General features: G+C 46.3%; 1 protein-coding gene across 5 annotated transcripts; it reads left to right on the top strand.

The window, feature by feature from the left end:
* The first annotated feature begins 14,996 nt into the window (after positions 1 to 14,996).
* On the top strand, positions 14,997 to 59,717 carry PDGFRA (platelet derived growth factor receptor alpha). 5 transcript variants are annotated; one of them, XM_045881136.3, is made up of 24 exons: positions 14,997 to 15,174; positions 16,228 to 16,350; positions 24,892 to 24,952; positions 26,786 to 27,103; positions 30,325 to 30,585; positions 31,782 to 31,912; positions 33,171 to 33,342; positions 33,435 to 33,624; positions 35,026 to 35,141; positions 36,313 to 36,439; positions 37,536 to 37,729; positions 38,154 to 38,248; positions 38,465 to 38,597; positions 40,836 to 40,940; positions 41,551 to 41,661; positions 42,145 to 42,298; positions 43,186 to 43,352; positions 45,870 to 45,985; positions 46,340 to 46,462; positions 47,813 to 47,924; positions 49,430 to 49,529; positions 49,644 to 49,749; positions 51,059 to 51,300; positions 56,610 to 59,717. In XM_045881136.3, exons 3-24 carry the CDS (start codon positions 24,901 to 24,903, stop codon positions 56,755 to 56,757), a joined length of 3,273 nt encoding a protein of 1,090 aa, XP_045737092.1. In that variant the 5' UTR covers positions 14,997 to 15,174; positions 16,228 to 16,350; positions 24,892 to 24,900; the 3' UTR covers positions 56,758 to 59,717. The 5 variants fall into 5 exon arrangements, with proteins under 5 accessions (XP_045737092.1, XP_045737091.1, XP_045737094.1 ...); XM_045881135.3 differs by lacking the exon at positions 16,228 to 16,350; XM_045881138.3 differs by lacking the exons at positions 14,997 to 15,174; positions 16,228 to 16,350 and adding an exon at positions 16,594 to 16,930.
* Positions 59,718 to 71,063: the final 11,346 nt, after the last annotated feature.

Consider the following 71,063-nt stretch of genomic DNA (forward strand, 5'->3'; position numbering starts at 1 on the left):
AAACAAACTACAATGACAGGCAACAATATGGGTGAATTTCATTAACAAAATGCTGACTGGAAGGAGTCAGACCCAGAAGAGTACACCCTGTATAATTCTCTTTATCTATGATTCATATAGAATCTATGATTCAATGATAAAGGTTTTTTTTTTTAAGATTTTATTTATTTATTTGACAGAGACAGAGAAAGAGAGAGCAGGAACACAAGCAGGGGGAGTGGGAGAGGGAGAAGCAGGCTTCCTGCTGAGCAGGGAGCCCAATGTAGGACTTGATCCCAGGACCCTGGGATCATGACCTGAGCCGAAGGCAGCTGCTTAACAACTGAGCCACCCAGGCGCCCTCAATGATAAAGTTTTAAAGCAGGCAAAAACCGATCTATGGTGTTGGAAGTTAGGACGGTGGGCACCCTTGGAAGAGGCTTGTGTAGAAATGGCATGAGAGGACTTCTGGGATACCGGTCAGGAGTGTGTTCATTGTATATAAAATCACTGAATTATACATTATGGTTTGTGTTCTTTTTGTATATATTTTATATTTAAACAATATATATTTGACTTACATAAAAAATTAAGAGTTTACATTTTAGAAAGACCATCCTGATGGCTATGTGGGGAATGGATTGACAGTTGGCAAGAATAGATGTAGAGAAGCAACTGGAAGGTGATTCCTACTGAGAGGAACCTCTTGGCACAATGGGGGGGGGTGCAGTAGAGAGGGAGAGGAAGGGACAGATTTTAAATATTCCTGGAAGATAAAATCAATAAAACTTGTTAATGGCCTGAATACAGGGAGAAAGAACAAAGTATACACCTAGATGGGGGTTTGGGCAACTGAGAGCATGGTAGTGTCATTACCTGAGATGGAAAAGACTAGGGGAGAATCAAGTTTGGGTGAAAACCTATGGTTTGTAAATCAAGGCTTCCCAGCAGCTCCATTGGCACAAGGCTGATCTCAAGGGAAGTGGAGAAGGTTGAAATGACTCAGAACACCTACAGTCTTGCCATACCTGAGATAGATTCTGTGGACAGAAAAAGGGGGAACATTCTTATTCAGAAAGAGATCATTTCTTCCTAGGACTTTACTGTTTGTCTCCAATTCCTCCCCATTCCCTTAGCTCTGGATCTAACAAGGCAACCTCTGCCACCAGGAAGGCGACAAGGATATCCCCACACTTCTCTCTTAGCCAGAAAGTTCCCATTTCTTCCCCTTAGGTCATAGGTACTTGCAATTAAAGAAAAGACTTTTTTGGGGCACCTGGGTGTCTCAGTTGGTTAAGTGTCTGCCTTCAGCTCAGGATGATCTCAGGGTCCTGGGATGGAGCTCCAGCTGAGCTTGGAGTCTGCTTCTCCCTCTCCCTCTGCCTCCCCCGCTCCCCCCCTCCTTCCCCCCCCCATGCACGAACGTGCACTCTCTCTCTCACATAAATAAATAAATAAAATCTTTAAAAAAATAAAGACTTTTTCTAGGAATAAAAGTAAAGGAACCCAAATACCAACCACAGAACACAAAGAGGGGAGGAAAATAAGAGTGTGTTCTGAGTTGTCTAGGGTCTGACCCAAACAATGGGGCACTGAGAGCCCATAATGTTGAAGCTGCTGGGTGCAGGCAGAGATGTCACACCAGGGTGAGGCTGGGGAGGCAGCCAGGACCCTTTATGGTGGGCTTTGCAGCCTGTGCCAAGGGTTCTGGAACTTGATCTTTTTGGAGTTGGGATAGTTAGTTGGGGGGCTGTGATCAGTCTGGAAGAGAGATGCTGAGGACTTGAAATAGGGCACTGGAGGCAAGAAGGGAGGAAAGGAAGAGATGGTGCCAAGAAGATCTGGAAGATCAATCTGAAGGTCTTGGGGACTGAACAGATTCAGATGGGGAAGGAGATGGGCTAGTCAAGGGTAACGCCCACGCTGGAGGGACCCTCGGGACTGCGAAATCAACAAATGAGAGAATGCAGGACAAGAGCAGGTTTAGAGAAGTAGCTTGAAATGGATCAGTTGAATCCTGACCTGGTGACAGCCTAAATACTGCTTCTTACAAAAACCCCCTTGCTCCCACCATGTCAAGCCCTATCCCCAGGAACTGAGTGACTGGTGGGCTGCATTTGTTCATATGCTAATGTTTGTTTCTTAATAAATAGATTGTCAGGGCGCCTGGGTGGCTCAGTTGGTTAAGCGACTGCCTTCGACTCAGGTCATGATCCTGGAGTCCCTGGATCGAGTCCTGCATCGGGCTCCCTGCTCAGCGGGGAGTCTGCTTCTCCCTCTGACCCTCACCCCTCTCATGCTCTCTCTCTCATTCTCTCTCTCAAATAAATAAATAAAATCTTTAAGAAAAAAAAAAAATAGATTGTAAACTTCTGGGAAGTAGCTCTCTATTTCTTGTAATTTCTATGGTGTCTCTTCCTGGCTACCTAGCACCCAGCCTTGCACATAGAAGGAATTCAATACGCCTTTTGAATTTTGCGGCATTTATATAGTGTGAACCATAATACTAGAAAAAAAGGTACAGGGGGCGCCTGGGTGGCTCAGTCGGTTAAGCGACTGCCTTTGGCTCAGGTCACGATCCCAGAGTCCTGGGATCGAGTCCCACATCAGGCTCCCAGCTCAGCGGGGAGCCTGCTCCTCCCTCTGACCCTCTCCCCTCTCATGCTGTTTCTCTCTCTCTCTCTCTCAAATAAATAAATAAATAAAATCTTTGAAAGAAAAAACAAAAAGGAACAGGAACATGAAAACCTACCCTGCTCAGATTACAGGAGGAAAAACATATTTTACTTCTGAATTCCTTGATTAGGAACTCTATCCCCATTATATCCACATAAACTATTTCTTTTTTTTTTTTTTAAGATCTTATTTATTTATTTGACAAAGAGACACAGCGAGAGAAGGGACACAAGCAGGGGGGAGTGGAAGAGGGAGAAGCAGGCTTCCCACTAAGCAGGGAGCCCGATGCGGGGCTCAATCCCAGGACCCTGGGATCATGACCTGAGCCGAAAGCAGATGCTTAACGACTGAACCAGCCAGGTGCCCCCCACATAAACTATTTCTAACTGCAAAGAGAATGATGGTGGTGGGGAGACCATTGCTGGAAGCCGGAAGGATGCCCGGTCCCCCCGCCCCAACCTGAGAATGATGGCTTGTATTAATCAGAACCTCTCCTATTCAGTGTGTGTCACTGTCCTTTCGCTCATGGCTGTGAGGGATTTTGGATGAGCTCACATATCCAGAAATACGTTTGGAAGGTGTAAAGTGGCATGGGAGTATTAACTCATGGAAAATGACCTGTACTTCCAGTGGTCTGTCTGGATTTGAAAGTATCAGAATAATTGAAACGTTTTTCATCTGTCCTTTGGGTAACATGTAGACACGGCTGGCCTTTATCCCCTGGATGGTGGGAAGTGCTGGTGGTATGAGGATGAGCTATTTGCCACACAGCTTTAGAATGAAACTTTAAAATGGTCAGGGAGAGGGCTGTGCATTCCAACCAAGCATCTTGGAAGTCTCTGTGCTCAAAGACCAAGTAAGTATTAAGCAACATCCATCAGACAAGCTCTTCCTCAGTCATCCAGGTGGGGTGGAGGCAGGGAACTCTTGACCGGCAAATTCCACTTTCTCAGGTTTTATTGGTGGCTTGAGGGAAAGCAGACAGCACACAGATAGGCAGATAAGATAACCACTATTGAAGTGTGAGTCTATAGGTTCAAATTGTCTTTTATTTGGAAATACACTGAATCTAATTTAAATGCCAGGACAAAACTTAAAGATCCAACTACATAACTATAGACAAATCATTGTTAAAAATATTTTGTTTATTTATTTACTTGAGAGAGAGAGAGAAAGAGAGAGCGCACTCATGAGCAGGGGGAGGGCCAGAGGGAAAGGGAGAAGCAGACTCCACGCTCAGCAGGAGCTCGATCCCAGGACCCTGAGATCATGACCTGAGCCAAGGTCAGACACTTAACCATCTGAACCACCCAGGCACCCCAGACAAGTCATTTTTTAAGTGTGTAGAATAAATGTATAATATGAATTTTTACCTGCAATAAGAGGGTCGTTCAGTAGGCTCGGTATTAGTTACACCATATGAATCACTGATGCTTACCCGGTTTGGGACCTACAGAAACAGCAGTTATATATGCCAGAACTGTCAAATGCACGCCAGAGTCTGTCACCACAAAATTCAGATGACTCACATGGATCTTTGACAGAATTTATGTAAGTTATTCTTTACCTTTTGCATGTGTGAGTCTCGTGTGTCTCTAATTATCACGAGTACTGAAACACAGCTTAAATTTACTTTGTGTGTTTTTACAAATCATGCCTTTGCACCCTTATTTAGCAAAAGATGGGTTTGTAGTAGATAATTAAATGCAAAGACTGGAAGTCATCATAATCTTGCCTGAATTCAACTAAAACGGAAATTGGTATTGGATCTCAATTATTAAAATTCTTCTGGAAGATGTGAGCATATGTCAGTCAAGTGTTACCTGTGTCTGTAATAACATGACCTAACCATAAAAGCATGAGTGTTTCAGTTGGGTAAATCACTCTGGTTCAATTGGCCTTACTGTTCCCAAGTAGAATAATAGGGCTTACCAACAGTAATAATATCAGGTTTTTCACAGGGCTGCCATGGAAAAATCATTTGATAAGAAATATTTTGGGGCGCCTGGGTGGCTCAGTTGTTAAGCGTCTGCCTTCGGCTCAGGTCATGATCCCGGGGTCCTGGGATCAAGCCCTGCATCGGGCTCCCTGCTCCGCGGGAAGCTTGCTTCTCCCTCTCCCACACCCCCTGCTTGTGTTCCCTCTCTCGCTGTGTCTCTCTCTGTCAAATAAATAAATAAAATCTTAAAAAAAGAAAGAAATATTTTCCACGATGCCTGCCCATTTGAGAGCGCTAATTCCATAGGAGAACCTCAGAAAATTCAATATTATAGCTCCACAGTGCAGGTCAGTCTGTCAAAATACTGATTTTGTGGTAATACATGCAAAATGTACTATGATTTTCCTTACCGACAGGTAAAATTTTGTTTTAATGTTTGAGAATTCCAGTCATCAACGCCGACTCGATGTTACAAAACACTGCTATTTGTTATGGGAGCCAAAGCTAGACATTTTAATTTGAGTTGGTCTTAAGTTCAGGTCCTGAGTTAGCTCTTTTAAGTCCCTGGGGAGCCTTCAAATCTGCGCCAGAGTAGCCCACAGAGGAAGGGCTCCCCACCCCTGACCCTGGTGGACAGCATGGCCTCCCTTCTCTCCACTCTGGCCTCTGTGCCTTTGCTTAAACCGTTCCCTCTGCAGGTAACACATCTCTCACCTTCCTTCCAGGGTTATTCTACTCAGTCTTCAGGTCTTAGCTCAGACAGTGCCCCCAGAAAGTCTTTCTCAACCTCTGAGGTTCAGTAAAGTGCCCTGATTCTGTGCTTTCGCGGCTTTCTATTTATACCTTTATGTTCTCACCTCTCACCGACCTTTTCATGGTGACTCTCCCCAGCACAGAGCCTGACATCTGGTAGGGGATGGTAACTGGCTGTATCTCCTTAGCATCTTCGTTCGCAATTACATCATGAGCCCTCCTCCCCTCCCGCCCTGCACTGACACCCAAACCTTAGTGTTCTGAGGATGTCTTCAGACAGGGTCAGATCTTCGAGACGAGCCTCAAGCTTGTCGAGGGCTGGGCTGGAACTGAACCAGTTTCTAGGGATGACTGGGGATCTTTGGGAAGGTTCCCCTCCAGAACGTTTGGGAACACTCGGCTTCTTTTTACACGCTAACGTAGACTTGATGAGTGGACTTAGATTCTGAGCTGGCCTCTTGCGCCCTCTGGTGGTTCAAAGTCACCGCGGGGCAGAGGGAGAACTCAAGGACCGCTCAGGGTTTTTTCTCTTCTTTAATCGGCGTTAGCAGTTTAGACATCTATCTACCAGGCAGTGAAGTCATTGCATAAATACACTTAGGGAGCACTACAATAATTAACCAAATGCACGCACCATAAGGAACTTGGAGCGTCTTGTGGAATCCTTGAAGGGCCGTGGGTTCTTTATTTTGTAGTGCAAACTCTTTTTTTTTTTTTTTTTTTTTTTAAGTAGTGCAAACTCTTAATAGGCTATTTGTGCCCGGTGGATCATTGAAAACGTGCTTTAATCCAAGGCAATCATTCTGTCATTGTCAGCCTGTGAAACATTAGCTCATGAGCTGGGTGACAGCACCCCTTCCCCTTATCTCCGCAAGACTGCTCCACCCCAAGGATGACAGAAGAACCAGATCTGGCATTGGCCTGAGTCTCAGTTATATTCAAATTTCATGATAGGCAATCTCAAGGGAGCTCAAGTGTCTCCTTTGAACAAGGACAATTCCTTAGATGAGTGTGTTCAATCATTCCGTGATTCGCTATCAGCAAATTACAGTTCCTTTGGGGGGCACTAGAAACTATCATTTCTAGAAACAGGAGTGTATGCTTTGCTACCTTTGCAACAGCCCCAAACACAGACTTCTCGTGGTACCTAACTTTTTGAGTGACTTAAAAATCATAGCAAAATATAGCTACGTTCCTCAGAATTGCACGCAGCTTTAAATATCACCTCCTGGGGGAAGATTCCTTGAGGATTTAGAGCAGCTCTGGCTTCCTGTAGTAGCCTCCCGCATCACTAGATGACAGACGGGCTCTTGTCACGTCTGCCATTTAATCAGGGTCTGGGTTTGTTTTCCGTTTGTCTCCTCCCCCCCCCCCCCGGCCCCGCCCCGAAGCTGAGCTCCATAGTGCAGAGGTCTTGTTTGTTTCGCTACCACAGCATCCCCGAGTCTAGCACAACGCCTGGCACAGTGGGTGTCGAATAAACATTTGTCAACTGACCAATAGAATCCAGCGGGGTAAACGCTAAGGAGATAGGCCACAGATGAAAGCTGAGTTTGCTTCCTATTTTAGGGCTTCACTCAAATTATGAGCAGAAGGAGTATATGCTTAAAGACTCAGTGATAGCTGGGTCAAGATTAGCACCCAGAGGCCACGACATGTCTGCAGCTATAGATGTTGGGCAGGGAGAGGAGAAACTCAAGTTCTCTCATTAAATTCCTGAAGCAATCAGAAACCAGCATCTCCTTGCCTCATGGGCCTGCATCTCTCTGTTGAGGGCCTGGTGAAGCTGGCCTAAAATCTGTGAAGGTTTACCTGCAGGATTGTTCTATTACCTCAAGATATGGGCATGAAGTTTACCTTTCTGAAAGTGTATCTTTAAAGTCCTAAGAATCAAACAAGGTTGTGCGTAGGCTGAGGATCTGGAAGCAGCAACGAGAGAGGGCCAGAAGTGTGCAGACTGTAAGAATATGATGAAGGGAAGAACGAGAATGTAATGAAGAACGAAAATAGGAGACCAGGTGAAAGGATGGGGGAGAGCAAACTAATTCATACTTTAAGTTGAATAAGCAGCATGCCTGAATTGAGTGTTGTAAAACACACACACACACACACACACACGCTTAGATCCCACAGGGTTACTGTTAATGTGAGTACATTGGCAGGGGGACATCCAAGCCTTGGTAGGCTTACTGGGGATGTCATGCATCTGTGTATGTGTTTCAGCCCTTCTATCCCCAGACAGTTTTCATTTTGGGGCAAAGGTGATTGTGTTTGTAGTTAGAATGAACAAACGCTTTCTGATTTTAGCTGGGCTGCCAGTAACAGAAAAATCCAACATAAGAGTCTTAATGAGATAGAATTTTGTTTTTCCTACATTTTCAAGAAGATAATAGGTAGTCTCTCAGGGTCTGATTGAAGTTTCACAGGTCAGGGATCTTCCATTTATTGCACCATAGTGTATGGTTTCCACTTTCAAGGTTGCCTCATAGTCTAAGATGTCTGCTGAAGCGCCAGTCATAGGTCTGCTTTCCATTCAGCAAAAAGACCAGATTGAGAAGGATGTGCCCCTTACTATTAGGGACACTTGTTGGCAATTGCAACCAAAACTTCTGCTTATATCCCATTGGCCAGGACTTTTCTTCATGACCACATCTAGCTGCAACAGAGATAGAAAGGTTTTGTCCCAGGAAGCAAAAAAAAATCAGAGGCTCAATTACAGAGAAGGAAGGGAGAATGATTACTAGTGGACAAGATGCAATCTTTGTCCCTGAAATAATACATTTTTTTTTTTTTTTTTTTTTTTTTTGGTTCCCCGAGAGTAAGCCCTGCCTCAATCTTTCCAGTGCATGATGAAGGCTGGGGGTGAGGGATAGAGAGCTAGTACTTGAGTATCCTTAGACAAGGATCTGGCTTCAACCCTAGTTGGGTCTTTGGGTGATTTGAATCCAAATGTGGATGCAAACGTATTTTTAAGGGTATGAATGACAGAAACCATAATCTAGTATTGCCAGCCATCTAATAATTAAAGTTCTTACGTCTTCATAGAACGTTGATCACTACTCAAATACAAAACTACCAGATATGTCTAGCTACCATTTATAACACTGAACTTAGGTAAGTGTAGGAGGCTCTTTAAATTCAACCAACTCCCATATACTCCCCTGTATAGATTCAGAGATGACAGTTGAATATTCAGGCGATAAAGATGATTCATGGCGGTCCTTTCTCAGCCTCTTCTCTGCCCACCGGAAAATGCTGGAGTCACCCGCAATTCTGTTCTGGATTTTTTCTTCATTTGACTCTTGCCTTCCAGAGCTTTTTCAAATGCATCATGTTTAGGAGTGGGCTTATCATTTCATTTTCCTTCCCAAATTTGTGTTCCTTTTGTTCCCCAACTGAGGAACAGCACGGGCTAAGACTCTACTCTCCCTCAGGGCTCACATTCAGCTGAGAAGGATGTGCATTCTACTTTCCCCTTCTGATTCACTTTCTCCAAACCCCCTGCTGTGAACCCTGGGGCCAGGGAAGCATCCTCTCCAGCCAGATTACAGCGGTGGCCTCCCTGCCTCCTGGCATCCTTCAGTCTGATCTGGCCTAAGATTCAACTCTGCTCCAGTCTTGTCCTTCCTTAAACCAATTCTGGTACTTCCCTAGAATCAAGTCCAGACTCTACAGGGCCTGGCCTCCTTCTTGCTCCTCCCCATCTGGTCCTTTCCAAGTTCCAGCCATTCCAAATTTTTTTCACTTCCTCTGATGACCTTGTGCTCTCTCTCACCCCCAAGTCCCCGCATAAGAGATTCCTCTCCAGCTAGACTATTATTTCTCTTAGGTTCAAAGAGAAGATGTCCCTTCCCTCTAAGAAGTCCCGTCTGGCCCCCAAGTTGGGCTAGGCTCCTCATCACTGTGCCCCTCTAAAATTTGAGTACAGCACTATAGTGCAACTGTATGTTTCATTGATTGTTTGTTCAAGCAGTCTACAAACTCTCTGCAGGCAGGGCTGTATCCTTACCACTTGGCACAGAGTCTTGGGCATCTTTGGCTCAGGAAGAATATATTATATTGAATTGGAGCTTCTCCCAGCCCAGGCTGGAGTTCCCAGTTGTACACATTCTGGAGAGTTTGGGAAGGTTGTGTGGCCCATGATTCAAGACTATGCCCGGTCTGCCTTCTCTAGCCATCTTCATAAGAGTCTCATAAAGCAATGAGTGTTGTCCCAATGGGTGCCCTCTCAATACTCAGCAGTGAGGCTGCAATGGGGGAAACTTTGGTGGCCAGACAAGAATATTCTAGCAACCTCCCTGAAGGCAAGGACCATATCCATTCTGCTTACTACCATATCACTAATGCCTAACCTAGAGCCAGACACAGGCAGATGCTCAATGAATGTTTCTTGACTCAGTGAATTGACTCTCCAAAGCCGAGAAGAAACTCTGATTGGCACATACCATGAGTTTTTGATGAATTAAAAAATGGAAAAAGAAACTCTTCTAAAACCAAGGTTGTGGGGGGAGGCTGGTGGGGGAGGGAAGCCATGCATGAGGTGCATGCATGGGGACACCTTGCCCCACCAGGTGCATCCTGTCACAGCCCCACAAAACAGCCAAGGGGTTCCCTCACTGATCCTTGCCTCAAGTTCCCCACGCTGAGGCCCCCACCTGCCTTCTTCCTGGCTCTCCAGCAGCCCCTCTGGCTGGTGAAGCCAGGCCTGGTCTTCTCATTTTCAGTCCCTCTCTTTATCCCTCCTGGCTCTGCCTCCTCCTGCCCTCTCCCCTCGGGCTCATTTTCTTAGGAGGGCCTGAGACATTGGGGAGTAATAGCTGAAAATCAAGACAACCCTTCACCCCATCCTTGACTGAGAATATGAAATAGAAAACTGGACTGGCTTTCCCCCAGCTTGTGAGACCAATGCAAGGGCACTGGAGCTGAGTGTGATAGCCATGATGTGCGTGGAAAGTCCTGAAGATGCGAGAGAAGGATCACATTTATTTAGCTCTTTCTTGGGTTTCATAGACCTCATCTCACTTGATCTTCACAATGACCCAGGGACATAAGGCAGACACTGCACCCATTCATGTATGTGGGGAAACGGAGCCTCAGAAACACGACCTGTCTTGACCACATCAGGCGGTACCTGGAGCCAGGACGGGGTTAGGCAGATTGAGGCACTGCTCTATGCAAATTGCTCACCCCCTCTCACTTTGTTTGCTCATCTACTAAATGGGGGTAATCATGCACAACCCACAGGGTTGCCTTGGGGATTAAATAATACACTCACTAAATAATGGGGGCCATATTCAAACTTAGGTAGTATACTTAATGTAATCATGGGACGCAGGTCCCAGTGGCTCTCCACAACGCCTCTGCTGGATTTTTTTTTTTTTTTAAACATCACAGAGCCTTGCTGTACTCCTGGGACTTCCAGAGGACAAGGCCCTTTCTTCAGTCAGGCTGACCTAAGCGCAGCCAGCCCTCCCAAGCACAGCTGTGTGTTGGAAAGCTGGACGCTCAGGCCCCTAATAAAGAGCAGACCTCCCAATCTCTTCATTCCTCTCCCTCCCCTCACATAGGTTTTCAAATTAAAAGTAACTAAAAGCTAAATCCCAAAGAGAGGGAAAGGGGGGGATAAGAGGCCTCAAAAAAATACCCGGAGATGGAGGAAGTGGGGCTCTCTCCCTAGGAAAAGGGTATCCTAAAATCCAGATTCAGAAGGGGTTCTCTCCTGCCACATCTTTCTCAACTCTGAGGAGTGTAGGCCCACCTGGGCTGGGCTGGGCTGGGCCACAAACAGAGCTCCCAGTCTCTGGTCCTCTGTGTGGTCTGTAAGCAGGCTGCCGGGTTAGGGACCATAGGAGCCTTTGCAGCTGGTCGCCAGCCACAGGGAACTGCTGTCTACTTCTCCCTAGACCCAAATCCCTAGAGAGAAAGACCCAAGGAACCCAGAAGAAAGGCTGCACCCGTAGCTAGCCAGCAACCGCCAAGAAGAGGAGGGGCGCGGGATCCCTGGACAGAGAACTGACATCCCAAGTTACACACGCTAGTCTGGACCCTTCTGGAGCACTCTTCCTCCTCCTTTTTCAAGACTTGGGCCTCTCTGCCTCCTGAGCGTGCAAAGAGGCTCGGAGCAAGCTTCCAAGCCTCTGCTGGGGCAGACCCGAGGCAAGGGCGGAGTCCTCTCTGCTCTCCCCGCGGAGACCCCACATCTGTGCGCCACATCCACACGCCTCCTCCGAGCCTTCCCTAAGAAGTTCCTTTGCCGGGCCCAGGGAGGTGGTTTTTCCAGGCTCAGGCAAGTATTGAAGTGGTGGAGGGAGAAAGGGGTAGTTAGCGCCGTTTTCTTTTGCAAACCCCCAAACGGGTTGCATTTTCAACTTGCGAACCTAGAACTGTGCCCCCATCCCATCAATCTCATTTGGGGAGAAAAAAAAAATCACGTTTGTTTAACTGTGATTTGCACAACGAACAGCCTTGATAACGGCTACAAGCCTAAGTCTTCTAAAGCAAAAGGACCTTCTGGATTCTCTAAGGAAAGCAGGACTGGGGTGGAGCTGTAGAGCAGGGGAGTAGAGAGAGGAAACAAAAACCCAGCTCAGCGGGGAACGCCCACGAAAGCCAAAGGTGTGCGGCCCAGAGCTGCTGCGGAGGTTACGGAGGAGGGGGTCGCGGGCGCGAACCCGGGAGCAGGGCGGGGGAGATTCTGTTTTGTTTTCAGGGACCATTTTGGTTTGGTTGTGCGTAGTCTGCGAGGCCCTTTTTTGATGGCTGGCTCTACTTAATCTCTTTTATACACTCGCACCCAATTTTATGTCGCCTGCGGGCGTGGACGAGCGACGCCACGCCAGAACGGCGTGCCCCCGACGGCTTTCCCCAACTTCTCGGCCCAGCTCAACTCGAGAGTCAGGCCTCCTTCCCAGAGGGCCGCAGGCCCCCGCCCCCCGACTCGCGGTTTGGGGAGAAAAGCCTCATTTTTAACCTCATGATGATTCCTTAAGGGAAAAACACAAGAGGTTAAAATAAAAACCCGGTTTGGGCTGGGACCTTCGCACAGCTGCCCACGTCGGCGAAAGTCACCCCTCGGCGCGCACCGGGTGGCCTGGTCCCCCGCGGTGCCAGGGGTCGGAGCCCGGGGAGAGGAGAAAGGACCTCGCAGTCCGCCTTGGCCAGCGGCGCTTCTTGCCCGCGGCGGCTCCAGGACCACCCAGGACCCCGGGAGCCCAAGGAGCAATCTGGAAAGATCTTAGAACAACAGGGGGAAGAGCGCAGCGCGGCTCGCCTCCCCCCTTCCATTCCTTCCCTCCGCCGCCTCCCGGGCTGACTACGCGGCAGACCAGTCCTCTCCCGAAGGCTCGGAAAGGCGGCGGAGGGGGACTGCAAGATTCAAACCCGCCTATGAGCCGTGGGAGGCGCGGGTGGGTGGTGGCTGCGGGGGCCGGACCGGTTTTAAGGCACGAACCGCCTCTTTTCGAGGGCCTCCAGGCCCGAAGTTGCTCCCGAGCACTGGGTTTATTTTGCTTTTGCAGGGGAGGCAGATGTTGACCTCTCTCCATCTTTGCTCGGCCCTGACTCGGCGAAATCATCCCCCCACCCCAACCATTTGCTTCCCTGCGCCACCCCCCACCGGTGCGCTATCCCGGGAGTCAGCATCCCAGTCCTTTAAACCTTCTGGAATGTCACACATGGAAACCTTTAGCAAATGTTTGTTAATGATCATAACAAAAGCATCATTCAAATTAGGCAGGTAATTACTACCAGAAGGACAACTGGGTGCTCACTTGCTCATCCATTCCCCATGCTTCAAACTCACGAGGAGTTACGACCCGAAGACACCCCCGCCCAGCCCGCTTTTCGGGCCACCTTTAAGCATATCTGAAATGAACTGTGAAGTTACCATTTGTGGGCGGAGAGCCCAGGGTTCTGCAGACCCCGGCGCGACGGGGCTGGCAGTTTCCCAGAGCAAAGCAGGCCTTCCTGGGTAGGCTCCCTACCTTGCCTCCTACTCTTTAGGGTATTTGACATAAAAACTTAGATCTCAAGTTTTCTTTATTAATAGCATGAAAGCCAGCACCCGCCTTCTCCTATTATTCCGCAGGCTGATTTTTTTTGGGGGGGGGAGGGTCGCGCGTCCCGGTTCATTATCTACAAACATTACGGTATCCTGTTAGCATTCCGAACAAGGGGCTGTTCATATATTTGCCTTCAATGATTTCCTGAAGGAACATGTGGAAGTAATAGTGAGCAGGGCAGTCACCCGAACTGAAGATGCACGAGAGGCGGGCGCGCAGAAGAGCTGGGGGAATGGGGCGCCTAGCCCAGCCCCAGGCGTCTCCCCGAGACTGACACCCCAGGAGCCCATCCCAGTGCAGCCCAGGACCCCACACCTTTCTGTGACCCTCTCCTGCCCTCTGTTTTCTTGTCCACCCTCCGGATGAAGGAGAAAGTTGATGACTGTCCGACGTTCCAGGCTCAACCTGGACGCCGTAGCCCTTCTGAGAGTGTGGAGGTGGAGTGGGGGTGGAGATAAAAAAAATGACCCCTTCCATCCAACAGGAGAACTCAAAATTAGAGAAGGCGGGGAAGGTGAACGCGCTCCCCTCCCCCTCCGTCACTTGGAAGCCCCACTCGGCCTCTTCTGGTTCCTGGAGCGTCAGCGCCCCCTTTCCTTCGCGAGCAGAATCGTTCCCTCCCGGTAGAGTCTCTTGCCGGGCGCTTGGGGCAGAGGATTTGGGGCTCCGCTCAGCCCCAGGGCATCGATAAGGTTCGTCCCTCGCGGCGGGAAGGAGCGCGCGGAGGTGAACCTCCCCTGAACGCGGGGGTGGCAGGTTTGTTGTAGACGATTCTTCAAACGCCCAAGCCTGAGCCTTTTTGTGTGCGTGATAGAAGCCAGGGCAACCTCGCCCAGATTACCCCGAAAACAAAGACACGACAAGATAAGTGGCTCCAGGGGAGTAAAGGTCGTTCTGTCGGAGAACGTTCCAAACCTACGCAGACCCTCGAGTCTTTGTACCGTCTTTCAAACCCATTTTCAAAGCAAAACAAAACAAAACCAAAAACAAAGACCATCATCTTCATATTGGACTCAACAGTTTGCTTAATCCCATTAAAGGATTAGCAACTACCCGGCACTTTCCCTAAAAGACCCCAAGCTGTAAAGACGCAACTGCTTGGAGACCTCTCCGGACAGCCCCCTGTCTAGTTGGGCTAGGAATTTCTACGGAAGAGACATTCTCGATTCCAGATGTATAATCTTTCTGGGCATTAACTGCAATTTCACGAGTTCTTTTTCTTTCTTTCAAAGAGAATGCAAAGCAGTATAGCAGCGTAGGAAAATATTCCCCCTAAATCAGGAGGCAAACTCATTCTGAAAATTATGGGCAATTTGTATTTTCACGAACCTCTTTCCCGGCAGAACATCAGCACCTCCCCCTTCCACCACCCCCACCCCATCTGGTATGCTTCTCCCCGCCCCCCAGTTGTTGTCGAAGTCTGGGGGTTGAGGCTGGACCCCCGATTGAGTAAGAGCAAAAAGCGAAGGCGCAATCTGGATGTGTGGAGATTCAGAGAGCACGGAGTTCGAGAGAACTTTTATTTTGAAGAGGCCAAGGGGGGGGGGCGCTTCATTTCCTGACAGCTATTTACTTAGAGCAAATGATTAGTTTTAGAAGGATGGACTATAACGTTGAATCAATTACAAAACGCGGTTTTTGAGCCCATTACAGTTGGAGCTAGAAGGAGAAAAACAGAGGAGGGGACTACAGGAGAGGACTGGAAACCGTGGACACTTTTTACTCCCTATGTAGGATTTTCATTACGAATTGACATAGGAGGAGAAGGTAAGAAAGGAGAAAAAAAAATGATTTTTGTTTCTAAGAGAAGTCCCTGATCAGGCCCCTTGGGCTAGAAAAGAAGTAATTTCACTCAAACTTTGGGCGATGAGGAAGAAAATGGAGTTGAATTCCAGCTGTGTGTCCAGAGAGTCATTTATTTTGAATAAACTTCACTTGGAAGAAAGATAACCATAGAGTTAGAAAGGCTAGGGATTAAAAAAAAAACACATTTTCCAGACCTATTTTTAAAAGCAGTGTTTTTCTAACAACTCTGTAGCCTCCCAAAGAAATTGTTTAGGCTTACATTTTTGAGGTTTCTTTTGGGTTTGGGGGTGGTATTCATGTATACCGGGACGAGCACCAAGTAATGCTGGGAGTGGGGGCAGAGGTGTTTGCCCTCTTCTTGGCAGTAGGTCCTGGAAGGCGACAGGTTTTTAATGAGTATTTTCATTCCTCGCCCGCGGTTTGGCGGGACAGCGCTGCAGCGGGTGGTGTGGAGCGCGGCTGGGGGAGGTGGAGGGAGAAGAGCGCCGAGTGGGGCGCGGAAGGGGTTGCGAGGAGGGGAGGCGTGAAGGGCTCGGCTGGAGAGGGGCGGACCTTGGGTGCCAGCCGGGGGCACATGGCGCCGGCCGAGGGCGCGTAATTACTGGACCGCGCAGAGCGCCGGGTGCGAGCGGGGGCCAGACACAGCACAACCGTGGCTGCTGCAAGACGAGCAGAGGGGGCGCGGACGTGGGCGAGGGTTTGGGGGACTCCCCAGCGGTTTGCGGGATCAGTGAAGTGAGAGGGAGAGCGGGCGCCAGTCCCGCAGTGCGCTGGGGTTGCGCGCCCTAGTGCGGGGGCGAAGGCGGCGCGGGCGGGCAGGCGGTCTGGAGTAATGACAAACACATTTGGCCCCGAGTGAAGAAGTCGCCGTCGCCTCCCATTCCAGCAAGTGGGATTTGAGGAATTTCGTCCTGCGCTCCAAGGGGCCCTCCTTGTGCGCTGTGGTCCCCACCCCCACTCGTCTCCGCGCGCCCCCTTTCCTCGGTGGAATCGTTTCTTTTTTTTTTTGCAAAGCCCGGGGCTCTACTGCTGCCCAGTCCCGGCCACAGGAAGGAAAGAAGGAAGATCTCCAGAAAAGTGCAGAACTTCTCTTGGGGAAGTTAGGGACGACTCAGAACGGAGAAACTTGGTTCCCAGGTAAGAGAAAGATGGTAGGCGAACGGACCTCACCACCTCCCTCCGGGCACCTGAGCTCAAGACCCCCCCCCCCCCCTTGCGTGTCCCTTTCCTCGCGGGGATGCGTGGCACTCGCCGCCTGCGCTCGCCCTGCGCTGCTTCATCCTCTCTAGTGCCTCTTTCACTCTTTGCGCCGGCCTCCCTGCCTGCTTCGGAGCAGTCTCCTCGCGCCCCTCCTTCCTCCTTCGTCTATCCCCATCCCGGCACTGCCCGGGGAACGGGCGGCGTCCACTTGGCTCGGAAACAAATGGGATCAGCGGTTCTGTTGGGAAAGGGTCGCAGCCAGCTCAGAGCCAGAGGGACCCGAGTACGACAGCCCTAAGGGCCAGGAACCCGACCGCCTGGCCAGGTGTGCGGGAGCTGCCAGTGTCCTGGCCAAGCGTCTCCGACGGGAAGAAGTGTTGGGCTGTCTGTCTGTTGGCTGTGCGTCCTTCCAGCAGCCGGAGCGCCCGTCCCTCTCTCTGCTTCCCTAGCCCTGCTAAGACCTCAGGATTGCAGAACGAGTGCCTGGAAGAACTTGCCACTCACTCCATCTGCCAGGGTGAGAGGCAAACCTGGGCTGGAGAGGGAGCGTGGATGGCCTTTATCAGGTCCGGACTGCCCCGAGCCCGGCCCAGCTGCCTGGAAAAGCCCCGGGCTGCGCCGTGTGGGAAATGGCTTTTTGGCTCCGCAGCCGAATTGCTCAACGTTTTGGACCGACTTGGCTTGCCGCAGTCGCTCGCGACCAGAACTAAGCAGCTTTTTAGAGCAGGGAGACATCTGGGGCATACGGGCAGGACAATCAGCCGCACAGCTGCCGGGACTAACACCCCGGAGCCCAGCGAGCGTCCGGGCTGCTGGAGGGCAGGCAGGCAGAGGCACTCCCGGCTTGCGCACCTCATCCGTAGCCCTGGTGGCTCTGGTTTTAACACCCCCCACCCTTTACCCGCTTCTGACCCACTCGGACCCTGGCGCTTCTGCTTTGCTTCTCTTCCCTGTTTTCCTTTCCTCTTGGTTTCCTCCTTCCCTCTTGCTTGCCCTCTTTCCACTCTCCCATGATAAAGGGGCTCTTCCTCTGCTCCCGGACAGGCCTACAGGCGAGGGCCCGTCCATCTTCGCTTTGACACCCTGGTCAGTCCCTCCTTCGAGGCTCTTACACAGTCTTGTTTTTGGTTTGACCCTAGTGTAGCTTGGGTGAGTCCCCACAGCGGGAGGGTGGGGGAGGGGGGAGGCAGAAAGAGGAGGTGAGGGGCTAGGCAGCGGGAAGGAACGGGTAGCTGACCCTCGGACCTTGCACCAGTCCTTAGGTGGACCTAGAGGGACTCGAAGCAGAACCCCGGCTCCCGGCCCCAGGTCTGCTTTCTTCTTGGGGCGCGGACTGGGGAGGGGTGCAGGGGGAGGGGCAACGGGCCGGGCTTTCCAGCTGCAAACGCGTCTGGCGCCGAGGCGGGCCCGTTTTGTGCCTCCTGGGGACCGGCCGTGGGCGGCGCGCAGCGCCTGGACGCGTCCTGCGGACGTGGTGGCCAGCGCCTTCCTGCAGAGTCCAGCGGGTGGGACTCCCTCCGGCCTCCGGGGAGCTGCGACAGGGTTACATGTTGCTGATGGACGAGTGGCAGTTCTGGGGGAAAAGCTAAAGCCTGCTCGGTGATTGAAAGGTGCGGTTCTCAGCGTCCCTTGAGTCTGGCTTCGAGGGGCCCACGCGCAGCATCAGCCGTCGGGGTGCGAGGCGGGGAGGTCCCGCGCGGGATGCAGGCTCCGGGCAAATTGCTTTTCTCTACTGAGCTCTAGTCCGAGCTCTGCCGGTGCATGTCTTTTGCTGAAGTGGCTCTGCGGCATTTCCTTTTGTTTTAAACTAAACAGGGAGCCAGGAATTGGTTGGAAAAATAGATTGGAGTAGCTAAAGAGGACCTCGGATTTGGGGCGCTCCCCTCCCAGCCAACTGCAGTTCTCCCCTTCCCCGAGAAAGGGAAGCGAGGGGCGCTTGTGGGCGCGAGTGTGCGCTGGGCTCCCGGGGTAGAAGCGAGCATCGGGCAGGGGGGCGCAGGGGGAGGCCCGGTTCTTTAAAGACGAGGGGTCGCAGTCTCAGCTCCCCGAGGCCTTCTCTGCCAGCAGCTGCCCGCGGCCGTGTCGCTTTCGGGCCCATAGGAGGCGCTGGCGCGCGACTGTAACCCTAAACCACCCCCCGGCCCCTCTCCCTCCACCCCTCCCGGCCACCTCTCAGGTCTCCGCCGAAAACAATGCAAACGCCCAGCTTCGTGCCTGGGGCGCCGCGGCCGCTGCAGCTCTGAGGCCGGGAGTGCGGCCGATAGGGACGCTGAACTCCCACCGAGCGGGCGGTCGTCGTCACCAACCCTGGAGTAACAGAGCGGCCGCGGGCGTGGGGGTGGCGGGAAGGGAAACGGCCGGCGCGGGGTCGTGTGGGGGCAGCGGGGCAGGAGACGGGACCGTGCGGAACCTCCCTGGCGAAGGTGGTCGAGCTGCCGGGCAGGGCTGCGCTGTCGGGGACCGGGAGCCCGAGCTGCCGGCGGCGGGCGGGCCAGCGAGCCGGCGAGCCGGGTAAGATTCGCGGGGCTGCTGCGCCCTCTAGTGGCCTCCCGGAGCGCGCGCCGCCGGGCTCTCCTGCCTCTGGCGCTCGGAGCGCTGCGCTGAGCCCGAAAGCCCCGGGCCGACCGACCCTGTCACCTTTGCTGCGGCCCAAGACCTCGGATAGACGCCTGCAGGCGCGGTGTGTGTGGCTCGGGAGGCGCTGGGGGGGGAGGGAGGGGCGGGGTGAAGGGTTTGGGGATGGGCTGGGGGCGTCGTCGTGATTGAGCGTGGGACAAGCGGAGGAAGGCGGAGGGTAAGAGGTCCCGGGCGCTTTTGGGGGGTAGCCGCCGACGTTTGAGGCCTCTCGCTCGGTCCCCTGCCGCGCGGGCGGCCCCTGGCTGTTTGTTTGTTTTACGACCCTACGCTGTTGAGCAACGGGAACAGTCGTTTCCAATCAGCCCGCGGTTCCCGGCTGCCCGGCCGTCGCGGCCCCCGCCGAGCGGGTTTACGAGGGGTGACAACGGCCTGCGAACAGATCAGGCTGCGCGGCCAGGGCTGCGGCGTCGCGGTCGCCAGCCGGCGCGGCCCGGGTGGTTTTCCTCCTGCGGGTGGGCGCCATCCCCGGGGTGGGGAGAGCGTCGGGGAAACAAAGCCCTGGATGCCCGACCTCCTCTCGAGTGGCTTCTCCTGCCCAACCCTCTGAACCTGTGCGGCCTGGGTGGCAGCGCCGTCTTGCGGGCTCCCGAGGCCCCGCTGCCCTAGCGGACTCGCTCGCAGCGACCGTGCTGGTGCCTGGCCCTCACCGAATTCTCCTGGGGCCCCGAGGACAGTGAAGCGTTTTCGGCAACAGTTTCCCTATTCCTGCTTCCATTCTGTGGGCTCTGAACTGAGGTCACCACGACACCTAAAAGTACGATCCAAGAAAGGAAGAGATTGGAAGTTAAGATTTGGGACACTTCGGCACAGAGCTTCCAGCAGCGTCTGTGTCTCCACGGACCCCGGGACGCACGTCCTTGGACCAACACTGTCATCTGCTGGCCACACTTGAGAACTGCAACGAGCCTCTGTGGGAATGGGCTTCGTGGCGTTTCTAAGCAAGTCGTGGCATGAGGAAGATGCATTTTCTGCCTGGTAGTACCAAGTGGAAGAAGAAGACTGGTTTCTTTTTACTACAAGGCTGCAAGAATCATTGGGCTGGTCACGTTTGTTTTGTGGACCTTTGTGTAGTTTTTCACTTTAGTTCGTTCTTTGCATTTGTGTAATGAGCAAAGCGTGGACCTACATCGGAGGATCAGAGCAGGTCTGTGAAGAAGCTAGGCAGATCCTTGCATATCCCTTTATGAGCGAAGTGCTGGAGTTGGGAGCTTGGTGATCTTGAGTTCAGGTGCACTGTAAGCGACTACACCCGAGGTTGTCTCATTAGGAGTCACACCAGTTTGGTGACAATCAAAAGGAAGTGTCATTTCAGTCTTCTGTGGCTAAATATCTGGTGCAGGAAGAGCAGAAAGGTTTACAAGCTCAGACTGTCCCATAAAATGCTCCTGTGTAAGAATACTCCAGCCACCACCCATCACTGGAATGTCTGATGGAGCGCAGAGAGATCAAAACAGCAAAACAGCGTCTGGTGGGGTGCAGATGCTGGTAAACACGCCCTCCATGAAGCTGCCACCAGTGTAGGCCAGCATTTGGATCGCCAGGGCTGGAGTTACGAGACGGAGTACAACATTTGTCACAGGGAAAAAGCAGGACATGTAATTTTCACAGTTAGAATTAACTTAGAGCCGAAATTAACCGAACCTCGGGAATCTGAGTCTGGAAGTTGTCAGTGGCTTTGGGGACTGTGAGAGAGTCTCCTGTGGCCTTTAATCATGCCAGGGTGGGGTGAAATTCAAGATTCAGTGGCTCGGTGGCAGGATGCATTGAGTCCTTGGCGATCGGGAAGTTAGCTCTCTGGCTTTCTGAGAAGGCTAGTGTGCTCTCCCTTCTGGAAATAGTGCCCAAGCTCTGTTTACTCTCTAGCTTAGCACATTGTCTTTGGTTATTGAGTTGCCCTTCAAGGCTTTTCTTTTTTTTTTTTTAATTTTTTATTTATTTGCGAGAGAGAGAACGAGAGACAGAGAGCATGAGAGGGAGGAGGGTCAGAGGGAGAAGCAGACTCCCTGCCGAGCAGGGAGCCCGATGCGGGACTCGATCCCGGGACTCCAGGATCATGCCCTGAGCCGAAGGCAGTCGCTTAACCGACTGAGCCACCCAGGCGCCCCCCTTCAAGGCTTTTCACTTCTGTTTGCGGGAACAGGGGTGGCAGCCCATTAAGGACGGTGGCTAAAAACAGATTTCTTTTTCTGTTTTACGTCACCGTATATATTGGTTCAAGTTAAAACAGCCTTGATCTTTCATCAGGCCTTCGTTGAACCTAAGTTTAGATCCACCTCTCCAATATGCGGGTGATGAAGGGCAAGTCCAAAGGCCTCTGGGCCTGACCTTCTCAGTAAGTAGAAGTTGAAGGAGTTACTCTGACATCCCTGTCATCTCAGACATCTTAGTGGGGGGCGCCTGATGCCACAGGCAGTTGAGCATCCGTCCGACTCTGATTTCAGTTCAGGTCATGATCTCGGGGTCATGAGATCGAGCCCTACATTAGCTCCATGCTGAGCACAGAGTCTGCTTGGGATTCTCTCTCTCTTTCCCTCTGCCCCTCCCCCTCCTCATGCACACCCTCTCTCTCTCAAATAAATAATAAATAAAATCTTTATAAAACATCTTAAGAGTCTGCAGGAAAAGAGTCGATATGAAGACCAATGGCTGTGGTTTCTAAAGCACTTTTGACTAAACTATAACTTAGTCTTTATAATAACCTGGTAAAGCAAGCCAGCAAGTCAGGTGTTATTAATCCCCATTTATAGAAGAAGAGCCGGAGGTTCAGAGAGATGGACTAAGCATCCGATTGGGATGAACCTAGTCTAAAGTGATTTCCATCATACTTCGGAGAGAAGGAATGAGAAAGACAAGAAAATGCCATGGGGGGGACCACAGGTCACTTGCCTGAGAGTGAACGTGGCAGACATCTCTTCTCCCTCTTTGTTTCTCTCGCTCTTGGCAGCGCTTTTTGCATTGTGGTTATAGAGGATGGAGCCTGAAACCCAACTTGTAGCTGGCATGAGAAGACATGATTATGATTTTTTAAAAACAGATTTGGATGAAGTCCATTGCTCTCCTTGCAAAAAGTGATTTTTGGATTTTGGCTCATTTCTCTGAATTTGTAACCTCAGTTACTTGTGTTTGCACATCTAACTTTTGGATATGCTCCAGGATAGGGACCACTGATTAAGGATGAGCGTTTACTCCCCGAGTGGAAAAGCCCAGGAAATAACGAGCTGGACTCCTCGAGATCCTCACTACATGGCCAATAGGCAGGGAGGCTATTCTCTCCTGTTGTTTTCCATTACCTCCCTGTAGGGCAAACATGCTGCAATTATTCACGACGCAATTGTCTGAGTTACAGATGAGTCATGACATGAAACTTCACAAATACGCCTGGGTTTCTAGCCAGGGAACTTCTCTTATCAGAGAAGGGAGTTTGAAATCTTCGGCAAACACATGTAGAGTCTCGGTGTTCGCATCATTATCGCTGGCTCTGAGGCCCTGCTTTCAGTGCCCACATCGTCTGTCAGTGAATCCTCCTCCCTAGCAGCTGGGCCACCGTATCTGGATGCACAGAAGGCAAGCTGGTGGGGCTGGCCCGGGGCAAAACGCTCCTCAGAGCCCTTCTCTTAAGCTTGGGAATGCTTTAAAGATGCATCATTGGCAAGCCCTGCTAAAGAAATGCAGGATATAAATGTGATAAAACCCAAGACATCAAGCTGGCTCTGGAGGGCTCCTTTGAAGTTGGCTAAGTGGATTATCAGTGGGAGGCTGATATTTATATGTACAAACACACAGGCCGTTACTGCTAATTGTGGTAAATCAGGCTGTCCAGCCTGGCTCTGGGGCCCGCTGTGCCCGTCACCACAGCAGTGAGGAAACCCTGCAAAACACCCTCCCCACACCTCCCGGGCACATGCCAGGAGCCTCAGAAGCCATCAGCAAGCCAGCATTGTGCAAATTGCGTTTGGGTTCACAGCGCCGCGATTGTACTTCTCTCACTAGGGTGAGCAGAGAAGGGAAGCAGGGCCCCAGTTTGCATTAGGAAATAGTGCTGGGAGGGGGAGGGAGGGGACACGCAAGGCTGAAGTACTGACCTTCCCTTGAGGGAGACCATATGGTGAATTGGAGAGAGCATGGCTTTTGCATCACACAGACTTCGTGTTAGAATTCTGGCTTTAGCACCTGCTGTGTGACTTGGGGTGACTTGCTAAACTTCTCTGAGGCTCAGCTGGCACTTCCTAAAATCAAATATGTCTCAGGGTTATTGTTAATAGACACAGCATACAGATTTAGCATTTTTTCCCCGTCCAACCCTCCCCCTCCCCCCCACCATTGCCAGCATTCTGCCTTTCACTCTGTCTTCCTGCTCCATTTTCCCGGTAGAATTCAATGAAGCAGAAATCTGATTTGTACATACGGGCCACCTGAAAGCAAAAATGCATGATCAGAGGCTAACCACAGGCATACATAGAACTTTTTTTTTTTTTTTTTGCTGTGTTTTCTTGGTTTGTTTGTTTTAGGCCAGTTTGCTCAAGAATCATGAACACACATCTTAGTTTCCAAAGCTAGTGATGGAAAAAATTAAATCCCATGAAGTCTTTCCATTTCATGTGTTGGGGTTTTGAGCAAGGTAGGGACCCAGGACATCCCAGAAAAAGGCTTAGGTCATTTTTTTAATGGGATATTCTAAAGCTTGCACCCCCCCAGGGGCCCCTCTGTGGGACCTCTCCAGTCGAAACTTGGGTGCTTCGCAGCGTCCACACCTGTAAGCCTGTGCGCAGGTCTTTCATTGACTTCAGTCAGATCATGAAATCAGTGACTTCACGTGGGAAGTGATGGGGAGGAGATAAAATAAGGCGAGTGGGGATGCGCAAGAAAAGAAACGGATAAGGAAAAAGGGGCCTTTTCATGGGATTGACCAGAATAGACTGTTCCATGGCTTCACCTTGGGGCTCCTTGGGTCCCTCTTAATTTTCCCTCCCTTTCCCTGCTTGTGTCCTGCGCCATTTGGTTTCAGTCTCTCTCCACTTCTCTTTAATTCCTCAGATTTTGCAGCAGGCAATTGGAGTCAAAGACTTGGTTTCTCCAGGTCTCTACTGAATATTATTGGGTGGTTTACCGCATCCCCCAAAACACGGACATTTAGGCATATTTTTCTCCCCGTTTCCTCTCCCTGCCTCACCTTCTTCACTGCTCCTTCCACGCCTGTGCCCTGGGCTCCCCTACCTTGGTCAGCCCGACTGTGAGTGCAGTGGGTCCTGAGCCTATTAGGGGCCCGTGCATGGCAAAGGGATGTCCTCCAATTGACATTGGTTTTGACTTTCAAAAACTCGAGATCAGAATGGCTTGTCAATAAAAAGATACTTGTTGTAGCCCAAGCATCTTTTCCAAAGGTAGTGGTTGAGTTTCACGTACTTCACATACTCTCTGTAGCGAAACACAAAGCAAATGACAACCTATTTTGAGCGAAAATAGCTCCAGTTTGGAAGTTGAGTAAATACGTGTGTGCTTGTTTTTCACATTCTTCATTTCAATGGATTAAAAGGAACAGTTCTCTTATACTCTCGGATGCATTCTGAGACCATAAAAGCCAGACTTTTTGGAATTTGAAAGCTGCGTGCAATCCAAAAGGGTTTCAGCTTCAGATGGCTCCTGTCATGATCTTGGGGTCCCGTTGGGCTATGGGATTCTTTTTTAGGTATCTTAACTGCTTTAACCATGAATCTTAAAGCGAGGTATTTTCGACTAAAATGATGCTATTAATGTTTTCCATGTTGCAAAGCACAAAAGGAGTGAGGCTCCCAGGTGGTTTTATTGGCTAACACTGCTTCTGTTTGATGCTTGATTTTCCAGTTTTCCAGAATGATGGGGACTTCCCTTCTGGCCCTCCTGATCTTAGGCTGTCTCCTCACAGGTAAGGATCCCAATATTCTCCGACTTCACTGTTCTGGGGGAACCCTTGCCTTCTAAGTTCTGTGCTCTGGGAGTGTATTCCTTGCACTCTGCAAACACAGTCCAAGAGAGGGGAGGGAAGTCGAAAATGTTGAGAAGTTACCTAGAATGACCACAAGCCTTCAGTTCCCTTTGCTGGATCGAGCTAACTCCAGTTCAAAAGGAATGCTCACCAGTGGCAATTTTAGTATATGTATAATCCTGGCATCGCAACGTGGTAGGAATCATTGCCTAAATTTGCCCATTGCTCTTTTCTTTTTCCTGGGACATGGATTTCCGGAGACATTTGCGAATGTTCGAAGGAAATAAACGATGGAAAATTCATGTCCAGGGAATCATACCTGTCTTAAGTGGAAGATGCTTAAATTGCTGGAAAAATCTTAGAGCCACGTTTTCCCTTGGAATCTGATTGGTAGAATATTTGACTCTTGGGAAATCTTACTAACGTTTTTCTACCAGGAGGATACCACTTGGACCATTTGTGGAAATATTTATGGGCGTTTTCTTAGTTTTCATCCAGATGTTTATACATCACAGATGTTCACCGTGAACCCAATGTTTTTCTGGTCTGAGGAGTTAACTTAAGTCTGTTAGCGTCTGTGGGGCTTATCTGTATGGACATGTTAGCCTTGAGCAAGGGTTCAGTAGTTCCAAACACCACCAAGTATACCCCGTCTGCGGGAGGATAGGTGACCCAATGCAATTATGAACCTGGCCTGAGGCTGCAAGAGTCATAGTGGGTGCATAGTGAAGTTGGGTGGGGTTCCCACATTGGGCTCCAAAGGAGATTAGAGACCATAGATTAATAATTAAGTCATAAAATCTCTTCTGTCGGTTTTATAGACAGGGAAAACTGGACTGAAATTTTAGGTTCTAAGATGAACTTAGAGTTTTCTTTAAGTAGTCCTACTTTAAAAATGTAAGTATGTAAGTATTCTTTAAGTATTTAAGTATTCTTTTTTTTTAAAGATTTATTTATTTATTTATTTGAGAGAGAGAATGAGAGAGAGAGAGCACATCAGAGGGGGGAGGGTCAGAGGGAGAAGCAGACTCCCTGCTGAGCAAGGAGCCCGATATGGGACTCGATCCCGGGACTCCAGGATCATGACCTGAGCCGAAGGCAGTCGCTCAACCAACTGAGCCACCCAGGCACCCAGTATTTAAGTATTCTTAATTTAAAAATTAAAATCCAGGGGCGCTTGGCTGGCTTAGGCAGTAGAACACGAGACTCTTAATCTCAGGGTCGTGAGTTCAAGCCCCACATTGGGTGTGGAGCCTACTTAAAAATACATAAATTAAATTAAGTGAGGAAGCATGCCGGAGTGTTGTGAGGAATGGAAAAGACATGATTCTTGAACACAGACCTGCTTTGTGCTTCGTTCAGTCTCCCCGCCCTGGTTCTCACCCCATTTCGTACTAAGGGGAGCGTCTGCAGGGAATGTGGACAATAAAGAACCCATATGTGCTCGCGTCTCTGCCCTCTTGGGATGCTTTATGGTCACACACGAGAGTCTGAAATATGGAATTGGAATCAGGCGTCCTCTCTCCATCTGAGTGTTCGCTGGGGTGAATCTCAGGGTTTGGTGGGGCTTTTGAGGCCTTCGGAGCATTTGCTGCTCTCAGCAGATGCCGCGGCTGTTATAATGGGGGGCCTTTCATGGGCATCCAGGCTAACGGATTTTGGCGCAGAAACGGTCATTGTTGCCGTAAGCCACTGCTGTTGGCTCTTCTCGGTTCTCTGGGTGAGACTGTCCTTTCTGGCTGCGCCCTATTCAGAGCCTGTTTCCTTTTACAGGGCCCAGCCTAATCCTCTGCCAGCTTTCATTACCGTCTATCCTCCCAAACGAAAATGAAAAGGTCGTGCAGCTGAATTCATCCTTTTCTCTGAGATGCTTTGGGGAGAGTGAAGTGAGCTGGCAGTACCCCATGTCTGAAGAAGAGAACCCCAATGTGGAAATCAGAAATGAGGAGAATAACAGTGGCCTTTTTGTGACCGTGCTGGAGGTGGTCAACGCGTCGGCGGCGCACACGGGCTTGTACACTTGCTATTACAACCACACTCAGACGGAGGAAACGGAGATCGAAGGCAGGCACATCTACATCTACGTGCCAGGTGAGCCGTGCGGGCCCCCTGCACCATGCTCCTGGCCCTGTCCCTCCCGCCAGCTGGATCAGCGTCTTAAGACATACAAACACGATAAACATTTACGGGAGAAAATGTGACAAATACGAGAGAACGCACAACGTTAAACCAAGGTCACTTGTGAGACCATTATCAAGAAATATGTATGGGTAACGTTTTGGAACCACGTTACATTTTAGAAAATATTTTTATCAGGGCACGTTTCATTGGCATTGTGCAAAAAAATCTGAAACGACTTCATTTCTGTTCAGCTCAACCAAGCTTGACGAGTATTTGCAGTTTATTTGTTGTGTGTCCGGCGCTATGCGAAGTGTTGGGGACACGAAAATTAATTAGGTATCTTGGAGCTGCTTATTGTTTATTTTAATAGCTTCCAAATAACCATGCTATTCTTTCAGATGGCATGAAATATATATTCTTGATTAATTAGGTGGGCTTTTTAAATTCAAATCTGGGGTAAACTCCATACTAATGATGTTGTCTCCCGACCTGTGAGAAGCAGGTGCCAAGACAGGAGTAAGATGGGATGAAGCACGCTAGGGCTTGTCGAGGGGACAAGCCTGTGCGAGAAAATGGGGAGGGATCCAGCAGAGCCTGGGAGGGCTGTTTGCCCGCATTGTGGGTGTGACCTTGAATGGAGGAGGGAAGGAAGGAAGGTAGAGTAGATGAGTCCTAGAGCTCTGTGTCAAGGAGGTCTGGGACCTAAGGAACCCCTGTGCCACACAGTCCTTGGCTGGTGGCCCCTTTGGAGGGCATGGCCTTGGGGTGTGAGCCTGCTCCTAGAGTGGGAGATGGTGTGGTGCTTTCTCCCAGCAGCCCTGCTAATCAGCTAGGCTTAGCCATGAGCTTGAGGTTCATTTGGTTTACCACCCAGCTGGTCTGCCCCGTGCATTCCTTGTAATGATCTAAGTCTACATCTGTACCTGTATCTATGTTTTATCTGTTCCTTTGTGTGTATCTGTCTCTCTATATCTTTATAAATCTATATCATCTCTGTCTGTATCCATCTCTGTCTGTATCTATCTCTATCTGTGTATATTGGTTTCTGCCAAGGACAGTTGTTTAAAGAAGGGCCATGATACTATTTAAACATTGCATAGATAGTCCATTATGGTAGGGAAGACTTGCATTTTTATTTTTATTTTTATTTTTTTTTAAGATTTTATTTATTTATTTGAGAGAGAGAGAATGAGAGAGCACATGAGAGGGGGGAGGGTCAGAGGGAGAAGCAGGCTCCCCGCTGAGCAGGGAGCCTGATGCGGGACTCGATCCCGGGACTCCAGGATCATGACCTGAGCCGAAGGCAGTCGCTTAACCAATTGAGCCACCCAGGTGCCCAAGACTTGCATTTTTAAAGGAAGCCCTGGCTGATGTATTATGAATATCAAAATGCATATTTTAACCTGAGATGAATTCGTAGCTTTGTTTGCTGAAATCTTTACTAACAGAATTCAAGGATTTGGAACTCTGAACACAAACTCAAGTAATGGAAATCTTCGTACATAAATTAAAAGGGACTATAGCTAGAGTACTTGGCTTAAAGCAAATAAATATACAAACTATTGATAACTCTTGCCATCTTGTTTTGGCAGAGGTGAGGTAAGGGGGTCTCTGAAATATGTCTTCCTGTCTTTCTGCCTTTTCCTTGTAAGTTTTTTTTTTTTTTAAGATTTTTTAATTTGTTTAATTTGACAGAGAGAGACACGGCGAGAGAGAGGGAACACAAGCAGAGGGAGTGGGAAAGGGAGAAGCAGGCTTCCCGCTGAGCAGGGAGCCCGATGTGGGGCTCGATCCCAGGACCCCGGGATCATGACCTGAGCTGAAGGCAGACGCTTAACGACTGAGCCACCCAGGCGCCCCATTATTTTTTTTAAATCAGCCACTCTTCTTGTCCTCTGTAACTGTGGGTGCCCCATGGATCTCGACTCTCTTCATTTCTTTCATGACATTCTTAACTGTCTGAACCCTCTTCCTAACAAAAAAAGGTTTTGTTTTAAGAAGGGTAGGCATTTAGAATGTCACCCCAGCTTTGTTCACACATAAATGCCCCCTGCTTTGAAGAGGATGGTAGGAATATGGGCTTGTTAAAGGCATATGATGTTTTGATCATCTTTTTGTTTGTTTGTTTGTTTTGATCATCTTAAAATTGTCCAAAAATTCTCCCCTACCCTCAGCACAAACACTGTCCAAGTAAGTTCTGCACTGCTGTCAGTTAGAGATCTTTTTATCTGTAGTCATGGAGAATAAGGGGCCCTTCTGAACCCGACGTTTGAGACTCTCAGGATTCCGTACTGTAGTAACTTACATAGCTGGTTTTCTTTTGGAAATAAAATTCTCAGGCTGTGGAACTGTAAATTCTATTTATTACTTGACAGATGATTTTTTTTAATAGGTTTCTGTACTACTTTTCAGTAATACTGACTATAGACAATAGGAATTTTTAAATTCTTTTTTTGGGGGGTCTGGGGTTTTTATTGGTGATCGTGGTCTGGGGCACATGTCCTCTGAAGCATCCAGGCACTAACTGGTCAGAACAAAGACAGGGTCCAGGTGTCCTTCATAAGTCACTCATTCCCTGAAGTCAGGGGTCTTGGCATCAAGGTGTTTGGAGTCAGTGGTCTTGGAGGATGTTTATGACCAGAATTTTTGAAATTATGAGTATTTTCTCTTGTTTTGATAGACTTGATTATTGATCATTTTTTCAGTAGTGCTTAAATTTTGATTTCAACTCCTGGCTAATATTTAGTCATCACCAATCTTTTTACTAGGGTACAGGCATTTTGGTGTTATTCATACTTTAAAATAGCCTTCTAGGGCGCCTGGGTGGCTCAGTTGGTTAAGCGACTGCCTTCGGCTCGGGTCATGATCCTGGAGTCCCGGGATCGAGTCCCGCATCGGGCTCCCTGCTCGGCAGGGAGTCTGCTTCTCCCTCTAACCCTCCTCCCTCTCATGCTCTCTGTCTCTCATTCTCTCTGTCTCAAATGAATAAATAAAATCTTTAAAAAAAAAAATAAAGTAGCCTTCTAGCTCTTACGGTGATTAATGTCAGTGTGGTGACAAGTTCTGGATATATGTGAAGGTATCATTCATACCTAATGTGATTAATGCCAGTGGGATAATTTTTCTTCTGAATATATGTGTAAAGGTGAAATTAATGCCTAACGTGTTTTTCTTTCTTTCCCAAACTATAGACCCGGATGTAGCCTTTGTACCTCTAGGAATGACAGATTATTTAGTCATCGTGGAGGATGATGATTCTGCCATCATACCTTGTCGCACAACTGACCCCGAGACTCCGGTGACCTTGCGCAGCAGTGACGGGGTGGTGCACGCCTCCTATGACAGCAGACAGGGCTTTAATGGGACCTTCAGCGTCGGGCCCTATGTCTGCGAAGCCACCATCAGAGGGAAGACGTTCCAGACCATCCCGTTTAATGTTTATGCTTTAAAAGGTACTTGTAACCTTCTCTCTCCTTCTTTAAAGAGCTAAAGGCAAAATAACTAGATGTATACAGGATTTTGTTTTTTTAAACCATAGTCCCTGGTGATGGAGACCCTGAATATTTGGGGATTTAGGACCCCACCTTTACCATACGTTAGGCTGCCCTCTGTGGCTGTAATAATATTAAGCTTAGCACTACTAAAAACAAATGCTTCTTTACCCCTTGTAAGATTTCATATTTCATCAGTTGACTTCGAAATACTGTAAGGAATTCTTTTCTCGCATAAGCCTCTTACTGTTATACCCACATTCCTGACTACAGAGGCCCTAAAAACAAACACACACCTGTGGGGGTTGGATGCGTAGATTAACTTCAGTAACTTAAGAAAAGTGATTTTGATTTCGAGCAAAGCTTGTTGCTACAGCCCTCCCTTTGATGTGAGTGGTTCATCTGAATGGGAAAGGGTAATGCGTGTTGGGGGTCAGCAGTTTGGGGTGAGCAGAATGCCACTGAACGCTGGGTAAGGGTTTCTTTTATGCCAGCACTGTGCTTGGTTCTAGAAAAGCGCTGAGAATAGTTGGGCAGCAAGGTGGGAGAGAGAAGGAGAGAAATGGTAAGGGAGGAGCAAAATGCCCAGAGCAGTGCTGGTCAGAAAAGGCTGGTTGATTAAATGAATAAATACATCTGTAAAGGTGGTTGCAGAAGAGGAGAGCCATCCTTAACCCAAATGCTCAGGAATGTGGTGTTCTGTCCGATTGGAATTTAGTTTTACTCTTGTTACTATTTTGTGTGTAGGTGTTTGTAGGTATGTGTGTGTGTTATTTTATAACTATGTGCCAAATTATATATGCCAACACAAAATCAAAGTTTCTGAGACTTCAAAAAACTTGTCTTGATCACAGTGCTTTGAAAATTATTTTTCTTGGGCCAGCTTGGTGGCTCAGTTGGTTAAGCATCGGACTCTTGACTTGGGCTCAGGTCATGATCTCAGGGTTGTGAGATTGAGCCCTGAGTTGGGGTTTAAGATTCTCGCTCTTCCTCTTCCACTGCCTACCCCCCCCCAACAAAAACAAACAAACCAAAAGCTTAAAAAGAGAAGAAAACTATTTTTCAGGGTTTTAAAAGAGAAAGCAAACCCAAACCTTATAAGGTTCTAACTATACTGTGGATAATGAGGTCCTTTTGTTTGTTCTTCTTTTAAATAGCAACATCAGAACTTGATCTAGAAATGGAAGCTCTTAAAACTGTGTATAAGTCAGGGGAGACGATTGTGGTCACCTGTGCCGTCTTTAACAATGAGGTGGTTGACCTTCAGTGGACTTACCCTGGAGAAGTGGTAGGTACCTACAAGGCTCCTGGTGGCATGGAGCAGAGCACAACAGGGCTCAGAAGACCTGTCACTGACGGGGCATGACACCGATCTTCTCCAGACTTCAGCTTCCCATCTCTGCTGTGAGCCCATTTGACTAGATCACTTTATGGCTCGTTGGGCAATGGGGGAGGTTGAGACGCTAGCTGGACCAGGACCTTCAGAATCTATAAAGGTTGTACACTGAGCCTTCTTTTTCATAAGAAAGAAAGAAATAGGAAGGTTCTATACATACAGCTCTATCTATCTATCTATCTATCTATCTATCTATCTATCTATCTATCTACCTATCTATCTAATTCCCTTTCACTCCTGATTTGCAAATTTCTGTTCCCTGTTCTTTTTTGGCATTTGATAGCTTCTCTCCTTTTATCCATTTCTCTCCCCTGTGCTTTTGCTTCCCCTCTTCCTGTCTCTCCAGGGCATTGATTGGAAGTTGGGCATTTTCACATATGACATTATGACCTCATGCACTGAAGAGACATTCATAATCCTATATGTGTACATCTTCCCGGAATATGAGGCAGTTTGATTTTACTGTTCATGCTTGATTACCCTTAATCCTTAAAGCATAAACATTTCTTCTCATTTATTGGAGATAGACATTTTCCCCCCAAACCATAGTACATGCTATTTGGCCCCAAAATATATAATCTAAGTATTGTTTTATAAAACAAAGTTTTCATCAGATAATAAAAATAATACAGGTTTATCATCATAATGTTATCAAATTTAGAGAAACAGAGGAAAAGCCACTTCCCAGGACATCACTGTTAATATTCTAGGAAGATAAATCCTTTCAATACTTTGTATACAAAATAAATGTAATCATTAATAGGTATTATATTTTTAATAGTACTTTGTCACATCATTTTTCCTCTGGCAGTATATCACAAACACCGTACTATGCCATTAAATATCCTTTTTAAAACGTGATTTTCTAAGGCACTAGCTTAAGAAAATTTTTTTATTAGACTATTTTTTAGAGCTGTTTTAGGTTTGTAGTGAAATTGAGCAGATGGTACAGAGATTTCCCATTAGCCTCTGCCCTGTGCATGCACAACTCCCCCCCAGCCCCCTTACCAATAGCCTCGTGGGGTTGGCGGGGGGAGGACATTAGAATCCAGGAACTTACATTAGCACTTCATCCCCACCCACGGTGTGTATGAGGGTTCACTCTCTGGAGCCAGCTTTTTAAAGTGGTTTTCCTCCCCTTCTGCTGTAGAAAGGCAAAGGCATCACCATGCTGGAGGAAATCAAGGTCCCGTCCATCAAACTGGTGTACACTCTGAGGGTCCCCGAGGCCACGGTGAAAGATAGTGGAGATTATGAATGTGCTGCCCGCCAGGCCACCAAGGAGGTCAAAGAGATGAAGAAAGTCACCATTTCTGTCCATGGTACATTCTGCTTTCTAAAATGTCAGTTGTCCCTGATGCTTAGGATCCACCACGTGGTAATCATTACTTAATGGAAACTCTTCCCTGTACAGAGAAAGGGTTCATTGAAATCAAACCCAACTTCAGCCCATTGGAAGCTGTCGACCTACATGAAGTCAAACATTTTGTGGTGGACGTGCAGGCCTACCCACCTCCCAGGATATCCTGGCTGAAGGACAACCTGACTCTGATTGAAAATCTCACGGAGATCACCACGGACATAGAAAGGATTCAGGAAATAAGGTAAAGAAACACCCTTCCCAAGTATGCATTTCTTTTTACTGTGTCTCTCTAGATAGACTGAGGTTTGTGCATGTCTTACAACACAAACCAAGACTCAATCTAGAAAATGAGAAGTCTGACACAGGAGATACTTGAAATCAAGTACCTTTAATGATAACGTTGCCATGTGCTAATACTGTGCTGATAAATATTTAATAATAAAATAAGAAAAAAGAACTAAAGAGCTCTGTTCCCAATGAAAGATCATTTCCTGCATCCAGGAAGGGATGGAGGAAAGGAAGTAAAGTTGGACCCACTTGGATTGGATATATTCCATGACATCCACCATCTGTATGGCAAGTAGACATGTATGGTGATGCCGTACTTTCGGGCCCTCAAAATCCTTCCACACATATAATTTCATTTAACTAATTTTGGAAAGGACACTGTGCTATTGCATATGGTTATCCCACGCTACACAGAAGGACGCTGAGGCATGGAGAATTTCAGGGATGCGTGAGCTTGTCACGCTTTGTGACCAGCGCTCTTCCCATCCATCCTGTGGCTTTTTGGCCCTGTGATGCTTTACACATTTACTTATTTATTTAAAGATTGATTGATTGATTTGACAGAGAGAGAGAGAGAGCACAAGCAGGGGGAGCAGCAGAGGGAGAAGCAGACTCCCTGATGAGCAGGGAGCCCGACGTGGGGCTCGATCCCAGGACCCTGGGATAATGACCAGAGCCGAAGGCAGATGCTTAACGACTGAGCCACCCAGGCGCCCCTGTGATGTTTTATAAAGAAGGGCAATCAAATGGGCAAATACTTTATTGATGAACCCATAAAAACACACAGAGTCAAATGTCACTTATAACACATGGAAGAAATCTTTAGGGGAAACTTCCCTTTAATAAAGTATGAAGAAATAGATTTTTCTAATTTATTTTTTTAAAAGGTGATGGAATCTTGTGCTTTATTAGTACTTAAGCATCAAGAAGGTGCATTGTAAGAAGCTTTGCTCCATTCCTGCCGCCATTTGCCCCGGTCTCCCTGCCTCCCCAGGCAGAGGGAAGTACTTTTATTAGTTTCATTAGGTTCTTCTGAAACCTTCCCGAGTTTCTTTAAGCAAATACCAACAAGTAGGAATGTCATCCTGGAGACCTCTCCATGTCAGTGTGTAGACTGTGTCCTGTTGCTCGTCTCAAGATGTCTGGGCTTCTGTTTAAGAATTAAGTGTCTATAAGTCAGACCTTCACTATGTAGAAAGGGCACGGAAAATCCCAGAAAAGCGAAGATATGGACAAGAAAAAAAAGATGTTTTTACTTTTTACGAAAACAAACTTTAAAGTGAACATGGCACTGTTGGAACAGTTGGCATCTCTTTGGCTATGACTAGCTGACACAAAGGCCTTTTTGTTTCAGGTATCGGAGCAAATTAAAGCTGATCCGCGCTAAGGAGGAAGACAGCGGCCATTACACGATCGTCGTTCAAAATGAGGACGACGTGAAGAGCTATACTTTCGAGCTCTTAACTCAAGGTGCATCAGGCAGTAGAAAGATCATATGAGGGCGCCTGGGTGGCTCAGTTGGTTGGGCGGCTGCCTTCGGCTCAGGTCGTGATCCTGGAGTCCTGGGATCGAGTCCCGCATCGGGCTCCCTGCTCGGCGGGGGGTCTGCCTCTCTCTCTGGCCCTCCCCCCTCTCATGCTCTCTGTCTCGTTCTCTCTCTCTCAAATAGATGGAATCTTTAAAAAAAAAAAAAAGAGAGAGATCATATGAGCTCAGCAATGAAGTGAATGAGTGTCCCCCCAGGAGAGCCTGGCACTCTTCTCCCCCGGGGGTGGAGAGAAAAGCAGCGCTTTATGGGAGAAGTAGCTGGTGTAGGCGTCACCTGTCAGGGAGAGCTTTGTTGGGCTATGAATTCACACAGTTCTGGGAAGTCCAGGCTGCTCTGAAACAGTCTGGGGAATTCCTAGCTTACAACACCACCTGCTTCTCAGTCTGGCACCTCCAGTTCTTGGAAGAGTAAAGTGATGCGTTTTGGTCCAGATGACCTTAGGTTGTTCCAGAGAGTTTTGGCCTTTTCGCTTAGCTTCCCTCAAGGCATCGCACAACGGCCCTTACCAGGAGGGACTGCCTCGGTCTGTTCACGTTCAGGTCCAGCCCCTGTTCATTGGGTACCTACCGTGTGCCTGGAACTGCGTTAGGGGACTCACTTGACCCTCACAGTAAATCTGTGATACAAGCATTAGCATATTTCTAATTTATTTGATCATGGATTTAAAAAAAAAAATCTTTTAAACCTAGTGACATTCCACAGATGCACTTTGGTAAATGCTGCTTTAGATTATACTCTAGCTGAATCTATTAGTTGAACCCCAAGCCGTAATACAATTTTAAGAGCCTCCTTGCCTTTCAAGCCAAATAACCACAGGGGCTTTTTACTTTTCTCACTCCAGATTTAGAACACCACAGGATACAAATCCCTAAACACTGAAACTCTGAAAATGCTCTTAACCAAGTGGGTCTACCCAAAGTGGAGCATTATGATTATGCACATAATTGCTTTCAGCCCCTTCTTGGGTGGTTACTCGCTTGACAGGTCCGATGCGACGTGGACAAATTCTGAACCTGAATTCTGTGAACCTGTGGCTCACGGAGGTTCTGGGACCCAGATGATTCGATTCTGATCTCTTTTTACCTCTTGCAGTTCCCTCGTCTATTCTGGACTTGGTTGATGACCACCATGGCTCTACAGGGGGACAGACTGTGAGATGCACCGCTGAAGGGACGCCTCTTCCTGATATCGAGTGGATGATCTGCAAGGATATTAAGAAGTACGGAAACGAGAGGTTTCTTTTTCATTGGTGGTCAGAATGTTTCTTCCTTGATACAAAGAACTTCAGATGCATTTGCTTTCTTTGGCTGGCCCTTCTTTTGTATTTGTGATTCTGACTGGGCCTAAGTCTCATAAACTATAGGATAGGGTCCTAAGCACGGGCCTGGTGTGCATGCGTGCATGGTGTGGTGCCCGTGACCCATGTGGTCATGAAGAGCTATAAGGAGAAGGTCCCTGGCTCTCACCAGATTCTCCAAGGGTGCCTAATCAGAAAAGAAGATGAATTTAAAGGACTGCAGGTCTAGGAGGATTTTTACCACCCTGGTCCACTTCGCTTTATATTTCTTACAGGGTGAGCTTTTTTTGGTAGCTAGATTGGCATGTGAACATAAATGACAATATTGCCCATGGTGACTGCTTGCTTCCTTTGCCTACCTGCTGTTTGGGGGAGTTAACTCACCAGTTCTTCCTTTACCCCCCATCTGTCCATCTTCTCTGTTGGGCACTTGAGTGACATGCTCACGCTTCCACCCATGGTGACTGCTTGCATTCAGAAGCCTCGATATTTTCTCTTGGAAGCTGAGACTCCTAGACCTTCCCTTTCTTAGGGGATCTTGATCTTGGATCTTGACTGGGGCTAGAATCTAGGTCTCATTAACTCGGCCAGGGGATCACTCCAACCCTAGTGACACCTGAGGGGCACTTGACAGTGCAGGTGGGGAGAGAAGAGGGGGCCAGGCTTTTTCAAGGGGTGGGCAATTGGGATAGTTAAACATTCTTGAAGTGGGTCTGTTCAGTTGGCTCATGGGTTCAAGACTTGGGATTGGTAGTTATATTTGATGGAACTTATTTCTACCTTGCGTGCTTCATAAACAGTTAACTTTCAATTATCCACATACAGGTTATCCTCTGTTGGGTCTGTGCAAACGAGTTTCAGTGATATTAATATGCACATAAAATACAAAAGTCCACCTGTAGCACCCCCAAATGTAGGCAAGGTCAGAGCTGCTTACCACCATAGGTGATTCTCACTGCTTTGCTCACCTCCATTGTCCTGATAACTGGCTCTGTGTTTATGTCCTTTTTCTCTCCAGGTGTAATAATGAAACTTCATGGGCGGTTTTGGCCAACAATATCTCAAACATTATCACGGAGGTCCACCCCCGAGACAGGAGTACTGTGGAGGGCCGAGTGACATTCACCAGGGTGGAGGAGACCATCGCTGTTCGATGTCTGGCCAAGAATCTCCTTGGGGCTGAGAGCCGAGAGCTGAAGCTGGTGGCTCCCAGTGAGTTTATCTTAGTCATCAGCCAAGCCCTTCCTCCTTCATGCAGAACTTTGAATCCCAGATGGGGTCCAAAAGGAATGAAGGTCCCAAGGCAGAAATTCAGCTCTGAATGCTCTTAAAGGGCCTTCTCTGGGCATCCACATGGGAGCCCTTTCTTTCGGATTCTGACCCCCAATTGCACCTTGCAGAGGCATCCTGCTTGTCTAGTGGGATAGCTACTCCGTCTCTGTAGTCTGAGTGTGGGGACAGAAGATGGGGAAGGGGGATCTTCTGCCTTGTTGCTCCTTACAAGTGAAAATGAGCCAGGCAGCCTTGATGCTTTTCCGCCAATAGTGAGAGATTTCTGGCCCAAACACAACCACATCGCCTTCCTGTCCTCCTGCGTGTTTGTGCAAATTCTTCCTCATGCGTCTTTCTCCTTCAGCGCTGCGTTCTGAACTCACCGTCGCCGCTGCGGTCCTCGTGCTGTTGGTGATTGTGATCATCTCACTTATTGTCCTGGTTGTCATTTGGAAACAGGTAGGTATTTTCCCCAAAGAACTAAAAACCTTTGAAGCCAGTAAGAACAAGAAGAAGAGCAGCCTAGCTCAGCATGTGGCACGGAGAAGGAGCTCAGTAATTATGTGTTGAAGGAATGTGGGTTGATCCTGCTGTGTCTGGTCACTTTGCTGCCATTAAGCTTTGGTGCATCTGGGCTTTGGTAATTCACTAGTTACCTGTCCTGGTCATTCGTAGAAACCGAGGTATGAAATTCGTTGGAGGGTCATTGAATCCATCAGCCCTGACGGACATGAATATATTTACGTGGACCCGATGCAGCTGCCTTATGACTCAAGATGGGAGTTTCCAAGGGATGGACTCGTGCTTGGTAAGCGCCTCTTGGGGTGATCTCCCAAGACTCCCCTTTGATTGGGACATAACTACTTTTTATAGCCTTGTGCAGGAATAAGGGATCTGAGCTTGTGCTTGGTAAGAGCTAGGCAATAGAAATTGGCTTTCAGAAGTATTTTTCTGTCTTGAAAATGAGTTAATTGCATCACTGCCATGGTTTTTAAAAAATCTCGTTCCAGGGGCACCTGGGTGGCTCAGTTGGTTAAGCGTCTGCCTTCGGCTCAGGCCATGATCTCGGGGTCCTGGGATCGAGTCCCACATCGGGCTCTGCCCTCAGCGGGGAGTCTGCTTGTCCCCTGCCCCTCCCCCCCCCCGCTCGTGCTCTCTCTCACTCTCAAATAAATAAATAAAATCTTAAAAAAATAAAAACATAAAAAAATAAAAATCTTGTTCTATAGCAAATTATGGTTAAAGAAAATTTTACAAGAGGAGAAGAGAATGTGAGGAGGTCCTGCCAAAGATACTCATTGAGATGGCTTTGCTTTGGGAGTCACACAAATTGATGGGATGAATTTCTGTGACTGAAAAGGAACAGACGAGATTTGAATGAGGACAACCACAAAGGGTATTTTAATCTAGTCCATTCTGAGGATGTATTAGATACTGCTTTAGAGTACGTATATTTAGAATATAGAATATAAAAATATAGGTACTTTTCAAAGCAAAATATGTAAAAATAATCAAGTCAACTTATCACAGACTTTTCACATATTTCAATCTTGGGCTGAGACCGAGTACATGAAGCTTTAGTTAAAGGAATTTTTTTTTTTAAATCACATTCTGAATGAATGAAAACAGGACAAAGACACAAAGCAGATGAACACAGGGGAAGGGAAGGGAAAATAAAATAAGATGAAAACAGAGAAAGAGGCAAACCATAAGAGACTCTTAACTATAAGGAAAAAACTGAAGGTGGCTACAGGGGAGGTGGGTGGGGGATGGGGAACTGGGTGATGGGCATTAAGGAGGGCACTTGATGTAATGAGCACTGGGTGTTATTTGCAACTGAGGAATCACTAAATTCTACCCCTGAAACTAATAATATGCTATATGTTAACTAAATTGAATTTAAATAAAAAAAGACAAGTGAAAGTTAGAGCTAGAGGTCATGTCACTGGGAGTACGCTAACCGTGTGTGCTTTGGAGGATGCCAGAGGCAGTGTTTAATGATCCACTTGTCTCATTCCAAAATACAAGGTTAGGTCTTACTAAAGAGTTACTTAAACTGAAATCAAACAAGATGTCCTAGCTACTTCCAATTTCAACTACTTGTACCTGGAAACGAAGTTTTCTTTATCATCTCTCCCCACCACCAATCCCACCCCTACTCCCCTCCCCGCCCCCCCCCCCCCAGTTTTACAAAAAGAGCAGAGGAACTTAAAGTAGTAAAATGTGTGGGGGGGAAGGGCAACATCCCTAATGTGCTAAGAGGCATTTCTGTGTCTCTCTGCTCCTGTGTGTTCCCCTAAGGCAGCCGTATCTTTCCAGGTACAGTTTCCCACAATGCAAACATGCAAACATGCACTGCTGGCTGTTAGTCCCTTAAGAGCTGAGTCTCCCACCCCCCGCCCCCAACACGGCTTGGCTCGGCGTGGTGAGACTGATATTTGGGGACGCATTCTTTTTAGATTGTGGGGACGGCAGCTTCCATTTCCTTATGTCGCTTCCAGCACGGAGCCAAGTGTGTGTTCCCACTGGGCGCTGTTAGCCTCTGATGGTCCCGGTCCTTCCTACAAGCAGGCAGCAAGACTTCATCACGCCTTGGAATCAGTGATGTCTTGAATACCGAAGTATTTCCAGTGGATAAGGACTTATTGATGCAAAAGATGCCTCTGTTTGCATGTGGAGAACAGAAGGGTAGAGAAGCAGGGGGTTTGGGCGAGAGCCACAGGAAACAAGGGCCTCGGAGCTTGCGGTCTGGCCCATACTGGAGCTGGGAGACAGAATGCTCACACCAGGGAAGGATGCACCCTCCTTACTCCTGCCCGCGGTTCCCTTCCCCTTACAGATGTTATTTGACAAAAGCAATTGTACTGATTTCCTTCCCTGTGGACTCCGTTCTGATCTTGACGTGCTGACTTGCAGGAATCGTGAGGCTGACTCCAGTCTGAAAGAATAGCCCCCCGCTGGGCGCCCATGCATGCTGGCCGTGGTACATAAAACCGAGGGGACGAAGCTCCAGTCCGCCTGTGTTAATGGTTCTGATTGCTCACAGGTCGTATCCTGGGATCTGGTGCGTTTGGGAAAGTGGTTGAAGGAACTGCCTATGGGTTAAGCCGCTCCCAGCCTGTCATGAAAGTAGCAGTGAAGATGCTAAAACGTAAGTGCCCTTTCCTGGGATTTTTTTGAAACCAGAGGTTAGTCAGGTGAATTGCTCAAAATCACACAGCGAGTACATGCCAGATTTAGGACCAGATCTTTCGATTCTAGGTTTTGTGTGTATTTAGGCTCTTTTCTCAGTCGCGTTATTTAGATTATTCTCATTGCCTGTATGTTGGAAAGTCAAGAGTTGTTATTTTGGTGACTTCTTTTTACCCTCAAGACTAGGCATTAGTTAGTAGAGTCTAGACCAGGTCACTCTGTGTTTCTCTTTAAGGCTCTCAGTAAGTGAGGGGCGCCTGGGTGGCTCAGTTGGTTAAGCGACTGCCTTCGGCTCAGGTCATGATCCTGGAGTCCCAGGATCGAGTCCCACATCGGGCTCCCTGCTCAGCAGGGAGTCTGCTTCTCCCTCTGACCCCCCCGCCTCTCATGCTCTCTCTCTCTCTCTCTCTCTCTATCTCATTCTCTCTCTCAAATAAATAAATAAAATCTTAAAAAAAAAAAAGGCTCTCAGTAAATGAAATGATATCCCATCATAGGATTAGCCATGTCATTGGCTTTGTGTGGGAGGTAAATCACTTGAACTGATACGTGATTTATTTTTTCAACAGCCACAGCCAGATCCAGTGAGAAACAAGCTCTCATGTCGGAACTGAAGATAATGACTCACCTGGGGCCGCATTTAAACATTGTGAACTTGCTGGGAGCCTGCACCAAGTCAGGTAGGCTTCCTGACCCAGGAGTGAGGATTTTCACAGAAGACCTGTAGTTGTGAAGACTGTCCAGGCTTTTTTAAAGTCCTTCCTGTCTACCTCCAAACATGCCAGCAACTCTTAAGTCTCTTGAACGGAGTTGCCTGGATTCCACTGAATTGTCGGGAGATCCTTGTTTTTGAGCACCATCTCCTGTCTGTGCAAACATCGCATTTCATGGCTTTTCTGTTCTTCGTGTTCATGCCCGTTTCTTTTTTTTTTTTTTAAGATTTTTTATTTATTTATTTGACAGAGAGAGACACAGTGAGAGAGGGAACACAAGCAGGGGGAGTGGGAGAGGGAGAAGCAGGCTTCCCTGCTGAGCAGGGAGCCCGATGCAGGACTTGATCCCAGGATTCTGGGATCATGACCTGAGCCGAAGGCAGACGCTTAACGGCTGAGCCACCCAGGCGCCTCTCATGCCCATTTCTTAACTGATTTTGGTTCCCACAGGCCCTATTTACATCATCACCGAGTACTGCTTCTATGGGGATTTGGTCAACTATTTGCATAAGAATAGGGATAGCTTCCTGAGCCGCCACCCGGAGAAACCAAAGGAAGAGCTGGACATTTTCGGATTGAACCCTTCCGATGACAGCACACGGAGGTGGGTGCAGAGGGACACGCTGCTGTGAGTCGTTGCCTTAGAAGCCTCACCAGTGGAGAGAGCCCGTGTCTGCATAGAATCCATGTCTGCAGACCCCGTGCCACCAGGCAGCAAGACTTAGAGTCCCCCAGCCTTCCCCGTCGTACCCTGATGCAGCAGGGACACACCTGCCCACAGGTGTTTGGGACCAGATATCACGTGGGGAGGCCTTGCCAAGAGGTTTGAACGGAGGCAAGAGTTGGAGTCATTCTGGGAGCCATTTTGCTGGTAATGTGTGGTCCGCTAGAGACCTGTAAGTTGCGGCTCTGGCCAGGGATGCCTCCCTGCTGGTATCTTGTGAGAAACTGCCCTAGGACCTCCACGTTTGAGATTCTGCTCCTTGCGGACCCTGGGCCTAGAAATCAAGCCAGTGGTAGTAATCCCAACTGTGGGAACCTACAAGTAGCTACAGAGGTCTGAGTGGCTTTAAAGTTCTGTAAGATCAGAAAGTGCAAGTTCACTTTATATAGAATTACTCGATGGACACCACATTGGCACTGAATTTATTGAGGAGCAGGAAACATCTGGCCACGTGGTCATGCGGCCCAGGGTTTGTGGCCTGTGAGTTGAAAAACAGAGCAAGAATAAAGACAGACACACCTGAGTTGAGATGACCCAGTATTTGTGACCCAGGTATTTGTGTGATTATTGATTAATGCTCATCTCACCTGCCAGACTGCCCCACATGGAAGGTGCACATTGGTTTTGCTTTTGCTCGCCCCCCCTGGCTATCCCCATACCTGCCACACTGTCTTGTGTACTGTGGGCCCCTGGTCATCATCTACTGAAGGTAGAATGAGCACTCCCAAGGGGCACCCTGAATAAGGTTTCTTTTTCTGTTGTTACAGTTATGTTATTTTATCTTTTGAAAACAATGGTGACTACATGGACATGAAGCAAGCTGACACCACCCAGTATGTCCCCATGCTGGAAAGGAAAGAGGTTTCTAAATACTCGGACATCCAGAGATCGCTGTATGACCGCCCAGCCTCGTATAAGAAGAAGTCTATGTTAGGTAAAACTGTCACTGTCCACTCTCTGCACCTGCCAGTGGTTTAGTATGATATAGATTTCCCCTGCACTCTGAAAGTTGGGTTTCTGCCTCTCTTTGATGAAAGACCTACATTAGTACTTGTTCTCACTCACTGAAAGAAGTCTGAAAAGGATTTTTGGTTTTTACGAAATAGTAAGTGCTTCTTTGCTTTACACTGTTTTGGCTTACACAGGGTTTCTTAGGAATGCTCTGCTTTCAGATAGTGGTGGAAACCTGTACTTAAAATACTCAGAGGAAGGGGCGCCAGGGTGGCTTGGTCGGTTAAGCATCTGACTCTGGATCTCAGCCCCGGCCTTGATCTCAAGGCCGTGAGTTCAAGCCCCGTGTTGGGCTCCATGCTGGGCGTGGAGACTACTTAAAAAAAAAAAAAAATAACTCAGCGGAAGGTGAGCAGGCACGGTGAGCGGAACTGCCAGCCCGTGGTCCCTAACTGCGTGTCTGCACAACTGTATCTGTGACATGTTTTCAGAAGTTTGTGGCCTGTGAATTGAAAAAAAGAAAAAGAATAAAGACTTAATGCAATGCATTTTCACACTTTAAATGTAATCCTTTTAAAGAATGGTTTATCCTGATATACTTATCTTCCTTTTTTGGTGTTAATGTGTCTTTTTTTTTTAATGAAAGTATGGTGATCGCTGGTCTTTATTTTTTTCCCTCAGTGCCCTTATTGGCAAAATTAGAAGTTGGCTATCTCCTATTGGTTCCTAGTATTTATTTTCAAAATTTTAATTCTATAAGTCTCTGGGATCTAGGAGTTCAGTAGCCCTTGCTTTTGGCTTTGTTAATATCCACTTTGTGATAGAAACTGGAAAGTAGACAATTGGAGGTCGTGTTTTTCTGATAAGAGTGTTAGGTGTTTCTACTGAATGTTGTTTGAAGGAAGATCTGTCTGATCTTTCAAAACAGATGAACATGTGGCAGGATTGCATTGATTTATAAACTCCAGGGAGCCTAGCCGATGCCCAGAGCAGATGGACCACGCCACTTCTGCCAGGGTGGGGGTGGCCCTTCCAGGTTCTCGTCTAATCCCAGGCTTGGAGCGGGGAGGACACTACTCTTGGGTCCGATGTTGACACGTCTTGTGATTTTGTGTTATTGGGCCTGAGCCCTCCCATTAGTCAATGCACAAAAGTGTTGAGCTGCCATGGAAATTATTTTGAAAATCACTGATATGCTCTGAATGCTTGTGGGGTTCTTAAGTGAAAGGTACAATCTGTTAAAAAAGAATGTGCTTGTTTTGCAAAGCTCGGTACACAAGAATATTTTCCATTGCTGCAGTTCCAAGTTCCATTCACTTCTCGTTGCCAAATGGGTACACTTCCAAGCCCTTTAAAAAGATTAGCCAATGAGAGCTGTCGGAACCAGTGCTTCCTCTCCCCTCCCGTATTGTTAAAAATAGTTTACATTGCTTCCCAGGCTGGACCTGGCTCCAGATGTCAGGGGAACCTGATTCATGCTCAGCTTGGGTCCTGTTGGCAGGCGGACCACTGCTTTCTGGCCTTCTCCTAGCTGGCAGGAAAAATATGAATGGCTGCAACTACTCTTCACTTGCCTGAAAATTTTTAAAAAGAAATGAGAACTGCTGGCCTAGATTACCTCCTTCCTCGAAAACCCTGGGACCTTCCAGATTTTCAGAAAGTGGGGAAAATGGACAAGTTACAAAAGGAACTAAAGGCAAAGTCCTTGGCACTGACCTTTAAGATTGTTACCTCTAGTCTGACTGGGGCTGGATTTTATTCAGGAAATGAGCCAAACACTATGAAGGTGGCTTTAAAAAGAGAAAAAAAAAGGGGGGGGGGGAATTCCTAGAAGCTAGTTTTATGGACAAGTTACAAAAGGAACTGGGGAAAGTGGACAAGTTACAAAAGGAACTAAAGGCAAAGTCCTTGGCACTGACCTTTAAGATTGTTACCTCTAGTCTGACTGGGGCTGGATTTTATTCAGGAAATGAGCCAAACACTATGAAGGTGGCTTTAAAAAGAGAAAAAAAAAAGGGGGGGGGCGGAATTCCTAGAAGCTAGTTTTTCAAAGGGCCCTTATGTATATTCATCATGGAAGATTTTGTGTGTGTGTGTGCGTGTGTACGTGTGTGTTTTAGAGGTGGCCTAGGTAACTTGCTAACTAAGGCTGAAAAAAGAAATTTGGGAGGCAAACAACAAGATATGTGTGAGAACCCACTAGACTGGTCCTTATGGATATATATATATAAATATATATATATATATATATAAACATATATATATATGTTTATAAACCAGAGAGCTATTTCTGCAGATAGATTTCTTTTTAATGGTAGAACCTCTGCATGGCTTACATACCCACCCGTGAGGTCTGGAAATGCTATAGGAACATAATTTTAGATCCGTTCTTTGGACAAGGCTGCGCAGTCTGACAAGTGGCCACCCCAGGGGAGCGTCCCCGGTGGGGGATGCTTCACGCTGTCCTCTAGGGCCAACACACTTCATTCCTTTTCTGCAGACTCAGAAGTCAAAAACCTCCTTTCGGACGATAACTCAGAAGGCCTTACCTTGTTGGACTTGTTGAGCTTTACCTATCAAGTTGCTCGAGGAATGGAATTTTTGGCTTCAAAAAATGTAAGTGCGTTCATGGAATAGAGTTCTCTGTGGATCCAGGCCACAGGTCTGAGTGAGGTGAGCGTGGAAGGTCTCGCTTGAAGAGGCCGGTAGCAATGGCTGCTTCTCTTTTCCTTTTCCCCTGAAGCGTAGTGGGGAGTCTGATATCATCGGGTATCTACTCTGCTCTAGAGCTTTCTCCTTCTTGGGGGTCGTTGGGAGGAGAGCCTGGAGGAGGCGAGTTCTCTGTGCCGGGACAGCCTCCCCAAGCCGTGCCAGGCAGCTCCCAGCACCACCGGGAGGTGGCCAGTTTTGCAGGGGTGATGTTGTCTAGTGGCAGATGGACCAGCTGTTGTTTCTTCCCTTTCCATGCAGTGTGTCCACCGGGACCTGGCTGCTCGAAACGTCCTCCTGGCGCAGGGGAAAATCGTGAAGATCTGTGACTTCGGCCTGGCCAGAGACATCATGCATGATTCAAACTACGTGTCCAAAGGCAGTGTATGTGGTCTCTCCACTCACTTGACATGCTCACCTTTCCTCACTCAATCTCTAAAGCTAGGTGTTGCTTCTGGCCACTCAGGGTCCATATTTTTAACGTGGAGTCCATTTTAAATTCAGGAATGGGCTCCAGGGAATCAGTAGGAAAAGCACGAGCTCTGTAGCCAAGCTGCCTGGGCGTGAGTACTGGCTCCAGCACGTACTAGCGTGGAGATTTGGGGCGAGTTACCTGACCATTCTGTAGCTTGGTTTTGGTTTTCCCTATCAGTAGCAGTGACCTGATAACAGTACCTATCTCCTGGGTTGTTGTGGGTGATTCAGTGACTTTAACGTTAAATGCCTAGACCTGTGCCTGGTACATACGAGCAGTGAGCAAGTGTTCGCTGTTACTCGTCTGTGCTTCTGTACATGCATTCATTTCCAGAGAGAGCATCTCTGACTTCTACCAAATTTGCAGATGGAATCTATGACCCCTAAAACATTAAGACCATTTGAGTGCATAGATCTCAGAGGCCCAATCTCCTGAAAGACTGTCATTCTAAATGAACCCTCGGACCATCCTCCCCACCCCTTCCACCTCTGAGCAGAGGTAGCTCGGTATACATTTGCCACCTATTGGTACAATTCCAAATCACGCCACTGCACTGGTAGTGAGACCGCTCGGGGCCGCTGCGTCCACCCACAGAAGGCCACTGCTCTGTGTCTGGGGTCCATGTGGTTCGTGTACCGCGTGGCCATGACCTGGAGCTTTAGGCACCCGGAACAGATCAGTGGACGTTGGTGGAGTCGCTCTCTTGCCTGCTCAAGAAGCCGATGAATCAGTGATCTCGCCCGCCATCACAGAGGGCCAAAGGATGCTAACGTAGTCCCTTTATGTGGCGGCCTCAGCTTAGTGTTTGCCCCGCAGCCGGCACCAGCCTCACAGAAGGGGCTTCCAGATTATGAAGTGACAATTTCTTAAAGTTCAAAAATGTAATTGATTCTCAGATCACTGGATCTGTTTTTAATTTTGTTCCTAGGAACACCTGCAAATAGGAGACAGGCCCATTCAGGACTCTCACTCTTTGGGTAAACATTCAGGCTTAAATATTTTTGGATGTTATTCCATGGGAGGACACACGAGGCAACATCGACCATCCGTCCTTCATCAGATATTTATTGAGCACCCACTAGGTGCCAGGCACTCTTCTGAGTGTGGGGAGTGTAGCGCTGGACAAAAAAACACAAAGATTTTGTGGGCAAGGTTATTAGTGCAAGTTATTATTAGTCCACAGAGAACCCCTGTTATTTCTGCTGCTGTAGGTCATCAGTGGGTATGCTGGGTTTAATTTCCTCCGTCTCTCCGTGCAGACCTTTCTCCCCGTGAAGTGGATGGCCCCTGAGAGCATCTTCGACAACCTCTACACCACGCTGAGTGACGTCTGGTCCTACGGCATTCTGCTCTGGGAGATCTTTTCCCTTGGTACGGACCTGACATCTCTGCTCATTTGGGTTGTTTTGCAACAACACTGGAAGGGAAGCACTGTTTTCCAAGCTCCAGAGTGTAGACGATGCTAAGATACCTGCTGTGAGTCAAGAGTGGGGCAGCTGATTTAAATCACGAATTGTGCACTTGCGGTGTCTGGTGTTATGCCCATGCGCACTGAGCCAGGAGGCTTGCGGGGCTGCACCCTCACCTCTGGCCTGTGCCCCCCACTCCTTTGGGCTGTGCTTGGGTGACTTTCTCCCACTGCAAGTGTTCCTGAGGACACCCACTCCCCAGCTGCTTTCTCGCCAGGGACTTTGAGTTAAGTAGATTCACGGGTGGAGAGTCACCTCTCCATCGCTTCATGGTGATCGACGCTCAGGTGAAAAGTAGTATGGCGGGTGAACGGGCGTAACTCGCCTTCACGCTCATGGCCCTGGAGGAGGAGAGGAACCTCCTGGTCATTCAGGGAGTCAGTCCCCAGGTACCCCGTGCTGCCAGGTGAGGGCCCCGAGGGAGGAGTGATTTACGACCTGACCTTAGTTCGTCTGGAGAGGTAAGACCTCCATGTAGCGATAAACGGTGTGTGGCTGATTTAAAATCGTCATGGAAGAGAAGGGGGAAGGGAGCCCTGTGGTCGTTGTGGACGGCTTTAGAGAGGAAGCTAAGCTTGATCTGGCCTTGGCCATACACACTGAAATGTGTCCTGAATTCTGTAGGAAAGGGTTTCTTCCCTGCCTCGTCTCCTTTTTTGATCCCAGTTCTCCCTGCTTGGATGTCACTGTGGATCATCCCAGTGTGTGGCTTGACTGAGTCTCATGGTCTATTAAAAGCAGAGAATTATCTAGGTATTTCAAGCCGCAGCTTTGACTTTTGCTCTCGTTATTTGAACATCTGTGGTGAAAATGATTTTTTTGCCTTCAGTGGTTCAGAATTTCTCTTGCTTTTCTATTTTGCTTTATGTATGTAGATCCAGTAGTCAGAAACATTGAAAAACTCGTTTGTGCTTTTTCTAAAGATGTAGAATTTTGCCTCAGGTGTCTGGACTTGACCAACATTAAGTCCTGGTTACATTTATTTATTTATTTATTTATTTTAAAGATTTATTTATTTATTTATTTGACAAAGAGAGACACAGCGGGAGAGGGAACACAAGCTGGGGAGTGGGAGAGGGAGAAGCAGGCTTCCCATGGAGCAGGGAGCCCGATGTGGGGCTCGATCCCAGGACCCTGGAATCATGACCCAAGCCGAAGGCAGATGCTCAACCACCCAGGCGCCCCAAGTCCTGGTTACATTTAAAATTTGAGGGGAATTCCTGGTTACATGCAAGATTTGGGGAAGCAAACCGTGAAGTCAAGGAGATAATAACACTTAATTTCCTTGAAAGAACCAGAACTTCAAGTGGGGATCCCCAGGTATTTTCTGTAGGTTCTGTGTCACCCTGATAGTTTCAGCCATGTCCCACCGGCTGGCTAATCCTGGTTGTTTCCCTTGGTTTTCAGGCGGCACACCCTACCCCGGCATGATGGTGGATTCTACTTTCTACAATAAGATCAAGAGTGGGTACCGGATGGCCAAGCCTGACCATGCCACCAGTGAAGTGTGAGCCCCCTCCCCATCTTGTGGGCCTTGTGTTCATGCCCAGTGGGTCTGTGGGTTGTGGGGGGTGCCCTGACACCCCTCCCCGTGCCCACTCTGAGTTCTGTGCTCCCGCAGCTACGAGATCATGGTGAAGTGCTGGCACAGCGAGCCGGAGAAGAGACCCTCCTTCTACCACCTGAGTGAGATTGTGGAGCACCTGCTGCCTGGACAGTATAAGAAGGTTTGTCTGGGCCCCTTAAAGATGGGTGGAAAGGAATGGGCAAAGGGAAGACGTCAATAGCTGGTAGCTCTGTGAGCGAGCAGCACCGTTCAACACTGTTTTAAAGGAACATTTTCAGAGGAGGAAAAAGATTGCTTGATCCAGTGGCCTGGGTTTCCTGGAGTGCTCCCCAGACCCCTGGTAGCAGTGATGTCTGAAAACCCTCCCCTTTCCACAGGGCTCCCCTTTCATCTTAAGTGTGCAACACCTGTAAGCACTTTATTCTCCAGATATTTGAGTATCTGAAGCTACTGTGCAGTTAGAAGTCTCGGGGCATCCACAGCCTCATTTGCATGCACTTAAATCCATGTGAAATTGGCTTTTACCAGCTGACTGGAAGGAACAACCTCAGCTGTTATCTGTGGCTCCAGCTGGTTTTTTTGTGGGATAGGAAGCATTGTTCAAAGGAACAAATGTAATTTCATGGAACCAAGCAGGATACATTAATGAATGAAGCAACTTTCTGCTGAGATGCTGTGAAGGAACCCGACACAGTTGTATAATAAACTCCATTTCTGAGATTCATAGTAGTTGTCCATGTAGAGTCTTCATAGTTGTTACTTTTTCTCAAAGAGGAGCAGCATTAGGAGGTTGCGTGCTGAACTGGGAGTTAAATACTTTTGTCTGTTGATTATTTCACTGCCCATTACAACGCCTCGAAGTGAAGCAATGAGGAGGCAGAAGGAAATTATGGTAGGCCAGTCAGAGGAGTTCTGGCTGCGTTAAGTCAGACGTTTTGGTGGGAAGAGACTGGAAGTATTGTTGGAAAATGGGGTTTTTCTAGATCAAAGGTCTGTAAGTTTTGAGTTAGATTTCTCCAACATTTAGGGATCGGGAAGGTTTCAGGCATGGTGCTCCCAGTGGAAGTCCTTGTCACCTCTTATTGGGACCCATCCAAGCCCTGGAGAGATTATGTAACGGGGACCAGAAGGGTCCATGCTAGTCCCAGAGAAGGGAGTGGGTGTGTGTGTTGGGGGGCGGGGGCGGGCACAGTCCTAGCTAGTGACTCAGAGAACGGGCTCATTGTGATCTTAAGGTGAATGAGAGATCTCACTGGCAGGATGGCGGGAGATCTCTGTCACTGGTGGCGCTGTCTTCATGTCCCACGCCTCTGGGGACGGTTGACCTCTGACTCTCCTTCAGTTGTCTAAATCCCGTATCTGGGAGGGAGTTTGGAGACACAGGCGGTTAAGCGAGAGTAAGTTCTGAGAGTCCTTTTTGCAGTGCGGGCCGTGACACTCGCCTAACCGTGTGAAATGAATGTCTGCAGAGTTATGAGAAGATTCACCTGGACTTCCTGAAGAGCGACCACCCGGCCGTGGCGCGCATGCGCGTGGACTCGGACAACGCCTACATTGGCGTCACCTACAAAAACGAGGAAGACAAGCTGAAGGACTGGGAGGGCAGCCTGGACGAGCAGAGGCTGAGCGCGGACAGCGGCTACATCATCCCCCTGCCCGACATCGACCCTGTCCCTGAGGAGGAGGACCTGGGCAAGAGGAACAGACACAGGTATAGGGCTTCCGGCAGGGCCCCCCTTCTCCGCCCCCCGGCGCTCCTGATGGTGAGGCTCGCCCGGTGCTGCGTCCGTTCCACGGCGGCTGGCTGCAGAGTCCCCGAGTCCCGGGGGGTCTGCTCCGTTTCGTAGACGCTTCCCAGACCATCCTAATGCGGGCCCTGTGGGGTTGGGGGAGGTGTAGAGCAGGCAGGGACATGCTTCCCAGGTGGAGAGCCTTTGACCAGAGTCCCCAGGTGGTTTGATCAGTCACTGCAGCCCTGGTTCTTGAGATACTATAAGCCTCTCTTGCTGTTTTCTGCATGGGTCCTGGGACTAGGGGGAGAGTTGAGAGAGAGGCTAGCCTGGGCTATTTGATACTATCGGGGGATCTTAACCCCAGCTGCAAGTTTGGATCACCTGGGGAGACTTGAAAACTGATCTACACACTTCCCCAGACCAACAAGTTAGAACCTCTGGGAACGGAGCCCAGGCGCCTCCTGGCTGATTTTGTTCCTTCTTTTTAACTTTGTATAATGGAAGATTTCTAACCTGCCCGATTCAAGTCGAATAGTGAACTGTTGGTTCCTCTGTCACCAGACTTGAGCATTTATGAACTTGTGGCCAGACTGCATGAAGAGCCATATCTACTAGGCTACTACTCTCTTTGGACTGTTTTGAAACAAATCCTAGACATCATATCATTTATCCATAAATATTCCATTATGGTGCCTCTAAAAGATAAAGGCTGTATTTAAAAACAATAGCTGGGGTTATTAAGTTAATAATAAAATAAAAACTACAGTACCATTGTCTTGCCCTCCCCCACCAATTGACAAGAAATCGTTAAGAGCATCAGATATTCAGTGTTCAGATTTCCCTGACTCTCTCATAAATACGGTTTTGCATTTGTTTTGTTCTAATTGAGAACGAAGTAAGAGTCACACGTGGCATTTAGTTGCTATGTCTCTATACGTTTGTCCTGCCCCTTCTTACCCCCTTGCATAGTAACTGTGAAGAAGCCGGAGTATTTGCCTGTAATGTTCCCACATTCAGAATGTTGCTGATTGCATCCTGTAGTGTGTCTTACCATGTGCTTTCCCTCCTGTTTTTGCTGTAAACTGGTAGTCTGGAGCCTTAATCTGGCTCAGGTTAGATTTTTGGCAAGCATGCTTCAAAGCTGGTGCTGTGTACGTCCATTGGGAGCTACATACTGTCCAGTTGTCTCCCCTTCTGTGACATTAACAGCCATTAGTGATCATCACCTGGATCCATTAATTTATTACCAACGCGATGCTAACACCCAGCCAGGACTACAGTCATTAGTTTTCACAGTCCCGAAGAGGGGACCACGTCCCAGTACCCCACTGTCTTTGCATAGCCCTTGAATAGAGGCAGGAGAAAGTGATGATAGTGGTCCTTGGTTCCAGGTCCAAGTTGCATATGAATTTCTCTCTTTTTTTTTCCTCTTCATTCAGGATACTCTTGTCCCTTCTTCCTCAGTCATTTGGTTAGCTACATACAGTTATTTAGGCAGAAGCACATGGCGTTATTAGTTTGGAGCCTTGTGATTTTAACATCCCTTGCTGTTGGTATGAACCAGGTAACTTAAAAAGTACAGTTGTGGTTTTTGTTTTTGGAATGTGTTATGAGACTAGGGGAGGTTGGGCAGAGTGCCCTGACTTACCTTTGCTCATGACAATTTCAAAACTGTGTTTATATTCTTTTAGCAAAGTGTTTCTCTGAGCTTTGGGTATCTGTGGTAGCACTTGACCTCAGATCTGCCATCCTTTTTGGTTATTTTGTATGTCGGGGACTCTGAATAATATTTCAGTTATAAAAAGGTTTTGCTTTTTTTTTTTTTTTAAAGATTTTTATTTATTTATTTGACAGAGAGAGAGATAGCGAGAGCAGGAACACAAGCAGGGGGAGTGGGAGAGGGAGAAGCAGGCTTCCTGCCAAGCAGGGAGCCCGATGTGGGACTCGATCCCAGGACCCTGGGATCATGACCTGAGCCGAAGGCAGACACTTAACGACTGAGCCACCCAGGCACCCAAAAGGTTTTGCTTCTAAGTTAAGTTAGAAAGTTGTATTGATAAATAACATAAGCAAAGTGCCCAGAACTTTTCTGGGGGTACACGAGGCTGCACCGCAGAATTTGACATCTATTACATGGAGAGAATAATTCTAGCTGATAGATAGTTGTCGTCTTAGATAATTAGAACTTCTGCAAGGGTGATAACGTTTGATTTTCGAATTGTACGAAGTATGCACCAAATGACTACCCCCAGGTGGCTCTGACAGGTGGGCTGAGCATGGGGAGTGTCTTGGTCAGCTTAGGCTGCTGTTACACACTATCATAGATTTGGGGTCTTAGACAATAGAAATCTGTTTTCTCGCAGTTCTGGAGGCTGGAAGTCCAAGATCAAGGTGTTGGCAGGTTTGGTTTTTCCTGAGGCTCTCTCCTTGGCTTGCAGGTGGCCGTCTTCTTAATGTGTCCTCACGTGGTCTTTTTCTGTGTGTGTATTGCGGGTGTCTCTTCCTCTACAAGGACCCCAGTCCTATTGGGTGAGGGCCCCATTTTAATGACTTCATTTAACCTTAATTACCTCCTAAAAGGCCCTATCTCCAAATATAATCACAATGGGGATTAGGGCTTCAACATGTGAATTTGGTGTGGGGGGTGCGTTATACGATTCTGTCCATCATGGGGGTGGGGATGCCGGAGTTGGGATGCTCTGGGTCTAGGAAGGCATAGTGGTCCTGTGAAGTCCTCTCCTTGGGCTTGGGAGGGGAGTGGGCATGAGAAAAACCGGGTCTTGCTTGCTGTAGAGGGTTTGGGGGGTGCTGGGTCAGTACTATTAGGAGCCAGGCACTGGGCCACAAGAAGGGAATCAGAAGTAGTAAGCCCAGTCATGAGCTCTGGGACCACCACGAAGCCTGGCAAGCATCAAGGATGATCTGGGACTGAGTCTCCCTGAAGTTAGCTTCCTGCATGGCCGCACCCCTGCCTTCTCTCTGTGAGATGGATTGGCAGAGAGGAGCCTGCCAAGTCCAGGAGGGTCAGTGCAAGGGGGTGACTCCTCTGTAGGACTCCACTGTAGAACTGGTCCCCAGGGAGGGGCCATTAGTCCAAATCACAGTGTCCAAAGAAGTCTCATAAATGCAGGTCCTAATTGGGTTGGGGTCCATATCTGAGGGTTGACTTAGGCCTCCAGCTACTGGCTAGGGCCCCAGGAAGCAGATCTGTCTGGTCTGCCAGGGAGAAGGGTTGTCAGGACGATGTGATTATGAAAACCAACCCAGTGGACTGGGGTTCACAGTGAGGCTCCCGGACCAGGGTGTAACTTGGGGGTAGGGTGGAGTACAGATTCAGAATGGAGACAAAAGCTCAGTCCTAGGGAAGGGCCCAATCTGTGGGGTTGTGAAGGGAAACCTCAGTTTGGTGACCCTGCAGGTTCTAAGAGCTCTCCGGGCCACAAGGGCCTTGGGGCGGATGGCAGCAGACTGTTTCCCAAAGGCCCCTACCTGCCAGGCTCAGTTCTCTGCTTGGAAACGGAACTGACCTGGAGAGGAGGGGAGCAAGGCAGAGGAGTCAAGCCCGGTCCTCAGGGGAGAAAAGAGCTGGGTTGAGAGCCCCTGCTGGGCATGTGTGAGCCTCGGTCCTCTGGCTGGCCAGCCCATAGTGCAGCCTACACAGCACGTCTCCAGCATGCCGCTGCGGCCTCGCGGGGAGAGCAGACTGGCCTGCCTGTCAGCACCTGACCTGCTGGGAGCGAAATGACAGGTCCAGACATGTTGCAATCCAAGGCAGGAGAATGATAAGGCAGTAGGAGTTCAGAGACAGGAAGATAGGGAATCATGACAGGCTAGAGACTAGGGAAAATTATTTTTCTAAAAATCTTCACGAGACATTTTAAATGTCCAGAAAAATTGAGAGACTACATCTACTACTTAGCTTTAGTAGTTGTTAACATTTTGCCACATTTGGTTTCTCTAATTATATGATGTTACAGTTACCCCTATTTTATGTATATATGTAATATATAATAATATGTACTATGTAATTAATAACATATAATATGAAATATATATGTACCACACTCATATACACGCATCCTTTTTCTTTTCTTGCTAAAACATTTGAAACGCCAGCAAATATCTCCTAAGAATAAGGATACTCTCAAGGCGCCTGGGTGGCTCGGTTGGTTAAGCGTCTGCCTTTGGCTCAGGTCATGATCCCAGGACCCTGGGATCGAGCCCCACATCGGGCTCCCTGCTCGGCGGGAAGCCTGCTTCTTCCTCTGCCTCTGCCCCACCCACCCCCACGCTCGCACATACTCGCACTCTCTCTGTCAAATAAATAACTAAAATCTTTTAAGAAAAAACAATAAGGATACTCTCCTATAAAATCATAACAGCATGATCACATGTAAGAAAATTAACAACTATTTCCTGATATCCTCTGTTATTCAGGCCCTATTTAGGTAGGGTTTGAGTAATAACAATAATAATAGCTAATATTTATTGGGACTTAGTATGTTCTAGGTACTGTGCTCAGGGCTTTATGGTTATTACCTTATTTAATCACCCTGACAAGCAGGAATATCATCAGGCACTGTTGTCATCCCATTCCATAGGCCAGGGAACCAGCTCAGGGGGTTAAGTGACTGGTGTGACTCCCACAGCTGCTAAGTGCTAGATGATTTCAGACTTATGGCTCCTTTTCAGCCACTTTTCTGGTGGGTAAAAAGCCTTCACCCGGCTTTCCAGACTGGGGCTGGGGAAGATCGGGGAGGGTGTAAAGAAGAGGGGGAGAAGGCATTCCCGAGGCATGGGCTCAGATCCTGAGAACACTGTTGGGACACTCGGGAAGTCTCAGGGACAGCAAGTGACTGGCCCGGCTGTAGTTTGCAGCTGATTTCATCCCTCTGTGCTTTTCCTTCCCTCATATTGTCTTCTGATCAGGCACTGCTTACTTTCTTTTCCACCAGGACTGAGTTGGGGGGGCGGGGGGAGGCTAGAAATTGTCACAGCTTGTTAGCAACTCTGCTGGAAGATTTGACGGAAGAGAAGGAAGGCCGAAGCATGGAGATGACCTGGGATCTCGGTTTTGCATGGGGCCCACTGTGGTGTGACGCATGATGAGTAGCTGCCTGGCTTGGTGGCAGAATCTTGCCAGATCGGGTGGCCTGAGGTGGAATGCCAAAGGATCTCACAGGAAGAGCTCCTTTGCTTCTGGGGTTGGGGGTGCCACCCTAGCCACCCATCCAGTCTCGTGGGTCTGCACGTGGGCTTAACCTTTCCAATCCTCTCCCTCGTCCAGCTCGCAGACCTCAGAAGAGAGCGCTATCGAGACAGGTTCCAGCAGCTCTACTTTCATCAAGAGAGAGGATGAAACCATTGAGGACATCGACATGATGGACGACATTGGCATAGACTCCTCAGACCTGGTAGAGGACAGCTTCCTGTGACTGGCAGATTCAGGGGGGCACCTTCCACTCCTGGGGCCACCTTGGATCCCTTTAAGCAAACCACTTGATTGCAATGCAAACGTTTGGGAGGAGGACTCGGATGAGGTGTAAAGAGAAGTTCCCGGCCAAGGGCCTCAGGGAGCCTGCTCACTATGGATGAATGGGAGATTTCGAAATGAACCCTGTCAGCCTTGCCTCTTGGCAATGCTTCAGTGGCATCTCAGCAGCGTGTGAGGTTTGGAGATGTTTGGACAAGGAAGTGATAGGCCTTGGAAGGTGAACTCCATGTTTCCAAGGCATTGGTGAGATTCCAACAGACACAACTTCGATTGCGAGAAAACCCCAGCATTGTAATTATGTAAATAGGTCTAACTGAGGATGTGTTTAGATTTGTATTAACTGTCTTCTCTGGACTTCTGAAGAGACCACTCATCCCATCCATGTACTTCCTGCTTGAAACCTGGTATCAGCTGCTGTTGAACTCCTCTGTGAAGTACATGCAAAACCACTTTTGAACCTTAAAAGGTACTGGTACTATAGCATTTTACTTTTTTTTTTTTTTTTAGTGTTCAAGAGATAAAGAATAATAATTAACCAATCTTGTTTACTAGATTTGGGTCCTTTAGAAGCCCACCAACTCATTTTTGTATTGTAATCTACGTTTATAATACTACTGTTATCAGTAATGCTAAATGTGTAATGTGTAACACGTTTTCCCTACAGAGAAAGCACAATTAAAAAAAAAATTCTTACTAAGTAGGAGACAAGTTTGACAGTTTTTGACATTTATATCAAATAACCGATGTTTCTCTAGAAAATATGGTAATAGCTTTAGTGGATTAAATTTAGTGGAACATAGAGAACAAAGTAAATGTAGTGTCTTTCAGGAAGTCTGTGTTTTTAACTGTGTACTGAGTAGGTTCCCTAATCCGTTGTACTAAAAACAGTTAATTGCCCTCTGAAGTGATGGGATTTGAAAGAAACAAAACCCCTAAATCCTAAATGTTCTCAATATAAAGGCATAAGCCTATGCCTAACATGACTTCTCATGTTATTACCCCGTGGAAAATACAATCAGCAATAAAAAGACTTAATTTGCAGAGGTCATTTTCATGCCCACTGATTACTCTGGTGTATCCCAACATCTATATTTTTAAAATTTTACAAACCCTAGAAGAGTCAGAAGGATGCCTTGACCATGGCCCCCTTTCCTTCATCTCCTCCCCCACAGAGAAATAGTTTGAAACTGTGAGAACACACAGGCATCGTTTAGGGTTGCATGTGTGTTAGCCTGGATCCTTGGTTCCCAAATGTAACTGCAACCAGGATCACCAAATTCTAGGTCCCCACCCCAGAGCTTCTGAATTATTGAGTCTGGCCAGGGGCAGGATCCTGTATTTTTATGAACTCCCTGGCTGTTTCGATTAGCCAGGTTTGGGAAACACCAGCTTAGGGTATAGGAAGTTGCCATGGGAAACAGATCATTTGAAATTTGGAACTGGGCTAGAAGTCACTCATGCAGGAAGCCTGCTATTTTAAATCCTTGGCTTTGGGTCAATGACATTTAATGCCCTATATCTAGCAAGTGCTGCCCTTTGTTTAACTTTCCAGTCTTAGCTGAGGCTGAGAGAGCTAAATCTTCGTTTGGTAGGTCTTCTAGAAGTTAAGACAGCGCTTCCCACTGCATGGGGCAACTGGACTGGCCCCCCATGGCATGCATGAAAATGGCACTATTCAGTGTCCCAGGTCTCTGTGTAACCAGGTCAATATTGGTGAAAAAATTTTTTTTTAAGTTTTGCTGAAATTTTGGGGTGAGACGGCAGGACAAATTGTCACATCCATCCAAACTGTCAAACTGATTGGTGTAGGTTCATTGGCATTCTTTGCGATACCGCTTAATTGTGGACACTATGTGAAAGAAACACAGGCTGTGATTACCGCACTCACTGTGGGTGCTCCTGGCAGGTGATGCTTTGGAAGATGTAGCAGCAGTAACAAGGTACTTGACTACCCACTGGTGCAATCTCAATGCAAGCCCCAACTTTCTTCTCCACCTTTTTCATACTAAGTGTGAAGACTGAGCCAGACTGGCCATTTTAAAAAAAGAAAATCTGACTAGGTTCTGTAGAGCCCATTAGACTTGAAATACATTTGTGTTTCTAGAATGACAGCTCAAGCATTCTGTTTCTTGTACAGCTTTCTTTTGTTGGTGCTTTGCATTTTGATGTTCCTTTGAGTTCTGTGTGACATCACGAGGCTGGATGAAAATTCTCAGACAAGCAGGTTCTAGTCCTAACGAATACTCCCACCTAATGAGTACTCCCACCTGAGTTTGTGTGTGACTGCCTTTTTTTTTTTTTTTTTTTTTTTTTACAGTGTTTTCAGTGTATCACAGATTTGTTTCCTTTTTGGCCTCTTGCAAAGTCCCCAGATGAAAATTTGCCAATCCTTCCCGCTTTCTGTTTTTATGAAGACAATCAAAGCTGGCCTGAGAAACACAATTTGTGACTTTTTAAAATGATCGATGATGTCCTTAAAATGTGGTCTGCCGATCTGTACAAATGGTCCTATTTTTGTGAAGAGGGACGTGAGATAAAATGATGTTATACATCAATATGTATATATGTATTTCTATATAGACTTGGAGAATACTGCCAAAACATTTATGACAAGCTGTATCACTGCCTTTGTTTATATTTTTTTTTGACTGTGATATTCCCCCACAGGCACATTGACTGTTGCACTTTTGAATGTCCAAAATTTATATTTTAGAAAAATAAAGAGAAAAATACGTGTTTCCAAAATAGTGGTGTGGCGAATGTGTGAGAAGTAACTCAATAGGTAGGGTCTACTGATAAAAAAAAATGTATTACAAAATGCCCCGTTTGTGTTTTTGTTTTAAAACGTGTAAATGAAAATCTTTATATTTCAATAAATGATATATATGTAATTTAAAGTTATGCTAAGGTTCCAGCATTTTTGTTTTTAGCCGAATCACATGAATTAAAGCCATCCCATTCAATTTGCTTTGTTAGCAACATTTCAGTAGGACTCCATATTATGGTTTCGATGAGACCAGTAGGAAATTTAAGATTTGAATATTATTTGAGCTAGTTAGTTTTCAGACCCAGGATCTGACTTAAAGATGGCTGGCACTTGGCTCATCTTCAATCCTACTGTTTGTTTTAATAGCACTATATTGCATGGTATTATTCTCCCCTGCAGAAAGAGTACATTTACTGTCTACAGCATTCAAACATTGTCCGTGTGTGTAATATAAAAGATTACAGACTTTTTTCATTCTATCATCTTCCCTGTCCCTGTGCTGGTTCCCAGAGGCAGAAATGCATCTTCTATCTTTCCAGTTCCCTATCTGTGCATCTGTTTCTATACATATGTATACATCTCTGTTTTTGCTTCATATTTTACCTAAATGGGGTTTACTTCTTTTTTTAAAAAAAGATTTTATTTATTTATTTTTATTTTAGAGTGAGAGCACGTGAGAGAGCACATGTGCACAAGCTGGGCGAGGGCAGATGGAGAGGGAGAGAATCTCCAGCAGATTCCTTGCTGAGTGCAGAGCCTGATGCAGGGCTTGATCCCATGGCCCTCAGATCATGACCTGAGCTGAAACCAAGAGTCAGACGCTTAACCAACTGAGCCACCCAGGCACCTCCATAATGCTTTGTAAAGTGCTTTTCCCCCCGTTTTTTTTAAACATAGACTTTATTTCCTAGAGCAGTTTTAGGTTCACAGCAAAATTGAATGGAAGGTATAGAGGTTTCCCCTCTACCCCTTGCCTCCCCATCATCAGCATCTCCCAGAGTGGCACATTTGTTACACTTGATGAACCTATCCTGACACATCATTATCAGAGTTTATGCTGCTTTTCTCTTTCAATGTTATGTTTTAGAGATCTGAGAAGTACCTATAGATAGACCTCCCTCATTTTTTTTTTTTAAGATTTTATTTATTTATTCATGAGAGAAAGAGAGAGGCAGAGGGAGGAGCAGGCTCCCAAGGAGCAGGGAGCCCGATGCGGGACTCGATCCCAGGACCCTGAGATCATGACCTGAGCCGAAGGCAGACGCTCAACCATCTGAGCCACCCAGGCACCCAGACCTCCCTCATTTTTTATGAGCTGTACAGTTTCACATTATGTGAATGTACCAGAATCGATGCAATCGTGTTCCTCTAGGTGCATTTATGGTTTCCTTGCTTTGCTATTGGAATGACTTCATGAAGCTCCTTGCACACACATCCTTGTGCACACATAGTAGTGTTTCGTTAGGACAGAATCCTAGAAATGAAATTGCTAAGCCAAAGGGTGTGCAGAAATAAGTTGATATCAAGTGCAAGTCTTCGCATATGATTGTCCCAATAAAATTTTGAATCACCTGCTTTGCAGATTATTTTAGGAACCCTAGTTTTCTAGGGTTTCCTCTGCCTCTCATCGCTCACTGCGATATGGTAAGTGTTGGGAGGATGTTGGTTTTTGTGTTCTGAAGCATGTCAAATCAAATGACTAGGATTTAAAGAACAAAAATTATAGGAGCGCCTGGGTGGCTTAGATGATTAAGCAACTTCCAGCTCAGGTCATGACCCCAGGGTCCAGGGATCAAGCCCCACATCGGGCTCCTTGCTGGGCAGGGAGCCTGCTTCTCCCTCTCCCTCTACTGTTCCCCCTGCTTGTGCTCTCTTGTTCTCTCTGTCAAATAAATTAATAAAATCTTTAAAAAAAACCCACAAAAATTATACAATTCAACTTATTTTTAATTTCTGGATGATAGAAATGGATTGTTATTAATAATTGGAATATAACACCCTATCCCAACATAACTCCTTATTACCCATATTCATTAGCCTGCAGATCAAAGTTCACCTCCTTGGAGTTAAGTTGGAAGACGCTAACTATAGGCTGGGTATTGGCTCTGCTTCTGTTCCAGCCCCAAGAAGGACATGGGACTTCGGGAACAATAATCCTACTGATTAAACAAGAGCTGCCTGATCTAGCATCCACACAAGGTGCTAAGCCTGCAGAGCGATCTTTCTGTTTTCCTTTTTAATGTATAATTCTACCTCTTAATATTAATACAGACAATGTGGCCTACTTGATTTCCTCGTGAGATAAAAATAACTTTCACTATTGGAGGGTTTTTTTTTTTAAATTAAATTCAATTAGCCCACATAGAGTACATCATTAGTTTCAGATGCAGTGTTCAGTGATTCATCAGTTGCGTATAACACCCAGTGCTCATTACGTCACGTGCCCTCCTTAATGCCCATCACCTTGTTACCACTACTGGAGGGTTTTAAAACTCTTTCAAAGATCCTTTTCACATTGACTTCTTTTGATTCTTAAGATAGCACTTTGAGGCAAGGAAGGCATTTTATAGATGAGGAAACCAAGGGACTTCTAAAAACCATGCAGCTGGGTAATGAGAGCACCAGGGCTAGAAATTCCAAATATACTAATTCCAGGGCTGTTTATACCATACCAGACCATGGGAAAGCAAGAGATACTGAGAAAATGTTACTGTTCAGAAGTAGGTTGCTTTGCTTCTTGAGATATTTCAAAAGACAAGTGATGGACTAGTTGGCCTGTAGAAGTATTTTACACGTTTATAATAAGAACAATTTCTTTTTAGGCTATACTACAACAGATCTAATAATGAATATTATGACTCTCCTAGTTATATGCTTCATAAAATGCAGCTCAGGAAAATGACTTAGAATATCTGAATCCATCATAAACTAGGCAATTTCCCCCAGGATAATGGTGATAGAAATGCTTCATCATCTCTGACTCCAAATACATATAAGGATTAAACCCAACCACGTTGTTACAGCAAAATTAATATACTGTGTTTATAACAGACAATTTTTTCACCCTTATAATTAAATATATGTGAAAATATATACGTGGCCTTAATTAGCAGATTATAATGTTCTGTTCCACCCAGCTACATAAATAGCACCCATGTCCTAAAGAATAATGAATGCATCCTCCAAAATCTATTCCTACATGGGTAATGTTTCCATCATCCACATTTTGGTCTACGTATAAAGCAATGGAGATATCAAGGACACATGGTTTCACATGGCTGGGGGAGCATATTTGCTCCCTGTTTCTGGTTTAAAGGCTAATTGGAATTTTAAAAAGATTTGCCACATTATCCTGGCAGATGGTATTTTGCTTTATCATTATTCATGGGTATTAATGACTTCCCTCTGGAGCATGTGTATCCTGTCTTTTGAATTTCATTACATTTCATGCTGACTGCTCCAAACAGAATTGGATCCAGTATTTTCTGTGTGGTGCTCAAGCTGCGGGTTGTTGGGTTGGTCAAAGTTTTAGACTTGATTAGAAATTAAGTAACTCTTTGAAATGAAGAAAACCTTTTTTCTTCTCTGACTTGAGGATTCCATTACATTTTTCATTTTGTTGAGCTTGCTATCCCACAGGGTTGCACGTAATATCTGGCATGTATGAAGATAGTTCCAAAGTATCCTTCATTAGCCTGAGATTATTAGACATCCTTTCTTTTTCCCTAGAAGGGTTGGGGTTGGTTTCCTAAGTGCAGAAAATGCATGAGGACATGATGTAATGATCTGGCCACAGAAAGTCATTTTTTAACTAATCTCTTCAGCAAATACTTATTAGAGAACAGCCACTTCTTTGTTTAGTTGATCTCTAGAACATTTAAGCCTCACTGAGGCAGCTGGCAGAGTTGAGTCCAACTGGCTAATTACCTGAGGGGAATATGACACTGCAGAGCAGAGCCGCACAGAGCAGAAAACTGGGGGGTGGGGGGCCACAGTCTGTACTTGGGAGTAACAACAAGCTGGAGGAATATATCATGTATATTCTGTATGATATGGAGTATAGCTTAATGGAGCCTTCTGGTAAAACTAAAGCCTTCCTGCAACCAGAGACACAAAGTGTTGTTGGAATATTTGGGAATGGGAAGGTAGGGCTGGGGTAGCCAGCCAGACTTGCTTCCTGCAGCCCTTGTCCTAGCTTGATTCCAGACACTTCACGGCCACCTTCACATCCATCCTCCCCAAATTTTATTCCCCTGTCCTTCAATGTTACTGAGCTAGGCACTGTTTTAGGCCCTGGGATTCAGAAATTAATACAACAGACAAGATCCCTACATCGTGGAAATAGCAATAGTGTCTCTTGAGAGCAGAAAGCAGATTTGTTTGATGGCGGGTATGATAAAGATGTCCCCTCCTGGGACAAATGTTGGTCAGATGTGTTTGCAGCCTATTATAAAACACTGGTGTTTCCTAAGCTTAAGGTTCTTGAGCTGTGACACAAAGCCATTGCCTGTGAGCACCCATCCAGGCCACTGTGTTACCCTCATAGGGCTCAGGGTGTAGGGAAAACTGATGTAAATATCAAGTTCATGCTCTTTACTGGATTGTGAGTAGTAAAGTCCTTTGTTTCTGACCCAGGAGTCTCCTGTTTTCTGGCAGCATGATGAAACTGTGGTCGGCCAACTCATAGGCTTGCAAGTAGGATAAAATCTCAGATCATTCATAGTTCTTGACATTAACTCAGCATAGTACCAGCCAAGTAAGATCTCTATCTTCTCACTTCCCCAAATGAAACCCCTCTTAACCTTGAAGGGACTGTGAGTTGGGAAGGAGTTGAAAAGCTCTAGTTGGGGAAAATAGAGAAGAAACTGACCATGTTCATCTTTTTGCCACTGCAGCCTTTCCTTTGCCTTCTTCAGTAGGTCCAAGATGGGGAAATAGAAATTAAAACTTCACATGAAGTTCAGAGTTTGTACTGAACTGGAGGAAGTAGAGAACATTTTATTATCTAAGCATGACAAGGAATGGCAATGGGTTGATTCTAAATTTCATCCAAAGGGACAGGAAGAATGAACTCTACAGAATAGGTATGTAAGGGAAGTTATGGGACAATAATTAATTAAGGTTATTTTCTATTATTATGCATGTTCAGCCCAACCATTATACCTCAACTCTACAGAAAACAGTCAACAAATAGCAATTTTCCTACTCCTTGAATAATGATGGATTTTGGTGCAGCCATTCAGCTCCTACCATAACTCCTTTTGCAACCAAAGTGAGACTATAGTGATGGTAGAGTCTAAGAGATGTACATGGCGAGGGTAAGGCTGTAACACTTTAGTTATGATTTGGGAAATAAGAATCCTTCCAAATCAAAGCATAATGATATTTTGGCATACTCTTCTAAAAAGACATTTATTTAGTCATTATTCAACAACCATTTCTCATGTATTAGTGTTAAGTTCTAGGGATATCACTAATGTTCAGTGGCTTCAGAACTATATTCCTCCCCCTCATCTTCATAGGAGTAGAAGATATTTTCACTTTGGACGCCTGAGTGGCTCAGTTGGTTAAGCGACTGCCTTCAGCTCAGGTCATGATCCCAGGGTCCTGGGATCGAGTCCCACATCGGGCTCCCTGCTCCGCGGGGAGCCTGCTTCTCCCTCTCCCACTCCCCCTGCTTGTGTTCCCTCTCTCGCTGTGTCTCTCTCTGTCAAATAAATAAATAAAATCTTTAAAAGAAAAAAAAAAGATATTCTCACTTTATTGATGTTAGACTTGACCATGTAACTCTCTTTGACTAATGGGATATTAACAGACATGATACAGTGGAGCTTGAAATTTATTTGTATTGAGGACTTATGCTCTTGACATCTTAGCAATATTGAATCTTCCAACCTGTGAACCTCTCTAGTTAGTTAGGTCTTCTTTATTTATACTAGTATCTCAATAATATTTTGAAGTTTTATGTATTTATAAACATTTTGCTATTTTTTCTAAATATTTCATTTTTTGATGTCATAAATAGCATTTTTTTTTCTATTTCTATTTGTAGCTAGTATGTGGAAATGCAATTAACCTTATATTCTGCAACTCTGTAGGTCCCTAAATATTTTTTTTACATAGAAAATGATGTTATCCCACATTGTTATCAAAAGGGGATAAAAGAAGTAAAATGAACTTAACAGATTCTTAATTCTCTGGCACATATAATTTTTATATTTATACATACATAATTAATATAATTATATACATATATAATATATATTTTTAATTCTAAACTTCCAAATAAAGACTTTTTTTTCCCCTTTAAAAAAAAAAAAAGAAAAGAAAATGATGTTATCCATAAGCAAAGACAATTATACTTCTTCCTTTTCAATTTGGATGCCTTTTATTTGTTTTACTTACCTTATTGCACTGGCTAGGAATTCCACTACAAAGTTGAATGAAAATCGTTGATTAGGAAAGCTTTTTTCTGCATCTATTGTGATTATCATATAGTTTTTCTTTTTTCATTTGTCAGTTTGGTGAGTTATATTGACTGATTTCCAAAAACTAAGCATCCTTGCATTCCTGGGTTAAAATACCCTTAGCTATGATTTATTATCCTTTTTATATATTGCTGGATTCAATATGTTAATATTTTGTTAAGGATTGTTTTTTTCTTCTTGGAGCAGCTTTATTGATAACCAACTTTATTTTACTCCACAAGATTCTTAGCCAGCACAGTACCATTATTTATCTAATGTCCTTGTTGCTTACAGTATTCTCAGATGTCTTTATCAAAATGCTCCCTCCTCAGATGCTTAATGGCTGGGGTCTGTTTTAAGGCTCTTTTATTTTTTATTTTATTTTAATTTTATTTTTTTATTCTTAGTTTTAATTACACTATAGATAACATACAGTATTATGTTAGTTTCAGGTGTACAATATAGTGATCCAACAATTCTGTCCATTACTCAGTGCTCATCATTATAAGTGTACTCTTTATCCCCTTCACCGATTTCACCCATTGTCACACACCTCCCCTCTGATATGTTTTATTTTAAACAAGTACCCTCAGTTAAAGTTATTTTTTCTTTTTTTTTAAAGATTTTATTTATTTATTATTCATGAGAGACAGAGAGAGAGAGAGAGAGAGAGAGAGACAGAGACAGAGGGAGAAGCAGGCTCCCTGCGGAGCAGGGGGCCCGATGCGGGACTCGATCCCAGGACCCTGGGATCATGACCTGAGCCGAAGGCAGCCGCTTAACTGACTGAGCCACCCAGGCGTCCCAAAGTTATTTTTTTCAACAAGAACATTTTTTACTTGAAGCACACTCAGAATACATTGTTCTAAAAGATATATATGAAACATTCCATCCTTGTTCATGATGGATATTGACTTGTAGTTTTCTATTCTTGTCATTTCTTTACCTTAGTTTGTATAAAGATAATAAATGGCCTTATATAATGAGTTGGGATATGTTTCCTCTATATTCTAGAAGAGTTTGTGTAGAATTTGTATTATTTCTCCCTTAAATCTTTGATATAATTCATCATTGAAGCCACCTGGGCCTGGAAGTTTCTTTATTGGAAGGTTACAAATTATTAATTCAATTGCCTTAATAAATATAGGGCTCTTCAAGTTGTCTAATTCTTTTTTAGTAAGTTGGGTGGCTTGTGTTTGAAGGAATTTGTCCATATCAATTATGATTGTATTAGCAGAAAGTTTTTGCCTTTATTAGCATGAAGTTGTTGATAACATTCCTTATTATTCTTTAGTATTATAAGATCTGTAGTGTTGTCTCCTTGTTCATTCATGATATTGATAATTTGTGTCTTCTTTTTTTATTAAGGATATTCACTAGAGGTCTATTAATTTTAGGAATAATTTCAAAAAGTCAGCTTTTGGTTTCATTGTTTATCTGTTCTCTATTGTGTGTCCCATTCTATTTTATTGATTTCTACTCCTTATTACTTTTTTTCCTTCTGCTTACTTTAGGCTTAATTTGTTCTTTCTTTTCTAGTTTCTTAAGGTAGAAGCTTAGATAATTTATGTGAGACCTAAAACTTCCTAATATACAGATTTAATACTTTAAGTTTTCTTCTAAAAGTTAATTTAGATGCATCCTACAAATGTTGGTAAAGTGCAGTATGATATATAATTCAAAGTATTACTAGAGTACAGAGAAAAGAGCCTTTAATCAATGAAGGAGATATTGCAGAGAAGTGTTTGAGCTGGCCTTTGAAAGACTTTTTCCAGGGAGAGAAGAAGGTAAGAGCATTCTAAGCCAAAAGAACAATAAGCCAGGATTCATGAATTGACATTTCCTTGATAAAGCGTGCTCATGAATATTTAACAACTATAGTCCACAGATAGAACATCTCTGAAAGGCAGGGACAGAGCCAGTCATTCCCATAAACCAAAAGTGATGTTAAGGCTGAAAGTTGGTTTGGGTCTTGAAGTCATCCTTTTAGCAGATACCATTTTAAATGAGAATAGTAATGGTCCAAGAGAGTAAAAAAAATGTACCGTCATATGTGAAAATCTTGGATATTGATCAGAACAAAGGCAAAATGAGGTGCAAATGGAAGCAATACAGCAGTGTCTGGTTATAACTCTTAGATATGAATCATTGAGAAACATTCATTTATTAGAGAGATATTGCCTTGGAAACTCCCAACTTCTCATTTACTTCTACAACCATGAGGTCTTTATTTCTGCATGATTTCTTACTCTCTGCAGCAGATATTATAGATTGGCCCCCTCAACATCTTTCTGTGTTTTTAGTGCTTTTTTAAAATACAAGGCAAAATATTCAAATTCCCTTGCAGCTAGAATTTGGCCATGTCACATGATTCTGGCCAATAAGATGTGGGTGTAATTTCTGGGGAGGACTTCCTTATTGCATTAAAAAGGCAAATCTGAGAAGAAGTTTTTGTCTTTCTTACATTGTCCTTCCCATTTTTTTCCTTCCTGGAACTTGTAGACACTTCCTAGAGTTGCAGCAGCCATCTTTTGACCATGACATTAAAAATCTCATCCTAAAAATAGCAGTCCAGGAGACTGTAACAGGCTTCCTGATGACATTCTTGCACAGGTGCATTAGCCCTGACCTATCTAATTCCGCATTCTTTTTTTTTTTGCTTAAAAAAACATGTTTGACTATTTTCATGTTTTCCATCACATGCAATAAATTCATATTCATAAGTGTTGAAACCTTTTTGTAACAAGTAAAAAAGTTGTATGGGGATGTCTGTAATTCCAATCTGTAATAACTTTCTTAACTGGGCTTCCAAGACATCTACCTCTCTTGGTTTTCATCCTGCACTACTGGTTGATTTAATTAATTAATTAAAAGATTTTATTTATTTATTTATTTGAGAGAGACAGTGTGAGCAAGAGTGGGGGGAGAGGGAGAAGGAGAAGCAGACTCCTTGCTCACCCTGGGATCCAGACCTGAGCTAAAGGCAGATGCTTAACCAACTGAGCCACCCAGGTGCCCCTACTGGTTGATTTTAATCAGTCTCTTTGCTGATCCTTCTCTTCTTCTGGGCTCTATTTATATTGGAGTGCCCCAAGGCAAATTCTGAACCTCATTTTTTTCTGGTCTTATCTAAGCTCATAGCTTCAAATACCATCTATGTGCTGGCAATTCCTAAATGCCTATTTCCAACCCAGTCCTTTCTCCTGAACTATAGATTCATGTGTCCAACTGCATCCTCAGCATCTTCATTTGAATGTCAAATAGTTGACCCCCTAACTTCAAAACTTGACTCTCACTTCTTCCCTCAAGCTTGATCTGTCTTCAGTCTCCCTCATCTCAGTTTGTTGGCAACTCTAATCCTCCAATTGCTTATGCTCCAAATCTTGGAGTCATTCTTGACAACTCTCTTTTTCTCACATTCTGCAATTATTCTGCCAAGACTTTGGTTCTACCTGCAGCCTATCCAAATGTATTCAGAATCTGGCCACTTCTCACTACCTGCACTGCTACCACATGGACCAAGGCACCATCACCTTTTGCTTGGATTACTCTTACGTCTACCTTTCTTTGCTCTCTTCCCTCCCATAGTAGACTATTTTCAATACCACAGCCAGAGTGATCCTTTTAAAATGAAGTCAAATCACAGTTACCCCCTTGGCTCAAAACCCTGCAATGGTTCTCCATTTTACTCAGAGTAAAACATAAAGTGTTGCAAATAGGTGTCAAGGCCCTTCAAGGTCTGGCCTCTGCCAGTTCTCCAACTTCTTCTCCTCTTCTTCCCTTTGTTCACTACCTTCCAACCTCATTGGCCTCATTGCTGTTGCTGGAACACAAGTACACACTCATGTCATAGCTTTTGAATTGGAATCCTCGTCCCCAGCTATGCTTGGATAATTCCCTCATTTCTTTCATGTGTCTATTCAATTTCACTTTTCCCACGAGGCCAAACCTGACCTCCTATTTAATATTGACATTGGTACCATCCACCCCCTTATCCCCACACACTGCCCCTTACCTCCAGCACTTCCTTTTCCACCTACCCTGCTCTACTTTTTTCTTTTTTCCTCCACTTATGAGCATCTAACTTACTGTATAAGTTATTGATATATTCATTGTTATTTTCTGTCTCCTGTGCTAGAATGTAAGCTATATGGTTACAGGATTTAGATCTGTTTTCTTCATTGATATATCCCTGGTACCTAGAACAGTGCCTGGTTCAGAGTAAGTGCCTAGTAAATATTTGTTGCAGGGCAGAAGAATAATGGAGAAAGCAACACTTAAGTCTCTGGCAATTTTGGAGGCCAAATTCAATGTTGATCTCAAAGCTCCTGCCCATGTGCATCAATCTAAAATACCTATTACATAATGGCTGTTTTTTTCTCTAGTGAAAAAAAGAAAAACAATCATGATAGTGAATGTATGGGAAGTTTTTTTTTTTAAGATTTTATTTATTTTTCAGAGAGAGAGAGAGCACACAAGCAGGGGGAGTGATAGGCAGAGGGAGAAGCGGACTCCCTGCTGAGCAGGGAGCCCGATGCGGCACTTGATCCCAGACCCCAGGATCATGACCTGAGCCGAAGGCAGATGCTTAACCGGTTGAGGCACCCAGGCATCCCTGTATGGAAGGTATTTAGTAGGACACATTTGCAAAGTACTGAAAAGTGTTTAAACAGAGCCTCTCTTAAATCCCCCCAAATCAAATCTTCTGTCGAATGCCTTCATTTATCATTATAACATTCCTTTCAGACTTATGGGAAGAATTATATTCCTTATTTTGAATAAAACCCCATTTTTAAAAAAATAATTGAAGTATAATTGACAAACAATGTTGTATTAGTTTCAGGTGTACAACAGTGATTCAGTCTTCGTATACACTGCAAAATGATCACCTCAATAAGTCTAGTTACTATCTGTCACCATACAAAGTTACTACAATATTACTGACTATATTCCCTGTGCTATACATTATATTCACATAACTTACTTATTTTATAACTGAAAGTTTGTACTTCT

The sequence above is a fragment of the Mirounga angustirostris genome, unplaced genomic scaffold (assembly GCF_029215605.1).
Source record: "Mirounga angustirostris isolate CCGP_5_RB_7025 unplaced genomic scaffold, mMirAng1.0.hap1 SCAF_2, whole genome shotgun sequence".
Taxonomy (NCBI): domain Eukaryota; kingdom Metazoa; phylum Chordata; class Mammalia; order Carnivora; family Phocidae; genus Mirounga; species Mirounga angustirostris.

What these genes read in the sequence shown, in the direction of transcription:
- PDGFRA (XM_045881136.3), top strand. Translation starts at nt 24,901, where the DNA reads ATGATGGGGACTTCCCTTCTGGCCCTCCTGATCTTAGGCTGTCTCCTC. An exon ending in GACCATGCCACCAGTGAAGT is followed by an intron (nt 49,530 to 49,643) that starts GTGAGCCCCCTC and finishes GTGCTCCCGCAG; the next exon opens with CTACGAGATCATGGTGAAGT. An exon ending in TGCCTGGACAGTATAAGAAG is followed by an intron (nt 49,750 to 51,058) that starts GTTTGTCTGGGC and finishes GAATGTCTGCAG; the next exon opens with AGTTATGAGAAGATTCACCT.